This window comes from Pelophylax lessonae (assembly GCF_965119305.1).
Source record: "Pelophylax lessonae genome assembly, chromosome: 1".
In the NCBI taxonomy this organism is placed as follows: Eukaryota; Metazoa; Chordata; class Amphibia; order Anura; family Ranidae; genus Pelophylax; species Pelophylax lessonae.
Genome location: NC_138768.1, coordinates 599239907 through 599311995, shown reverse-complemented (window position 1 = coordinate 599311995; position 72089 = coordinate 599239907).

Below are 72089 nucleotides of genomic sequence, written 5' to 3'. Positions count from 1 at the left end.
TGGTTTTGCTGACAGTTGCACCCGGCCCTTCTTCTGGTTTGCTTGGATACCGGTTTGGTCTCGGGCCTGGCCCGGGAAGGTGTCTGCGGACTGCTGGAGGGTGCCACCTTGCTTTATGACACTGACAGTATGGCTGGAATCCCGTTGATCTCCTGGAATGTCCAGGGGTTGAGTTGCCCACTGAAAAGATCTATGGTGGCTGCCCAGCTAAGGAAATATTTGCCGGCTATTGTTGGCTTACAAGAAACTCATTTTGTGCAGGACTCGGTAAAGTGCCTGGGATATTCGTGGGTGGGCTGGGGGTACCATTCCACTCACTCATCCTATTCTAGGGGGGTGAGTGTTCTGGTGCACAAGTCCCTTGCCTTCCGGGAATTACAGTGAAGGTCGATTTGTGTTCTTATTTTGCACTTTGTTTCAGGTTACTTGTGTACTGGCAGTGGTGTATATTTCCCCCCCCCCCCCCGTTCTCTGCCACTGTGCTTCGGGAGCTTCTCCAGTTTACCCTAGATAAAGGTGGAGCCCCCATTTTTGTTATTGGGGATTTTAACGGAGTCCTGGATCCCGCCAGGGATAGACACCCCCCTGCCTTGTCCCTGGCCTCTGCCGGGGAACTGCTCTCTCCCGTTTCTTGGAGGAGCTGGCATGGACGGACGTCTGGCGTTTGAAACACCCTGGCGCGATCCAATTCTCTTGTTTCTCAAAGTCTCACTCTACCCTCTCCCGAATAGATATGTGTGTGGGATCCGGTGCTTCCCTCCCTCTTGTGGAGCGGGCGGAATATGCTCTCCGGGGCATTTCGGACCACTCCCCATTAGTGGTATGGCTGGCTGTCAAGCCCCAGGGTGCTCTCCGTAGGGCTCCTTGGAGATTTAATGCCTTTTGGTTGAAACTATTCCCCTCAGATAATAATATCCAGTCATCCATTTTGTCGTACTTTAGGGAGCATGCTCCCTACGGGGACATGCTACTAAGGTGGGAAGCCTTTAAGTGTTTTTTGAGGGGGGTCCTCATACACAACATCCGGGGGGTGCAGAATAACTCTAAACGCTATGAGGAACAGTTGGGTCTGTGGGCCCGAGAGTTGGAGGAGGAGTATATTGCTAATCCCACTGATGCTACCAGGGATCACTGGTTGTCTGCACAGGCGCTTTGGGTTGGGGAACTTAACTCCAAGGCTGATAAGAAACGATTTTTTAACAAGACTATGTTCTATGAGGAGGGGGAGCGGACGGGTCGGTTGCTCTCACGCATTGTGGGGGTCCGGCCCTCGGCCCCTCCCATAGGTGCACTTAAACTCCCGGCTGGCCGCCTGATTAACACCCCGGAAGCCATATTGACTGAACTAGCACGATTCTATTCCGACCTGTACTCCTCCCGGGTGGACTACACTCCTGACGACTTACAGCTTTACCTTGACTCTGTTTCCCTCCCCTCCCTGACAGACGAGCAGAAGATGGCATTGGAGGCTCCTCTCATGGAGGATGAGTTGCGTGAGGCTATTGCCCAGTTCCCAGGCTCCAAGGCTCCTGGGGATGATGGGCTCCCCATGGAGCTTTACCATACATATTCTGACTTATTAGTGCCTAAACTATTGGAAGTTTTCAACGCTGCCAGAACGGGGGGGCTCTGCCAGAGTCTATGTCCAGGGCCTGCATCGTTCTCCTGCTCTAACCTGGGAAGTCTGAGACGGACCCGGGTTCATACCGGCCTATCTTATTGCTGCAGGCGGATGTGAAGATCCTGGCAAAGGTGCTGGCGAGAAGGCTAAAAAATTGCATCTCCCATATCATCCACGAGGACCAGGCGGGCTTTTATGCCCAATCGGTCCACTGCCCTCAACCTCCGCCGCCTTTTTGTTGCTATGCAGACTCCACCAGATAATGGGGGGGGGGGTCGGGCCTTGTTGTCGCTAGATGCCAACAAGGCTTTTGAAGTGTGGAATGGACCTATTTGTGGGCAGTTATGGCCAAATTTGGGTTCGGCCCCATTTTTACGTCATGGGTTCAGTTGCTTTATCACCAGCCACGGGCCTCTATCCGGGAGGGGGGTAGGATCTCCCAGACCTTTGACTTGGGCAGGGGTACGCAACAAGGGTGCCCGCTGTCACCGCTTTTATTTGCTTTAGCCATAGAGCCTTTGGCGGCCAGGATTAGGTTACACGACTCCATAACTGGATTTAAGTTTGGGGACCTTCAGGAGAAACTCTTGCTGTACGCGGATGACATGTTGCTGCTTTTGGGGGACACGGGAGACTCCTTGCGTGCAGTTATGGATACCATCACTGACTTTGGACGTTCCTCGGGTCTCACTATTAACTGGTTCAAATCGGCCCTCCTTCCGCTGGAAGGAAGTGCTGACCCTTCCCTGGGATTGTTTTGTCCGGTGCCGGTTGTGGCCTCGTTTAAATATTTAGGGGTGGTGGTTTCAGTGAACCTTTTGGAATACTGTCACCTTAATATAGCCCCTTTATTGATACGGTTCAGAGACAGGATTAAAATCTGGAACAAACTGTGGCTCTCGTGGCGGGCAGGGTTAATCTTATCAAGATGATCCTCATGCCACAACTTTTGTACTTTCTCCATAATGCACCCGTAGTTGTCACTTTGAAAATATTTAGTGTGGTAAACACTCTGTTCAGATCTCTCGTTCGGAGGGGTCGGGCGGCTAGGATTAGGCTGGAACAGCTACAGAAATCTAGGGAGGAGGGTTTGGAGGCGCAACTCTTCTGCAAGTAGAACAAATTATACCCCTACCTATAGGCTTATGCAAAAGGTATGGGACAAAGCAAAACAGCTGCAGCAGGTTTCTGGATACACGACACATAGCCCACTTTGGCATAAATGTACATACCCCGAATTATACAAGCTGGACCAGGCGAACAGGTGGTGTGCCTGTGGAGTGACCCACCTTAAGCATGTACTTGATGATGGTGCGCTAGTGCCATTCTCCCATTTACAATCCAGATTCTCTATCCCCGGGTCTATGAGGTTCTATTATTACCAACTGCGGCACGCTGTGCAGGCCCAAGCCTCCTTACAACATTCTCAGCTGTCCCCCACCCCTGTCTTCTATCTCATGCGTACTTTTGAATCTACTAAGGGCTTCATCTCCAGCTGTTATGCTTCGTTGTTGAGTGCTCATTTGGAGATGCATCCCAGTAGGGCGTGTGAAAACTGGTGCTCTGACGTAGGTGACATCCCGGCTGAGCAGTGGGAGGATGCACTGGAATCAGTCCGATTATGCTCCCTTAATGTGTCCCACCAGGTATCTCAATTGTACATTCTCCTCAGGGTACATCACACCCCGTTAAAACTTCACTCCATGGGGGTCCGGCCTGATGACTTATGCAGCAGGTGTGAGGTGGAGGTGGGTGACTTGGTACATCTCATGTGGAGATGTCAGAAACTGCACCGGTATTGGTCGGGGGTACTGTCCGCCATTAACAGAGTACTTGGGTTGGCGATTCCTCAGGACCCCAGACAGTGCCTTTTGGGTATTCTAGAACATGTGGTGGAGGATAGGTATTTGCGTGAAGCGGCTGGCAGAGCTTTATTTCAGGCTCGCCTGCTCATTCTCCGACACTGGGTGGCCAGGGACCCCCCAAAATATAAGATGTGGCTGGAGCAGTTGGGTCTCACTCTCCGCATGGAGAAATCCATTTACCAGCACAGGGGGTCTGCCGCCAAGTTTTTCAAGGTGTGGGGGATGTGGTTGATCTCTCCTGGTATGGCTCCCATGGCGCTGGTACTGGACCGACTTCCGCTCTAAGCTGTGGGTCCTGCCTGCGGTGTTGGGTCGCCTGCCCAGTGGGACTGGCTCTGTGCTTTTTCTTCTTTTTTTGTTTATCTGCACTGTTTTCTTGGATTACCTGTGCTGTTTTCTGACCTGATGATGTTATTGTCTGTACTCCATATTTGCTGGTGTGCTGTATTTCGGTATATACTGAGTATTGCCCTGTGTGTATGCGATTTTTATACTTTGTATCATTGTGCGTTTTTCCCAATAAACCTTTCTTTTGATTCAAAAATTCAAAAAGAAGATGATATGGCACCCTTAAAGGAGTTGTAAAAGCAGAAGCTTTTGTATCCTAATGCATTCTATGCATTAGGATAAAAAAGCTTCTGTGTGTAGCAGCCACCCCAGGACCCCTAATACTTACCTGAGCCCCCTCTCCATCCAACGATGTCCACGGGTCCCTCGGCCATCCAGTACTCTCCCTCCTGAATGGCTGAGAAAAAGCAGTTGCATCATTGGCTCCCGCTGCTGTCAAAGTCAGTAAGCCAGTCAGGAGAGAGGGGGCGGGGCCGAATGGCAGCTCTGTGTCTAAATGGACACACGGAGCTACAGCTCGGCTCGGGTGCCCCCATAGCAAGCTGCTAGGAGGGAGGGGCCAGGATCAGCAAAGAGGGACCCGAGAAGAGGAGGATCCGGGCTGCCCTGTGCAAATCCAACTGCACAGAGGAGGTAAGTATAACATGTTTGTTATTAAAAAAAAAAACACAAGCCTTTACAATCACATTAATAGGAAATGTTTAAAATCATGGACTCCTTACTACCCAGCATGCTGCACATCTAGATGATTTGGAAAATAGAATGAGGCGCAACAATATCAGAGCCATTGGCATTCCTAAAGGGGCTGAGGGAAAGAACCCTGTCACCTTTATTGAAAACTGGGTGCTGACTGTATTTTGTAAAGACTCTTTTACCCCCATGTTTTCTGTGGAACAGGCACACAGAGTTCCAACGTGCCCCCTGCCTGCTGGTTACCCACCTCGCACCTTTCTGTTTAAAATTTTGAATTACAAGGACAGAAATGCAATTCTTGCTAAAGCTAGAAGAATGGGTGGAGCTCTGGCTATTGATAATGCTAAAGTATCCCTGTTGCCAAATTACTGAAGTGCAGAAGCAACGGGCCAAATACACAGATGTTAAGAGGTGCCTCCGGAAGCCTAATCTGCAATATGCCATGCTCTATCCTGGACAACGGGGAAGTACACTTTTTTTTAAAAGACCTACTGCTGCTTCCCAATGGTTGGACAAAGAGGAAAGATCCTTACATTCTATCATGTCTTCACAATCAGCCGCGACCTGATGATCTATGTATGCCCTCTGCTACCGGCTGAGCTGCTGTAACCTATCGCATATTTGTGTATAGGGAAAACAAAGATGACAAGCTGTTTGAGTTGTTCTTGCTACAAGATTCCAGCTGTTGTGAAGTTAGTTGTTACACTTTTGAGCTTCCACTGTTCCTCCCATGGAAGTCCTATGTGGACAGTTTGATGTGAGGTCTATAAGGTCATAGATCATGTTGATCCTGTATTTGTTTGTGTTTTTTTTCTCCTTTATTTTCCTATTAATTTTTGGGATTTTTCTTTTTCTAGATGCCTAATGGGACTGAGCTCCTCTATCACATTACACTTGGCCATGCCCCCTCTCTTGGAAATGTATTCTTTGTCCAAAACCCCGGTAGGGAGGAATAAGCGAAACATGTAGCACTTCAAATAGCGGAGAATAAACCTTTTTTTCTGCAATAGAAACACTTTGAGGAAGGAGAATTAGCAATGTTGGTACGTACTCAACAGGCCTCATCCTATATTTATACTATACAGGATTCCCAGGGTTCACTTCGGTGTTCCACTCATGACATTCTTCATATGTTATGTACCCTTTATATTGATCTCTATTCGGCTAAAGTACATCCTACTAAGGCAAAAATTGTTGCTTTTTTGAATGGTTGTTGTTCTCTACCTTGCCTATGACCCTCGGATGTTCAGATGCTTAATGCCCCATTGACAGAGAAGGAACAGGATATACAGAACAATTGGTACCTGTCCTATCGAAAGTATATAATGCTGCACTTCTGTCACGAATTTTAAAAAGGGAACCTCTGGTGGCAAGTATTCATGCTTCACCTGATGTTGTGTGGTTTCTGAGGGATGCTAGAATTAATGTTATCTCATTGTATGTTGATGATACTTTATTATATCTGGGAGATACCCAGGAGACTATGCAAGCGGTGATGGCCCATATTGACAATTTTGGAGCCTTGTCTGTTTTTTTTATAAACTGGAACAAGTCTGTTCTTATGCCCCCAGACCCTTTGCTATCTCCCTTACCTGAAAGTGCTAGGTCTGTGCAGATATTTTCCTCCTTTTGATTCTTAGGTATCCAGGTCATGCCTGATCCTAACCAATATATAAAGTTGAACTTGCTTCCGATGTTGCGTACATTTTGGGAGAAATGTGCATCATGGTGTAAACTTCCTCTATCGGTGGTTGGGCGCATCAACCCAATTAAAATGGTGATTATACATATTTAAAAACTCTCCAATTTGGATACCCCGTAAGTGGTTTATACACATAGACTGCCAATTCCGATACTTAATTTGGGGTAGGAAATTGGCCTGCATTAGTTTGTCTGCCCTGCAACTGGGAAAGGAACAGAGGGGTTTGGCTGTCTCATATTCCAAGGCCTATTATATTTCTTCCCAAATACAACAACTGGGGGGATGGGGACACATAGACCCTTTGGACTCTATCATGGCCCTACTTATACCCTAGGATTCTTCCTGCTCCGCTCTTACACATTTGGAGGTGGGATTGGCCCATACTGTATTACTATAAATGTCCCAACCATTACTCTATTAAAAACTTTGTTGACATACGTTAAACCAACCCTGGGCATCCAAGGATTCCTCTCCTGTACTCCTATCTGGCATAATTCATATAAGGAGTTACTTAAGTTTGATGGATTCAGGACATAGTAGAGGTTAGGTGTCAGATCTATCTCTCAGTTGCATACAGGTAATGTACTTAAATCCTTAATGGACTTACAAGGGGAATTTGCTCTTCCTTTGAGCCAGTTTTATAGATACTTGCAGCTAACACATGTTCTCAACTCGCAATCTCGCCTATCTAGGTTCGATTTGTCAGATCATCTGATCATGAGAGAAGCACTACTGGTAACAGATAAGTAACATGATTTTGGGGGTCTACTCCATCCTGCTCAATGTCTTAAAGAATGCTTCCGCATTGCCATGTAGAAAAGGGATGGGGACACATAAACCCTTTGGACTCTATCAGGGCCCTACTTATACCCTAGGATTCTTCCTGCTCTGCTTTTACACATTTGGAGGCGGGATGTGCCCATACTGTATGACTATAAATGTACCAACCATTACTCTAATAAAAACTTTGTGGACATAAGTTAAATCAACCCAGGGCATCCAAGGATTCCTCTCCTGTACTTCTGCCTGGAATAATTTGTATTATAAGGAGTTACTTAAGTTGCATGGATTTGGGGCATGGGAGAGATTAAGTGTCGGATTTATGTCTCAGTTGTATACAGATAATGTACTTAAATCCTTAATTGACTTACGAGGAGAATTTGCTCTTCCTAGGAGCCAATTTTATAGATACTTGCAGCTAATACATGCTCTCAACTGTCAATCTTGCCTATCTAGGTTTGATTTGTCAGATCATCTGATCGTGAGAGAAGCACTACTGGTAACAGATAAGCAAGGTATGATTTTGAGGGTCTACTCCATCCTGCTCAACGTCTTACAGAATGTTTCCACATTGCCATGTAGGAAAGAATGGGAGAGGGATGTGGGTGATATTGATGGAGACATCTGGGAACTTTGCCTCTCCTCCGCCCTTCTAGTTTCAGTTTCTGCTTCACATAAGCTCTCACATCTTTTTTTGCTTCACAGGGCATATAGAACAACAGTTCAATTACATAGGTGGGGAAGTAGAGACACTCCTTTATGCCCGAAATGGGAACGAGATCATGGGGACTTCCTCCACGTGATTTGGCGATGCCCCAAGCTCTTATTTTTTTTTTTTTTTTTTGGGAAGAGGTTACAAATACCATTTCACAAGTATATGATTTTCAGCTTACTAGCAATCCTATTGTTTGTCTCTTGGGAGCCTTAAAAAATAAATATGCTAACTCCAAATGCCCACGTGGCGGTATTGCGTTTACTATATGTTGCTCGTAAAATAATTGCCCGTTTTTGGATTTCCCCTTACGTTCCAACTAGAAGGCAGAGGGTGCCTTTTTTTGGGGGGAAAAACGAACGTACCGACATAGAAACGTACCCTAAAAATTGTATTCTTTGTGACAACCCTGGTTGGATGTTCCAGGTCTTGCACCACATCAGTTGGTATTAAATACTGTAGATTATTAGAGGGTTGAACATAGCAGGGAAATTTACACTTTGTAAAAGCTTTTTCCTATGAGGACATCCATTTTCTTTATCTTTTTTTTTTTGATCTGTTTGTTCTTCCACATTGTAACGTTGATGTAACACAAAAAATATTTTAATATTGCTTACTTTTATATACATTATTTAAGGTTTGCATACACTGTACATCCTAGGTGATCTGTTGCTGTTCTGCATGTAAGATACCAACTGTATTAACCACTTGCCGACCGCCCGTCGCAGTTTTACTGCAGCAGGCTGGCTTGGCTGCGTGATCTGACGTAGTACTATGCGGTCGCACACGTGGTGCTGGGGGGCAAGCACAACCCCACTAGGCAGCGGGGATGCCGATGCATGGGGCTGGCGGCACCGATTGCTACCGGGCACCCACAATTGTTCCCAACTGAGAGAGAAGACCGTTCTTCTAAGCCGACTGTTCTTCTCTCTGAAATGATCAGAGCGCCTGTGATCCTTCTATATAGGATCACAGGTCTCTATGGTCATTTTACAAGCCCCTCCCCCCCACAGTTAGTAAACACTCCCCCAGGCTTACATTTACCCTTTGATCACCCACTAGTTTAACCCCTTCCAGGCCAGTGTCATTATTACAGTAACAGTGCATATTTAGCCCTGATTACTGTAGTAATGTCATTGGTCCCCCCAAAAGTGTCAAAAAGGTCAGTTGGGGTCCGATCTGTCCGTTGGAATGTTGCAGTCCTGCTAAAAATCGCAGATCACCGCCATTGCTAGTAAAAAAAATAAAATAAAATAAAAATGACATAAATCTTTCCCCTAGTTTGTAGACACGATAACTTTTGCACAAACCAATCAAAATACGCTTATTGCAATTTTTTTTACCAAAAATATGTAGCAGAATACAAATTGGCCTAAAAACATTTGATTTTAAATTTTTTTTTTTTGGGGAATGCTCTATAGCAGAAAGTGAAAAATATTGGTTTTTTTTTTTTTTTTTCAGAATTGTCGCTCTTTTTCTGTTTATAGCGCAAAAAATAAAAATCGCACAGGCGATCAAATACCACCAGAAGATAGCTCTATTTGTGGGGAAAAAGGACTTAAATTTTATTTTGGTACAGTGATGTACGACCGCTCAATTTTTCCTTTAAAGTAACGCAGTGCAGAATCACAAAAAATGGCCTGGTTATTAAGGTGGCTGGCAAATCCTTCTGGTCCAGAACTGGTTAATATCGATTGTTGTTTTATTGATGATTATGATGTACATGCTGGAACTTTTTTCTTTTATTGTCTTACAATAAAACATATTTTTCTGATTTAAAAAAAAAAAAAACTACTATGTTATACCCACCTGCTCGGATGCGAACAAATGGGCTTCCCGTTTTGGGTTGCTTGTGTGAGAAATTGTGTGAGAAATGAAAGTACAATGAGATAATTCACATCTAGTAGGGCAGCCAGGGACCATAGACTGTAAATATTGTATGCAATCTTAGGGATTTGCATGTGGAGAATATATCTGTATACAGATATTCTAAGACTACAAACTCCTCAAACCCTAACCTTTCCAGAGTCTATAGCAACTTTGCATTAAATAAAAAAAATAATACTAGACTTTGATGGACAGTTTCCATATAATACTATAATGTTAATGTTAGTATCAGTTATAGAACAAACTAAATTTCAATAGCCATGACCCAGCTTAAGACCATTTATTTTAACAAAGTATGAAAAACCTTGGTATGTCAAGCCCCATTGAACTCCCACCTACTGTATCCCCCAATATAAGGAGAGCTCTCCTGTGTGCAATTTTGAGAATTTGTAATGTCAGTTCCAAGACAGTGAATTAATTCTTCTGTCCAAATAAAGGGAGCATGTGCACAATGTGTGCCCTACCAATGAGTCAACATCATGAAAGTAAACATGCATCAAGATGCCATGAAAAAAGAACAAGATTGCATTACAGGATTTAAATAACACCTACAACAAGATTTAATTAAATGCATAACCTCCTGACTACATGTAAATAAATAAAATATACAGTGGGTACGGAAAGTATTCAGACCCCCTTAAATTTTTCACTCTTTGTTATATTGCAGCCATTTGCTAAAATCATTTAAGTTCATTCTTCTTCCTCATGAATGTACACATAGCTCCCCATATTGACGGAAAAACACAGGATTGTTGACATTGTTGCAGATTTATTAAAAAAGAAAAACTGAAATATCACATGGTCCTAAGTATTCAGACCCTTTGCTGTGACACTCATATATTTAACTCAGGTGCTTTCCATTTCTTCTGATCATCCTTGAGATGGTTCTACACCTTCATTTGAGTCCAGCTGTGTTTGATTATACTGATTGGACTTGATTAGGAAAGCCACACACCTGTCTATATAAGACCTTCCAGATCACAATGCATGTCAGAGCAAATGAGAATCATGAGGTCAAAGGAACTGCCTGAAGAGCTCAGAGACAGAATTGTGGCAAGGCACAGATCTGGCCAAGGTTACAAAAAGATTTCTGCTGCACGTAAGGTTCCTAAGAGCACAGTGGCCTCCATAATCCTCAAATGGAAGACGTTTGGGACGACCAGAACCCTTCCTAGAGCTGGCCGTCCGGCCAAACTGAGCTATCGGGGGAGAAGAGCCTTGGTGAGAGAGGTAAAGAAGAACCCAAAGATCACTGTGGCTGAGCTCCAGAGATGCAGTCAGGAGATGGGAGAAAGTTGTAGAAAGTCAACCATCACTGCAGCCCTCCACCAGTCGGGGCTTTATGGCAGAGTGGCCCGACGGAAGCCTCTCCTCAGTGTAAGACACATGAAAGCCCGCATGGAGTTTGCTAAAAAACACCTGAAGGACTCCAAGATGGTGAGAAATAAGATTCTCTGGTCTGATGAGACCAAAAAGAACTTTTTGGCCTTAATTCTAAGCGGTATGTGTGGAGAAAACCAGGCACTGCTCATCACCTGTCCAATACAGTCCCAACAGTGAAGCATGGTGGTGGCAGCATCATGCTGTGGGGGTGTTTTTCAGCTGCAGGGACAGGACGACTGGTTGCAATCGAGGGAAAGATGAATGCGGCCAAGTACAGGGATATCCTGGACAAAAACCTTCTCCAGAGTGCTCTGGACCTCAGACTGGACCGAAGGTTTACCTTCCAACAAGACAATGACCCTAAGCACACAGCTAAAATAACGAAGGAGTGGCTTCACAACAACTCCGTGACTGTTCTTGAATGGCCCAGCCAGAGCCCTGACTTAAACCCAATTGAGCATCTCTGGAGAGACCTAAAAATGGCTGTCCGCCAACGTTTACCATCCAACCTGACAGAACTGGAGAGGATCTGCAAGGAGGAATGGCAGAGGATCCCCAAATCCAGGTGTGAAAGACTTGTTGCATCTTTCCCAAAAAGACTCCTGGCTGTATTACATCAAAAGGGGGCTTCTACTAAATACTGAGCAAAGGGTCTGAATACTTAGGACCATGTGATATTTCAGTTTTTCTTTTTTAATAAATCTGCAACAATGTCAACAATTCTGTGTTTTTCTGTCAGTATGGGGTGCTATGTGTACATTCATGAGGAAGAAGAATGAACTTAAAAGATTTTAGCAAATGGCTGCAATATAACAAAGAGTGAAAAATTTAAGGGGGTCTGAATACTTTCCGTACCCACTGTATATCAAATCAATAAAACAATACATGAAAAGAAAAAAACATATAATAATTCAGTGGCCATTAAAACAAATAGCGCAAAATCATATGTGTATAACCTCTTACAATGACACAATGATATAAATTGCTGGTGCTTAACATTCAAAATAATAAAAATGTCTAAAATAATATCATTGTCCATTTGAAGCAGAAATGTGCAAAAAAAAACCACACAATCTTATAAAGTGCCGATGCTTCACACTTTTATTGTATTCCCAATAACTCAGAATCACTCACCAGATTTGTTTGACCTCCCATTACAATATGGTCAAACAGGGCTGTGTAATGATGTTAGATAAGCAGGGAGATGAATGCCTTTCTGGTTCCTATATTTTTCCCTCAAGAATCCATTAAATAAAGCACAGAGAAAAAAAGACTATAGGGCAACAATGTAGCTTTATTAAAACAGTAAGTTAAAAACAAATCATACTCACACACTAAATGCTTAACCCAGCATTTAGGATGAACAGCAAATGTCTCCCAAGTGCTACACCACTGAAAAATACCAGATTTACAATTCCAGTGTATGCAGACCCCTTCGGTGTATGTATCAGTGCTACAGTGCCTAGTCGCAGATAAGTTTTGCAAATGAAATGCATTGGGCGGGTCTAGATACTGTAATGTTGAAACATACTGTATGTGGAAGGGGTCTGCATAAGCCAAATTTGTGAAATTTGACTTTTTGCAGTGGTGTAGCAGGGATTGTAGATCATAAACTTTGGAGTGTGATTGCATTACATGATTTATCAGTCTGGAAAAAAAAACCTTTCAAACCAGCACTTAAGACACTCTTGTCCAACAATACAGCTCAAAAACATAGGTATCGGAAGGTGTGCAGCAACAAAAATAAACAATGTGTTAGCTCCGCAGCTAGAGTTGATTTTATTTCTTTGCATGTCCCAAAAGTCTCCAGGGTTTACATTTTCAACAATGGAGGAATATTAATAATAATAATATTATTATTATTATACAGGATTTATATAGCGCCAACAGTTTGGGCAGCGCTTAATAAAATGAAGGCAGACATTACAAGTACCATACAATTTGGAACAAGAGGAATCAGAGGGCCCTGCTCATTAGAGCTAAAAATCTATACACCGCAAATGCCCTTCAAATGATACTCCTTATTGGCAGTTATGAAAAGTATCAGCACTTATTAAACAAAGGAGCACAAGGGAAAAATATTTCTAGATATTTCCAGGCAGTAAATATCACAGGAGGCTTAGGTTGGGTTCACACTATTGTGATGTTAAACATTGCATGTGATTTGCACCACACTGCTGGGCAGATCACATGCCATGTCTGTGCGATGCAAATTCAGCCATACAGAATATTTGGCTGAATTCACATCGCATTCACACCAAAATGGTGCAGGACCCTTTTTTTGGTCTGCACTGGAATCGGATTGCATGGGTTCTGCACCATTTGGCAGTTTGCACTGCTATCTGCAAACCGACCTGGGGGTGTCATTAACTTTGTATTGACACCCACAACGGTTCACATAGGGCAGTGTGAACTGCCTGCAAGAGACATGCAATGCTATACCCCTGAATAGAATCGAGCTGATTCCCATATCGCAATAGCGTGAACCCAGTCTTAATACTAAAGCAAAAGAATCCCCAGGTCCTACCTATCCACTGTATCTTCTATATGAACAGGCAGTTGTTAAGACAAAGCTGAACAATCACAGGGAATGTTCAATGCATCCACATTCCTAGATGCAGCTATTTAGACAAGTGTCCGCATCCATTGTGCATAAAACCCTAAAGAAATAGTAATGGCTTGTGGCGGCCAAGTGTTCATAGCAACGTCGCTTTTTAATCCTTCGATGTCGGCTCTTCCTATCATTATGAAGCAGAATTCACCAAGCATTGGATTGTTCACCCACTAATAGGGAACGTGAGCTGGGTTTAGACCGTCGTGAGACAGGTTAATTTTACCCTACTGATGATGTGTTGTCGCAATAGTAATCCTGCTCAGTGTGAGAGGAACCGCAGATTCAGACATTTGGTGTATGTGCTTGGCTGAGGAGCCAATGGGGCGAAGCTACCATCTGTGGGATTATGACTGAATGCCTCTAAGTCAGAATCCCCCTAAAGGTGACGATACCACAGTGCCACGGAGCCCAGGTTGGCATGGAATAGCCGGCCCCCCACCCCTTCATGGGGTGGGGGCCGCCAATCACCTAGGGACCGGAGAGCGGACAGAGACGGGCTGCCTCTTTCCCAGAGCGCACAGCATGTTCGTTGGGAACCCGGTGCTAAATCATTCGTAGGCTACCTGATTCTGGGTCAAAGTTTTGTGCGTAGCAGAGCAGCTACCTCATTGCGAACTATTGAAAGTCATGCCTTGAGCCAAGCTTGAAAAAAATAAAAGTAGAAACATAAAAATCAAAAAAAAAAAGAAATAGTAAAGGTTAATCATTATTCTTAAAATGCTGCCCCCACATATCCTGCACAGCCTGTATACAAATTATCAGTATAAAAAATAATTAAAAAGGAAAACATGATCAGTATAAATACCTTTTTTAAATCTGTCCAGTCCAGTCGATTTACCCAGCGGCTCCGGCTCCCCTGTGTACAGAAGCATTTGACAACGGCTGTGAATTCCCAGAACTGTGATGTCACCCACCACCTCCAAATGCCTTTCTGTTGTGGGCACTCCCTCCTCTTCTCTGCAGCAGCTGCTCCTTGACACAGGGAAGCAGGAGCTGCTGAATCCTGTAATTAGACCAGACTGGATTAAAAACAGTTATTTACACTGATTTTTTTATTTTTTTTATACATGCTATGCATAACAGGTAGGAAAAGGGGGAGGGAGCATTTTTAAGAATAATTATTATTAGCCTTATCTTCCTCTTTAAGTGAGTTTATTTGGGACTGTCAACAATCTATTCCTTTTTACATAAGCAATATAGAAAGTATCCACATAGTTCCTTATGTCACCCATGCTGCTATGATCAATATGTCATATTGAATCAATATTTCTATTGGATCTTTATCTTAAAACTCTGTACCCAGATGAATGAAAAGAACCATAAAATCAGTTGACTGATGTGTACGTGACTGTGACAGGAAGTCAGGTAAATCTGTGGATGTAGTCACAGACAGGAGATACATTTCCACCTGGTTTAGAAAATTCACCAATTACTATAGGGTGTCGGCTGAAAAGGTAGCCAGGACAGCTTAAGGAAGTTGAAAGGCCTTCAGCTGTTCGGAATGAGGAAGTTAAGGCCTCTATAATTTGTCCAAAGGAAGTCTATTGATTGCTGCCTCCTGACGCTGTGTGAGCTGGGGAGAGGAGGACAGTCAGATGTGTGCCTCCCGACGCTGTGTGAGCATGGGAGAAGACCTCCTGGAGCGATGTGCGCTGAGGAGGGTAAAAAGTGTGAAGACTACTCAAGGTGAGGTCTTGGACTATTTCTATGTGGAAAGAAATAAATGCACTGTTTGCTATGTGAAGAGACAAGCAAAGGAATGGTTGCTATGTGATGAGACAAACAAAGGAATGTGTTCTATGTGAAGAGAAAAGCAAAGGGACATGTTCAATGTGAAGAGGAAAAGGGACATGTTCAATGTGAAGAGGAAAAGGGACATGTTCAATGGACATTTGTTGTATGAAGAAAAAACATGGACTATTGAGTGTCTGCTGTAGGATCAGCAAAGTTTGCCCAACAGTAGGTTGGAGACAGACTCCGTAGGTAGGTTCCTGTATGTGAGAAGGTAGCCGCCCACAGTGGCAAGGATTTATTTTGTGTTTTATTTTGATGTTTTTGAGGCTTGCACTTGTGTGAAGTAAATTGCAAGAATAAACCAAACTGTTGTTTGCAACCACTTCTCGGCTATCTCCCTGTGTAAACGCACCCCCCCAAGGGGTCATCCATACCCGCCACCGAGCTAATCTCCCACAGTGACGTTCTGGGGTTCTCACATCTTTCTATTCTTCATTATGCACTTTATCATGCAGAATTAGTTATTGATCACTAATTCTCTTTTTTAGATTCATGCATTTTATTCACATGAGTCCAAGATACAATAACATACCGTTGTACCATTACATGTTTTTTATATTTATTTTTATTATAATACAGTATTTTCTACAATGTTGTTTTATAATTTACTTTTTTATACCATATTGGAAACTCTGAGATTATCTTGTGTTTTATATATACTCCATAATTCCAATGCCTCTGATAACAATTCTAAGCTTTTAGGCCCCTCCTAAGATCCTAATTCCCCATGAACCTCTTTGTTTGCTGATTTTTTTAATTCTCCCTATTTTTTCCTCATTCCAAATTACCCACTATCATTCCTCTATGTCTAATACATTTCTATTCAAGTTCCTTTTAACTACCCCTGTTGCTGCTCTGTGTCAGTGAGTGCTGCAAGTCTACATGGTACTTTGCAGTGGCGGCTGGTGCTCCATGGGCTGGGGGGGGGGGGCGACAGACCGACCGCACCATACCCCCCCCCACCACAACACCAGGCCGCACACCGTACCCCCCCCCCCGACCACAGGGAGACAGGACTGACAGAGAGACAGACAGACAGGACCCTCACTCACCCTGCCTGGATGCATGGATGCAGCAGCAGGCGGCAGGGGCAGCTTTGGCTTCTTCCCCGTCTTCTGCGTCTCCTCCCTCCTCCTCCATGCCAAATGGCATGGCTTCTCCTTTCAGCCAATCGGGAAACGGGTCTCAAAACCTGCTTCCTGATTGGCCAGGAGGAGGATCCGTGTGACAATTTTCATTCGCTATTGTCACACAACTGGGTGGGCTCACGGCGCACTGCTCTGTACCCCGAGCCCACCCTTTTTTTTTAGCCTGTGAGAGCCTCTGGCCCTAATCACATGGCTAGCTAAAAAAAAAAAAAGTCCATTCATCTCCATGCGTCCAGCGCCCCACATGTAGATTAGGGGGCCGGACGCATGGATGGGGGGGGGGGCGCCCCTCATGACCAGCCGCCACTGGTACTCTGTATAAACCAAGAAGTGCCCCCCAGAGTTGGAAAGCACGCCAAGAAAGAATAGGCACACCCGAGATCACTCCAGCTGGCTCCCACACTATTCACATGCTTGTTACTGCCGCTGAGCACTCTGCACTTCAAATCTAACCGTAAATAATCTTGTCTTCTGTCATCTTACTATCTGTGCTCAGCCTGACTCACACCTTGCAGAAAACTTTAATTTTCTGCACATTGTTTAAACATTTCTTGTATAGTAACATGCTAGTAGCTTTTCAGTGTTTGTTACCTACTACAGATAGTTCTTTTTTCAGTTTATTTTAAAATTGTTAATCCTTTGACAACAGAATACTTCACTGAATTGAATATTAACCTCACAAAAATAAATGTAAAAGTGACAATCTCATATGAACCACACCCATTTTAATCTGCATTTTGAGCATGTTATAAATCTTTACAGTATTACTTAGATACCGTTTGTTCTGTTTTTTTTTTTTCTATTTTTTTTATTTTTCCTCTTTACTGCAGATTATGTGTGAGAACACATGTCTAAAGAAGTGGCAGTTGGCCACGAAACATGTTATATGGTGTTTGATAACATTTACCTTTTAATTAAGTTAATGACTTCCTGAGATTTTTCTCTCTAATCTGGACAACTCTGCATCTTGAAGGGTTTTTTCGGTATTTCATTACATGTACTATAGTTTCTGTTTACATGTACATTATAGGTTCTAGATTACAGGTAATAATAATCTTTATTTATTTAGATTGTAAGCTCTAATGAGCAGGGCCCTCTGATTCCTCCTGTATTGAATTGTATTGTAACTGTACTGTCTGCCTTCATGTTGTAAAGCTCTGTGCAAACTGTTGGTGCTATATATATCCTGTATAATGATAATAATAATAATATAATTATGGTCAAGACAAAAAAACATTATAATTAAAAATGTTTCTCTTCATTTTTAGATAAATATAAAATATTCAATATTAGTATTATGTGTTCTTTTTTCCAGCCAGTAGTTTACTCCTTTTCATGTATTTCAGTTACTCCTTAAAGTGATTGTAAAGTCTCATTTTTTTTTCCGAATAAAATAACAAACATATTATACCTACCTCCTCTGTGTGCGGTGGTTTTGCACAGGGCAGCCTGGATCCTCCTCTTCTCGGGTCCCTGGATGGAGCTCCTGGCCTCTCCCTCCTGTTGAGTGCCCCACAGCAAGCAGCTTGCTATAGGGGCACCCGAGTCTAGCTGCAGCTTCGTGTGCCCATTCAGACACGGAGCTGCCATTCGACCCCGCCCTATCTCTCTCCTGATTGGTTGAGTTTTATTGACAGCAGTGGGAGCCAATGGCACCGCTGCTGTATCTCAGAAAATCAGGAGAGAGTCCCAGACGACTGAGGCACTCGTGGACATCGCTGGATAGAGAGGGGGATCAGGTAAGTATTAGGGGGCTGTGGGGGCTGCTGCACACAGAGGGCTTTTTATCTCAATGCATAGAATGCATTAAGATAAAAAACCGTCTGACTTTACAACCACTTTAATTCCTAATAAAAGCCTGTTATTCACAGCATTGGAAAGCTCAAGCTGACATGTATAAAACACAAGAAAATAATTGAAAGCACAAACTTTTCTATCTATCTCCTCCTCCCTTCATAAAAATCTATCTGGAGTTTCAATAAGGTGCAGAGTGTCTGAAAGAAGATAACTACTGCTGCACTTTCTCTCCTTTAGCCGGTCATAGATGGATCAAAATTCAGTCAGTTCAGCAGAGACCAGCTGAATTTCGATCCATTTAGGGACAGGCTGGTTGTACAGAAGTCAATCTCTCAACTGAATTCTGTACAACCAGCCTGTTTGAAAAAGTTCACTTGATCAGTGCCGCCGGCTATAGCTGCCAATGCTATTGAGTGTACTCTAATGATGGGGAACTCTCCCCTCTGTTAGAAAACAATAGCTCTGTGAGAGGGAAACCCCCATCCACATTCAGTGTGTGGATGGGGGAATCAATTCATTTTTTTTTCATTCAGCCCGCTGGTTAAACGAAAAAAAAAATAATCATGTATTTGCCTGCCTTAGATGACCCTTTTTTGGGAATAGTTTTTCATGTTTAAAACATGTAATTGTAGAACAAAGGTATATGGTATAAAATAGATTCATAACATTTAAAAACTATAAACGTAAAAAATAAATACAATTAAAATATCATGTTATTCCAGCCAAAGCTTTGTTTTTTTGTTTTGGATATACTCTTGATTTCAGTGCTGTGCTCACTGGTGAGATTTTCACTTGCATCCTGTTCACTGAGTAATACGGGGAAAACTCATATTAGACGGCTGTCACTGGGACAGGTGCATTCATTAAAGATTTCCTCTCTAGGGGTCCTTTCACACGGCCGCTCCGTGTGTCCGCAAATCATCCAATCCGTTTGCGGATGATTTGCGGACATAATGTAAGTGAATGGCACTGCGGGTGTCAGCGGAATACCACCCGCTGACACCCGATTTTCCTCCATTCAGTTCTGTTCCGTTTTTACAAATGGAACAGAACCCATTTTTTCTTCCGTGTAAAACACGGAAAGGAAGGAAAATCGGATGTCAGCGGTGTTATCCGCTGACATCCGCAGTGCCATAGACATACATTATGTCCGCATATCATCCGCAAACGGACGGGATGATATGCGGGCACACGGAGCGGATGACAGAAATGTCATCCGCTCCGTGGAAGAAAAAAAAAAAAAGTCCCGCAGCGGACCTTTCACACGGAGCGGCCGTGTGAAAGGAGCCTAGTTCTTTTCCAGTGACAATTGCAAAACTTTGGTTTTCCCTTCAGTGGCCAGAACCGAAAATGAGAGTGATTCTTCCCAGTGGGAACACAATATAGTGATACAGCAATATAAACTTGACATACATTATACCTTCTAACTCTTGTCCATGAGATTTGGTTGATGTTGAAGACCAGGCCTAGAGACCCTAGGGAATAAAACAGCGATCATTGCAGTATTTTACGTGACACAGTATTTGTGCAGCGGTCTTTTAAACGCAATTATTTTAAAAAAAATACACTTTAATGAGTTTTAACCACTTTACCACCGGAGGATTTTGCTGTCTTACGTCTGGGCCACTTTTTGCGATTCGGCACTGTGCAAATTTAACTGACAATTGCGCGGTCGTGCGACGCCGTACCCAAACGAAATTTACGTCCTTTTTTTCCCACAAACAGAGATTTCTTTTGGTGGTATTTGATCACCTGTGCGATTTTTACTTTTTGCGCTATAAACAAAAAAAGAGCGTAAATTTTGAAAAAAATAACAATATTTTTCAAATTTTTTTATATGAAATTCCCCCCCAAAAAAATGTAAAAATCAAAAATTTTTTAAATTTTTGGCCAATTTGTTTTCTGCTACCTATGTTTGGTAAAAAAAATCGCAATAAGCGTATTTTGATTGGTTTGCGCAAAAGTTATTGCGTTTACTAACTAAGGGAAAGATTTCTGTCATTTTTGGTGTTTTTTTTTTAACGAGTAATGGCGGCGATCTGCGATTTTTTTTTTTGCGGGACTGCGACATTGCGGCGGACAGATCGGACCCTTGACTGACATTTTTGACACTTTTGGGGGTACCAGTGACATTACTACAGTAATCAGTGCTATAAATATGCACTGTTACTGTAAAAATGACACTGGCAGGGAAGGTGTTAATTTTTATTGGTGATCAAGGGGTTAATGTATGCCTGGTGCTTACTGACGTGTGTGGGGGGAGGGGACTATGTGACACAAGGACAGATCGCAGGTTCAGCTATGCTGAACCCTGCAATCTGACCCTGCCTGTCACTTAGGAGATCCGCCCGCTTGTGTTTACACAAGCAGGCGGATCTCCACACTCGATCCCCGACGATCGGGGAAGATCAGCGGCGATCGCCGCCGCTCCTCCCCTGGCCCGACTGAACACAGCACGTGCCGCCGAGAGAGGGGAATGTCTGGTGGCGTAGGTCTACATCGCCAGACGTTATCGAGCCACTTTGCCGCAGTAGAGCTTTAGTGAGCAGCGGCAAAGTGGATAAAAAAAAAAACACAATAGTTGCCTCAATTTTTTGTATAATGTGAAAGATGATGTTATGCCAAATAAATAAATACTTAGCACGCTTCAAAATTGCGCTTGTGCAATGGCAACAAACTCTGGTACTTAAAAATCTCAATGGGCGACATTTTATAATTCTTTACAGGTTACCTGTTCAGAGCTACAGAGGAGGTCTTGCACTAGAATTATTGTTCTTGCTCTAACAATTGCGGCGATGCCTCACATGTGTGCTTTGAACACCGTTTACATATGTGGGTGCGACTTAAGTATGTGTTCGCTTCTGCATTGAGCATGGAGAGATGGGCCATTTTAAAAAAAAAAAATTCTTCTTTTTTTTACTTTCTATTTTTACACTGTCCTTTTATTTTTATTTTTTTAATCACTTTTATTTGCTATTACAAGAAATAAGGATGACAGGTCCTCTTTATTGAGAGGTCTGGGGTCAAAAAGACCCCGATCTCTCATTTACCTTTAAGCAAAAGGAAAAAAAACATTTTTTGCATTTCACTTTTTAAAAAATTATTTGTTTTGGCCCGAGAACCAGAAGTGACGCCAGATGTCGCTCCGATCCTCCAAGGGCATAGAGATGAATGCCGGGTCTCCTGGTCTCACTCAACTTCCTGCTCAGCAAACGGCCGCATCAGATCGCTCCCAGGCTTTATCAATGGGTCCAGTAAGCCTGGGAATGACTGGGAAGCAGTGGGAGGAGGGACACCCCTCCCACCACTTCTAAAGGTGATCCGGTGACTAAATCCCCCCGCTGGACCACTTTTATCAGATAAAGAACCGGCCATAGTAAAATGATACTGGGGTAACCCCAGTATTAAACGCCAAAGTACGTATTTTTATTATGGGCCTGTTGGCAAGTGGTTAAAAATGTATCTCACACCATGTGGTAGATTTAGTTTCAAAATGTTAGATTAACATGTAATCCACCACAGAGTGTAAAATGATGCCTTCAAAGCATCAGGATAATCCTGTCAGTGCATACCATCTCAGTGGGCCTTCAGGGTACCTGTCACTAAGCAAACTGACCTGAATAAAAGATACCAATGTACTCTTAGTAGGAGGACTTTTGCTGCATATTGTCCTAGGAAGAAACATTGTATTCTTTGCCTGGTATCTCTGTTTACAATTCCTGTTTTAGCCTGTTTGTTCTGTCACTGCTCTCAACATGTTGCCCCTTTCCTTTTAACTGCTTCAGTATATCACATTCAAATAAGCGATATGCTACCACAATCAGAAACTCAGTGACGTTCTGTAGCTGGGCACACTTCTTCTTAAATGCTGGCTCTCCAGACTTCAAATATTGGATCATGTCCAGAGTAAAATGGGTGAACCTTCACCCTTACTTTGGCTGTTATTAAGACATGCATCACATTAAACATTTCAATCAGCAAAGCATGTCACATACAGCTGCAAGAAAAAGTATGTGAACCCTTTGGAATGATATGGATTTATGCACAAATTGGTCATAGATGATGATCAGATCACATTTTAAGTCACAACTATAGACAATAACAGTCTGCTTAAACTAATAACACACAAAGAATAAAATGTTGCCATGTTTTTATTGAACACACCATGTAAACATTCAGAGTGCAGGTGGAAAAAGTATGTGAACCCCTAGACTAATGACTTCTCCAAGAGCTAATTGGAGTGAGATGTCAGCCAACTGGAGTTGAATCAATGAAATGAGATTGGAGGTGTTGGTTACAGCTGCCTTGCCCTATAAAAAACACACACTAGTTCTGGGTTTGCTTTTCACAAGAAGCATTGCCTGATGTGAATGATGCCTTGCACAAAAGAGCTCTCAGAAGACCTATGATTAAGAATTGTTGACTTGCATAAAGCTGGAAAGGATTATAAAAGTATCTCCAAAAGCCTTGCTGGTCATCTGTCCATGGTAAGACAAATTGTCTATAAATGGAGAAAGTTCAACACTGCTGCTACTCTCCCTAGGAGTGGCTGTCCTGTAAAGATGACTGCAAGAGCACAGCGCAGACTGCTCAATGAGGCGAAGAAGAATCCTAGAGTGTCAGCTAAAGACTTACAAAAGTCACTGGCAAATGCTAACATCCCTGTTAGCGAATCTACAATACGTAAAACACTAAACAAGAATGAATTTCATGGGAGGATACCACAGAGGAAGCCACTGCTGTCCAAACAAAACATTGCTGCATGTTTACAGTTTGCACAAGAGCACCTGGATGTTCCACAGCAGTACTGGCAAAATATTCTGTGGACAGATGAAACCAAATTTGAGTTGTTTGGAAGAAACCCACAACACTATGTGTGGCGAAAGAGAGGCACAGCGCACCAACATCAAAACCTCATCCCAACTGTGAAGTATGGTGGTGGGGGCATCATGGTTTGGGGCTGCTTTGCTGCATCAGGGCCTAGACGGATTGCTATCATCGAAGGAAAAATGAATTCCCAAGTTTATGAAGACATTTTGCAGGAGAACTTAAGGCCATCTGTCTACCAGCTGAATCTCAACGGAAGATGGGTGTTGCAACAGGACAATGACCCAAAGCATAGATGTAAATCAACAACAGAATGGCTTAAACAGAAGAAAATACGCCTTCTGAAGTGGCCCAGTCAGAGTCCTGACCTCAACCCGATTGAGATGCTGTAGCATGACCTCAAGAAAGCGATTCACACCAGACATCCCAAGAATATTGCTGAACTGAAACAGTTCTGTAAAGAGGAATGGACAAGAATTACTCCTGACCATTGTGCACGTCTGATCTGCAACTACAGGAAACCTTTGGTTGAAGTTATTGCTGCCAAAGGAGGTTCAACCAGTTATTAAATCCAAGGGTTCACATACTTTTTCCACCTGCACTGTGAATGTTTACATGGTGTGTTCAATAAAAACATGGCAACATTTCATTCTTTGTGTGTTATTAGTTTAAGCAGACTGTGATTGTCTATTATCACATTTTATGACCAATATGTGCAGAAATCCATATCATTCCAAAGGGTTCACATACTTTTTCTTGCAGCTGTAGAATGTTGTGGAACTGGAACTAAAATAATAATTTAAATGGAGGACATTCAGTCAAATGTAAATATTAAATGAATTGACTTTATTTACCCTTCAGAAGTGGTGATAAAGGTGTTATATGATCATCTTATATAAATACATCTACAGTATATACAGTAGTACATTTGGAAAGTTGTTCCCTACAACTTCACACTGAAGCGAATTGGATACGGGTTTCTCCGCATCCAATTCAAATGACATGAGAGTGTGATCGGCTCACTATAGAGCTGGTTCAAACGGGACGGCCGTTGGTCCGAATTGCAAAAGGTTCCTATGTGTCTTCTGGTCCGTTTCAGGTGATTCTCACCTGAAACGGTAAACAGGGACGCACCGGACCCCCTGCTATGCCCTGCGGCCGCAGTAAGTGTGAACCTAGCCTTGAGGTCACCACAAAATAGACAGCAATATGTGAGATTGGTGGGAAGGAGCTTTAACCTCCATCTATGAAAATTATTACCGTATTTATTTTTGTAATAAACTGTACAGCTCTGAAACTGTTGACTAGTCTTGCACAAAAATATAAGCTGCTATTAATATTTATAAGAAATAACACTGTAGAATGTTGCTTCAGGAAGTTATGCTATTACCTTAAGGCACAGGTGTCAAACACAAGGCCCGCGGGCCGAATCCGGCCCTCCAAGCCATTTCATGTGGCCCTTGCACCTCTCCTGCAGCTGCTGCATCTCCCTCATCTCTGCCCCCACCTTGTCTCAGCAGACGGCAGCAACTCCTCTGCCAGATCCTGTGCTTCCCCCTGCAGCTGCAAAGAGGACCACCACACCCCCCCCCCCCCCCCAACTCAGCAGTTGGCAACAGAGAGGAGGACCCAACTCTTTCTACAGATCCTGCACCTATCTGTGCAGCCGGAGCACCCCCTTCTCTCCGCCTCCACTGGTCTCAGCATTTAGCAGACTCCGGCAGCTGACTCTAGCCCTCCTCCAGACCTTGAAGTTGCTTCTTCCCAGCTCTGCCTCCAGCTTCTTCCCAAGAGCAGCACATGGTAAAGGGGATGCACTGTGATGTAAGGGAGGGTGGGGGCTCTTGACTTCTGATAGTGGTGGGCTGCAGATAGAACTGGCCCTCTGAGGGCGACCATAACGGTGATGCGGCCCGCAATTGAGTTGAGTTTGACACCCCTGCCTTAAGGGATCAGGAAGGAATTTTACCCTGTGTTGGAAGATAACATACTTTGCTTTATAAAGGATTTTAAGGGTGACAGTCAGTGATGGCGAACCTTGGCACCCCAGATGTTTTGGAACTACATTTCCCATGATGCTCTACTACACTTCAGAGTGCATGGGCATCATGGGAAATGTAGTTCCAAAACATCTGGGGTGCCAAGGTTCGCCATCACTAGTGCAGGCTTTTCGTTTGAGTTTGTCTTTCGTTGTCGTAATGGACATTTGTTTTTTAACCCAAATATAAAATTATGTAACCAATGTCAAATTCGAAATTATTGTTACCTACGTTTATTTGTGAGGATACACTTATCAGTACAGGGTTCTCCTATGACAAGTTTGACATGTAAATGCTTTTGAGAGACAGCTCCATTTTGTACTTACTAAAGTATTATTTTCCACCTATTCCTGTTATGGTGACAAGTCAAACTTTTCGATTTTCTCTCCCAGTGATGATGGTCACCAAAGAGGGGGGGGATCTCCCAAACGGACACACACACAGCAATGAAAAAAAAACGGTTTGGGTTTTTAGGTATATTTTAATGTCAATTAGAAGCATAAGCTGTAGAAAATAATTAAGGTGAACTGGGGTAAGTAGAAATATGATCACAAAGTAATAGTGAAGATTTTATGAAAAATTTGATACTGTAATTATATGAACAGATCTAAAGTTAAAACACTATCTGGTCATGTAGCAAATTTACCATCCTGTGGATATTTGGCAATACTCCACAGAACTTGGGAAAAATAAAATGAACATGTTGAACTGTATACTGATGCCTTAGGAGGTAAGAAAATGAAATTCAATTAAGCTCTACATATTTCCTGCTATGAGGAAAAACCTTTGATATTTGCAGTAGAATGAGAAAACAGAACTGTTGTTTCTACTAGAAAGAAAGAAAATATCTGTGTAAAACTTTTAAAGTAATATATATACTGTATTTTGTATCTATAACAACACTGGATGCCAGGATTGTGGATGGTGTGTACAAGTCACCTAGGAACATATGATGAGGTGATGAAGGATACAAAATGAAATAATAATATGAATGAAACAAACGTATTGTTCTTTCAGAATCTTAATAAGTCTTGTCTGCGTCCTGGAGCCTGGAAACTCTGTAAAGCTTTGGGCCTCCATTCCTAAATCCACATCTTATTTGCTAGTCTGATTTTGTTTTTGGTCTCAACTGTGCACAGGCCTTTATATATATATATATATATATATACAGTATATTTGTGCTGACTGATGCTCAAGACTCTCTCTCTCTTTCTGCTGTGAGGGTGTCAGGAAAGGGTTCACCTGGTGGTGGCACTGTGGCTCCCAGATCTATAGGCTGCAGTTCCAGTGTCTACCAGTGGGTGTCCCTCAGCAGCCAGAAGCTGACATCATCTCATGCAATAGGTCATCACCTGATGCTGGTTGCAGGAAGTGTGTTTAAACCCTGTTCTACCTCACTGCCTTGGTGTTGTCTCCATGTGCCTCTGACCTGCGGTTCTGTGTTCCTGGCAAATTGTGGGTGTGGCCAATTGCTTAGCAGTGGGAGGGGCTTAAGGGATAGGGTAAACAAAACCCAGACTTCCTAGTACTCATAAAATATGCTTTGATTGCTCAGCCTACCTTAAAGAAGAACTTCATTAAAATAGTCAGAGACTGCATAGCAACCAGCAACTGTTGAGACAATGAAGACTTTGGTGAGAAGTATATAATGTACAGTATTGTGTATATAGTACAGGAGAGTGTAATGTACAAAATGCAGGAGACAGGAGTATGTAATGTACAGAATGCAGGAGACAGGAGTATGTAATGTACAAAATGCAGGAAACAGGAGTATGTAATGTACAGAATGCAGGGGACAGGAGTATGTAATGTACAGAATGCAGGGGACAGGAGTATGTAATGTACAAAATGCAGGAAACAGGAGTATGTAATGTACAGAATGCAGGGGACAGGAGTATGTAATGTACAGAATGCAGGGGAGAGGAGTATGTAATGTACAGAATGCAGGAGACAGGAGTGTGTAATGTACAGAATGCAGGAGACAGGAGTATGTAATGTACAGAATGCAGGGGACAGGAGTATGTAATGTACAGAATGCAGGGGTCGGACTCTGCACCATCCACCCCCCAGCTCTATCCACCCCAAATGCCCATCCCAGCTCCATCCACCCCCCCCCCGCTCTATACACCCCAAAATGCCCACCCCAGCTCCATCCACCCCCCCAGCTCTATACACCCCAAATGCCCACCCCAGCTCCATCCACCCCCCCAGCTCTATAAACCCCAAATGCCCATCCCAGCTCCATCCACCCCTCCAGCTCTATACGCCCCAAATGCCCACCCCAGCTCCATCTACCCCCTCACCGGCTCTATACACCCCAAATGCCCACCCCAGCTCCATAACCCCCCCCCCAAGCTCCATACACCCTAAATGCCCACCCTAGCTCCATACACCCCCCTAGCTCCATCCCTTCCCCAGCTACACTCCCCCCCCCTCCCCCTCAGCTTAAAAATTTTAATTTTTATTATTCGCACTTTATTAATCAAGCATTGGGATCATATATTTATTTAATATCTATCATATATTATATATTTTCATATTGTTTGCACAATAATTTAGCATGCGCTGTAGATAGCCCAAATAGGTCTATTTCTTTCATACAACTTTTTTACTACTGCTGCTGCTGTTATTATTATTTTTAATATTTTTATCATTATTCACCTTTTATTATTATCTATTTAATTTAAACGCCAGGCGCGGGGAGTACACTTCTTTTAAGTGTTACTTTACATCCAGATAGAATAACAACCTCCATTATTTTTTGTCTTGCCTCCACTGTCCTGTTACAACAAGTGTACAAATATGACTGGACATCCCAATAGGCATCAGCATTAGACTGTGCTCAGTAACCAGCACTCAGTAATAGACCCACCTCCTCTGACACATGCAATGGGGGTGTTACAGTGGTCAGAAGCCTGCAGTGCACCCCTCTCTTCTCTTTTCACCACAGCAGTGTGAATCTCTTCTTCTCCCTATTCACTGACCAGGAGCACAGCTGTATCCCCTCACTTCTCTATTCATTGATTGCCGGTCTGATTCTCCTCTCCTTCTCTATATACAATATCCTGAAGCCAGGCTGTATCCCCTCTCACTGATCATCAGTGAACATAGAAGAGAGGAGATACAGCCTGGCTTCAGGATATTGTATATAGAGAAGGAGAGGAGAATCAGACTGGCGATCAGTGAATAGAGAAGTGACAGTGCAGTGCCACTCAACTCTGACTGTCAGGGCTGTAGCAGGGAGCCGAGGAGGAGTTTAACAGCACTTCACTCGGCTCCCTGCTACAGCCCTGACAGGCAGGGAGAGAAGCCTATGGAACGAAAAAAAAAAAAAACAATGCGGGCAGTTGTGGTGCCAGGACCAAGGGCACCCACCAGCAAACGTGGGGCAAATCATGCCCTGGGTGCCCGGCGCTCCCTTTTACACAGACAGAAGCTACAGGGACAGGGACTTCTTACCAGAGGCAGTGCTGCGGAGTGCGGACCAGGGAGTTGATAGGCACAAAGCGGGAGCCGAGCGGAAGAGGAAGGCGGGGGGCGGAGCTTGGACGCCCTGAACATTGTGTCATCAGTTGCCAGGACGCCGGCAGTCCTAGCAACTAATGTCTGCACTGAGGAGGGGGGCAGGGGGGACAAAGAGAAAGCTTTGCATGTAGTAATCATTGCTTGGTGCTGTGTGTGAGAGCACACACAACCACTGAGTATACTACTACTGAGTGGAACCCAGTGTTGGAACTTGTTCCAGCACTGGGTTCCGGGACTTCTGCCCAGCTCTGCGGGACCCCGGGACTTACTTAAAATTGCGGGACAGTCCCGCGGAATCCGGGACTGTTGGGAGGTATGTAATCCTGGACCCTGATCCTGACCCTGCAGCCTGATCCCTTCCTACCTGCTTACTCTGTCTCCTGTTACCGTCTCCGTGCTCTGTCTTGTTCCCAGCTCCCTCTGCTTGATTTCCCATGTATGAACCAGGCTCTGTTACGATTACAATCCTGTTTTCTGTATATACTTGGTTTGGGCACAAGTCTACATGTGTTTCGTTCAAGGGTGCTCAACGTGTGGCCCCCAGATCCCTCTGCTGTGGCCCTTAACCTCAAACCAGGGAAGGTGAATGCCCAGGGTCGGCAATCCATTGATCGCGATATGGGCTTGCCGACCTGCCAATCTGAGAGCATCAGAATGCATTGAGCTGAAGGAGGAAGCAGGCGGCCGGGGAAGGAGCAGGAGCCGCATAAGCAGGTGCTTCCTCTGTAGCACCGGCTTCTGTCCAAGGCGGAATAATATGAAATGCACTTCGCCTGGGACCTTTGTAGCAGCCTGAAGAGCAATGCCAGGAAAAGCTGGATTAGGAAAACAAGGTCATGATATTAGACAACACCTACACTGTGCTTTTGCAATGGGCATATTAGCACCTATAACAACTATTAGGCTGCTTTCACACTGATTTGTGGGTACAGCGCAGTGCACCTGCAACTTTCCTTTGGGTTAGCTGCACTGAGCTGTAGACTTCTATTATATTCTGTGGGTTTGGTGCGCTTCCTGAAAGCTCACCAAACTCCTGAATGCAGGAGTTTTGGTGAGCTTTCAGAAAGTGTACCACACCTGCAAGATATAATAGAAGTCTATGGCAAAGCACAGCTAACCCACAGGAAAGTCGCAGGTGCACTGCGCTGCATCCGTGGTGCAAGCAATCCGCAACGCATCAGTGTGAAAGCGGTATTATAGGGAGATCAGGCCAATAAGGGCTTGTTTACATTTGCCCTTTTGGGGAATCGATAAAACCTCCTAGTTGAGATGTGTTTTTACCACACACTACCCCAACCACTGGTGTAGCGTCAGGGGTTGCTGTGGGGACCCCGCCCCATGCTCCAGGGGGCACATGCAGCTTCCCTGTTAAATTCTGTGTTATACTTGGAAAGGAGGAGCAGCGGGAGACAGCATATACTGGAACCAATCCTCTCCATTTTCCTCGTGCAACCACTGAAAGCTGGCTTCTTCTCCTCTCCCTCCCACTGGTATTCAGCGGCTGCAGAAATAAAATGTTGGTTTAGTGGTGAATTGGCGCAAGAAGAGGTCTCAATAAAGTCTGGTCCTGGGGACCCGGGGGAGGGGGGAAGGGGGAAAGGAAACACCAGGGATAGGGGGACCCCCAAAAAGTTCAGGGGGTAGCTGTCCACTGTAGCGGCTGCCGGCGGAAGAGATAGAAGAAATCTCTGGGGGGAGACAAGAGGGAAGACAGCGCAGCGCCTTCTAAGTGCAGCAAGACATTTTGCAGTATGTGCAGGAGTAATACACTCACATTTAGTCGGTGAATAAGATGCAGTAAGTCAAGTAATTTAGATCATCAGGGGCATCACTGGAGTGGGTCCTGGTGGTGGAGGCAGTGGATCACGGTGAGAGCGGCAGGGGGGGGGGTTCCTCCGTGTGCGCAGGGATGGCCTAGGTGGTGTCCGCGGGCTCCCCGTCAGCTGGTGGAACGCTGGCACTCGTGGGTCCTGGGATCCTGACGTCACTCCTGGCGGTGATGCGGGACGCTACGGCGACGCGTTATCGGCCTGAAGAAGGAGTGCATGCTCCAATAACGTGGCCCAGTTGCGTCCCGCATCACCGCCTGGAGTGACGTCAGGATCCCAAGACCTACGAGTGCCAGCGTTCCACCAGCTGATGGGGAGCCCGCGGACACCACCGAGGCCGTCCCTGCACACAAGGAGGAACCCCCCCTGCCCCTCTCACCGGGATCCACTGCCTCCACCACCAGGACCCGCTCCAGTGATGCCCCTGATGATCTACATTACTTGACTTACTGCATCTTATTCACCGACTAAATGTGAGTGTATTACTGCTGCACATACTGCAATAAATGTCTTGCTGCACTTAGAAGGAGCTGCGCTGTCTTCCCTCTAGAATTAAAATGTTCAATATGCCATTCGTGGCAGAAGTTTTGTTTGTTTTATGATATGGACATGCTGAATAAAAGTGCAGCACAAACCTACTTGTACTGTTCCTGTGTGTTCCTATCTGATGCATGATTTACCATTGCCAATACCTATTGAGCCTGTCTACTTTACTACATGGTGCTCAAATGTGAGCAGCACCCTAGAGGAACAAGCACCTCTGTTGAATAAAATGGAGAGGTTTCTAAAGCATATTTTGATGAAAGCACTAACCAAGAGCAGACTAGTAAGCAATTGCAAGAAGTGAACCACTTTACCACATAACAGGTGACTGAAGCATATCAAGCCTCCTTAAATGAACAACATCAGGACCGACATCTACATCTCGACAGCTGGTGCAAAATGCTTTACAGAAATTGTCAATGGAGGATGATGTTAAAATCTACCTTGGCATCTTTGACAGAATTGTGGAACATGAGAAGCTACCCAAGGAACAATGAGCTGAGGTGCTGAAGAAACAACATACTTCAATACAACAAACTGCAGTGTTTAGAAAATAAAATAAAATTCAAGTGCTCAAACAAAATTATTTATTATTTTGTTGGTGTATTGTATATCTATATCTATTGCATACAGCTTTGGTTTATATCTATATTGATAGCGCTGACCTCTTTTTACACTGTGTTTTATCAGCCTCAGGTAAGACTGTTCCTTTTTTTTAAGGGGCAAACAGACTCCTAGGAAGGAGGGTGAGACACCCATGGGTGTCAGATTTGAACGTCCTCTGTCCCAAACAGGGCCAGATTAACATAGGGGCTATTGGAGCTGCAGCTCCAGGCCCCTACCTTAATATAGGCCCCGGGTTGGCCATATTCACTGTTACCGCTCTTCTGTCACTTGTAAACACAGAAGTCTGGCTTCTATGCTCGCTTCTCCAGGCAGCTCCCTCAGAACCTCCCCACACAGCACGAAGGCCGGACAAGGAGGGACAGTTGCCGATGCATGGATGTGTTTATGGGCTTCAGAGACAGCATCCCATGTTGAATTCGGCATGCATGGCTGCACCCTTCCTCCTCTGGGTGGATGCCAAGCCACGGCCCTTAAGGCCCTTCAAAATCCTCAGCACCAAGCCCATGATGCTCTTAATCCGGCCCTGGTCCCAAAGGAGTCTCTTTCTTAAGAGAGGCAAGGCATATTATGTGCTGGTGGTGCCAAGGACTGGGGCATGTGGCTGCCATTTTCTCTAAATGGTCCAAAAGAAAATGAGATGAAGTTTCCCATTATGATAGATAATATGTGGCTTCAAGGGAAGGGATTCCAATGCACAGTAGAATTCCTATCTCTGGCTTAGGGAAACTTTGTATTAGGCTGGCCATACACTATACAATTTTCTTGTTCAATTTTCCTTTAGATTTACCAAAACCATGTAATATAGGGTCAAACCTAAACACTTTCAATTTGTTTGCAATCAGGCAGGCCCTTGCACTACATAGTTAAAGGTAAATCTAAAGGAAATTGAATAAGAAAATTGTATAGTGTATGGCCAGCCTTAGATGTGATTTATAGCTTACTTAAAGAGCAACTCCACTTTTGTTGAGAGAAAGAACAATCTCCTCTGGTCCATTAATGTACATTTCATATTTTTTCACTTTTGTAAACATTCCTAACTTTAGTTGCTGTGAAGAAATAGCTGTTTGTTTCACCAGATTGATTGCATACTGATTTTAAAAGGTAGTGACTTGTTCATTATAATCAGTTGGTGTACTTTCTGTGTTCTAATGAGGAAAGCTGAAGTGTCTGCATCCCTTTGGAGATATTTAACCTTTGGGGAGTAGCTCCCCAAAACTGATTTTTTTTTTAAATTAGACTTGTATGTTAATGACTTGTACCTTTATTGGAAATTACATTTCTGTGGGTGTTCTGTACAAAAACAATGTATAGAACGCCTCTAGGTTGCCATATTGCACTGAATTTTACAGAAAATTGCAGTGCTGCAGCTTGAATAGGAAAGGTAATGATTAATAGCATTAACCCCTCCTGCCAAAGAACACATATATCTCCCCAAATATATCCCAAGTGCTGGCTAATATGGCAACGAAATTTTATGTGTGGGTGTCTTTACCCCTTAACCTCATTGGTTGTATAAATATAGTAAAAATTATTTTTCTCCCTGAGTTAATTTATCTTCTGCGAGTCGCCCCAATTTTTCTCCCAAAGCGATTATTTCAACATATAGATTCTCTTATGTCTTCATTTATTTGGAACAAATCACAACCAAGGATTTCTAGGGTCTCCCCCTTCAAGCACCTACTTTGCAAGGCGGCTTAGCTTGCCCCAATTATCATATTTATTTTCTAGCCTCCCAGTTGAATTATGTGTATAACTGGTTTCACTCAGATGCTCCTGACCCCTGCACCACTCTAATGTTAGCTCTTCAAGGTACCCCAAGGGGGCTTAAAGATGAGATCCACTGTCGGGTACTATTGTTGTGTGTGAAATTTTCCCCCATGAATGTCTGTTTTTCAACATGGTCCACACCAGGAAAGCTGTTTTCTGGGGGTAAAGATCTCCTTTATCGGAGGCACCATCGTGGCGCAACTCTAACTTCAAGGAACTTTACAACCACCCAGATACATCTTGGTGGATAGCTAAAGGGATTATTTACTTATCTCAGGTGTATGTGGAGGAAACCTTTATCTTCTTTGATGTTCTAAAAGAGCGGGCTGATGTGTCTAATAAATTCTTTTTTAAGTACCTCTTACTACACCATGCTGTGCAAGCACAATTTGGATTGCTGGGAGTGGACTTGACCACATCTCCTTTGGAACATCTTATGGCAGACCCATATATTGATAAATTGGTAACTACATTTTATAATGCCTTTCAATCTGCAGGTCCAAACCCCTTTGCTTCCTCTTGTGGGAAATGACAGGCATAACTTCCCGATCTTGCAGATGAAGATTGGGAGGAGGCCACGGAAACCCACCTGCAATATAGTATCAGCATGGCTGATAAACGTATACATTTTAAATGTATTCACCAATTGCATTACACTCCTGCTAAACTGAATAGTTTGGGTTTGATGGACCAAGCCTGCTGCCCTAGGTATAGGGAAGTCTCAGCTAGAGAGAGTTCAGAGAAGAGCTACTAAACTAGTACATGGATTGCAGGAAAAAACTTACCAGGAAAGGATAAAGGACCTTAACATGTATAGCTTGGAAGAAAGAAGAGACAGAGGGGATATGATAGAAACTTTTAAATACATAAAGGGAATCAACTCTGTAAAGGAGGAGAGCATATTTAAAAGAAGAAAAACTACCACAAGAGGACACAGTTTTAAATTAGAGGGGCAAAGGTTTAAAAGTAATATGAGGAAGTATTACTTTACTGAGAGAGTAGTGGATGCATGGAATAACCTTCCTGCAGAAGTGGTAGCTGCAAATACAGTGAAGGAGTTTAAGCATGCATGGGATAGGCATAAGGCTATCCTTCATATAAGATAGGGCCAGGGACTATTCATAGGATTCAGATATATTGGGCAGACTAGATGGGCCAAATGGTTCTTATCTGCCGACACATTCTATGTTTCTATGTTTCTAACACTTTGCACATGTTTTGGTCCTCTCCAAACCTGTCCCCTTTTTGGGCTGAATTGTTTGACATGCTAACAACCCATTTTGGCCTACTGGCTCCCAAAACTCCAGAAGTTTGTCTACTTGGTGTTATAGATAATTATGTTCCACTTACCTGTAAGGGCTCTTTCACACGGGCGTTCCGTATGTCCGTTTTTCATCCCATCCGTTTGCGGATGAAAAACGGACATAATGTATCTCTATGTAAATACGAATGTCATCGGATGTAATATGTTTCATCTGATATTTTTCTATGCAAAAAAGGCTATCCTGCTGCATTGGAGGGATCCAGCTCCACCTATCCTGCCATATGTCTGCTGTCTGCCGTCTGATAAACAAGGTACTGCCTTTGTACAAACTTATTTCAAAGGGGCAAGCCTGCTCTAAAAAAATCCCTAAAGTTTGGCAATAATGGTTTCTCAGGCGGTGGATATGGTCTCCTCTCAATTGTCTCTTTAACCACTTAAGGACCGGAAGGTTTTACTCCCTTAATGACCAGGCCATTTTTTGTGATTCGGTACTGCGTTATTTTAACTGACAATTGCGCGGTCCTGCAACGCTGTATCCAAATAAAGTTAATGTCCTTTTTTTCCCACAAATAGAGCTTTCTTTTGGTGGTATTTTATCACCTCTGCGAATTTTTTTTTTTTTTTTTGCGCTATTAATAAAATAAGAGCGATAATTCTGAAAAAAAAAACAATATTTTTTACTGTTCCTAAAAAAAAAATTTAAATCAAAATTTTTCATCATTTTAGACCAAAATGTATTCTGCTATATATTTTTGGTAAAAAAAATCACAATAAGTGTATATTGATTGGTTTGTACAAAAGTTATCGCGTCTACAAACTAGGGGAAAGATTTGTGTCATTTTTTTTTTATTAGTAATTGCGGCGGCGACATTGGGGCAGACAGATAGGATACTTAACTGACACTTTTGGGGGGACCAGTGACATTAATACAGTAATCAGTGCTAAAAATATGCACTGTTATTGTACTAATGACACTGGCAGGGAAGGGGTTAACACCAGGGGCGATCAAAGGGTTAAGTGTGTCCCTAGGGCAGTGATGGCAAACCTTGGCACCCCAGATGTTTTGGAACTACATTTCCCATGATGCTCATCCACACTGCAGAGTGCATGAACATCATGGGAAATGTAGTTCCAAAACATCTGGGGTGCCAAGCTTTGCCATCACTGTCCTAGGGGATGCTTTCTAACTGTGTGGAGGATTGATTTGCTTGATGAACAGAGACCTGTGTTCCTAAATAGGATGAACATAGGCAGACCGCTGTTCTGTCTCCACGGGGAGCGGTTGTGGGTGCCCGACAGACATCGTGTCCACCGGACCCGCTGATTGGCTCCTCCTGTGGCCAATCGGCGCGTGCGCGCCCCCACTAGCTGTCTCACAAAGTGGCGCACAGGTATACAGGTATGATGTTTCGCGAGACAGAACCAACCTGCAGCAGTAAAAGTATGGCGGTTGGTCAGCAAGTTTAAACCTTTTATTTGAATTTGGAGAGAGCACTGTATGTATGTAAGTGTGTGTATGGTGTGATTGTATGTGTAGATTTTCCGTTACCTTGTTTATTTTCCCGGTTGCTATGGCTGGCCCAGGTTTATTGTACAAATAACTCAGACAATTTTTTATCAATGGAATTGCTATTGCATAAACGGTCTAGTATGTATTATCCTGCATTGTACTTTTGATGGGCTCTGCGTAGCTAACACTACTGCCATCGCCATGTTCAGATGGCATTTGTTTATTTGTTTATTAAGTTTTATAAATAAAAACTATAAATAAATGTAATGGATCAACTTGCACCCCGACTGGGTACCTCCATTGATGGATGCTCCTAGTGCTTCCCGAGGGCTCCAAGCACTCCACCAGACACCATAACCACCTCAGACCCCAGAATCCACCGCAGCTTGGTTGGGGTCTCGCCGTCTCCTACCCAACCTGGACCTACGACAAGGCTCCAGGTTCCAGTGGGTGAACCTCTCTTTCCCTAGAGAGTGAAGCAGGAACAAGATTAGGGATTATTCAAGGGAGTATGAAGAGCATAGCAATCCCATGTAGCAGATTCCCCCAATAAGAGACAGGACTCTAGATTGAGGGTGAAGTAGAACTCTAGGTTTATTGGTACAGCTGCTCTTTTATACAGTTTTCCCCCACACGGTTACCACCCAGGTGGACCTTGTGGGGAACAGGACATGAAATTCACAATCAAATCAGTCCAATTCAGTCACTCCCATACAGTGTACACAATCCCTCCCTTCTGCCTGATTACATTATCATATGCAGATGAAATTGTATACAGAAACAGAATTAACCTGAACTAATTATCTAGCCATCTGGACAGAACAATGTGAGGTCATTAAAATTTAACAATTTTACACATTACACATCCCACCACAATAGATAGACAATAGGACAAGACTACCAATGACAGTCTGTCCGTCTCCTTCATTGAAGTACATGGAATACACTTCTAGGTGTCACAGACTTCATGGCAACAGGCTATAGGCCTTACAGTGTAAAGTGGGATTAATCTTCATAGTTATTGCTAGATATTGTTGATCTATATTACTCTCCCATTTGAAGTTATCCAAACCATATTCTCTGTGTTCTTTAACCACTGCAGCCCCGAAAGGTTTTACCCCCTTAATAACTAGGTCATTTTTTGCAATTCAGCACTGTGTTACTTTAATGTAAAATTGCGCGTTCGTGCGATGCTGTACCCAAATACAATTTGTTAAGGAACAGGGCACTCCTGAGCAGGTACCTCCGTTGACAGATGCTCCTAGTGCTTCCCGAGGGCTCCAAGCACTCCACCAGGCACCGTAAGCACTTCAGACTCCACGAACCGCCGCAGCTTGGTTAGGGTCTTGGCATCTCCTACCCACCCTGGACCAACGACAAGGCTCCAGGTTCCTGTGGGTGAACCTCTCTTTCCCCAGAGAGTGCAGCAGAACAAGCTCTTACACAAGCTCTTACAAGAGCTTAGTGATTCTCTAAGGGAGTATGGAAGACCATAGCAATCCCTGCAGCAGATTCCCCCAATAACGAGACAAAGCTCCGAGTTGAGGGTAAAACAGGAACAACATTTATTGAAAGAACACAGCACACTTTTATACAGAAATTGGAACATCCTTCCCCCAACAACCGCTTTCCCATTGGTCAATTGTAAAGTACTTGCAGTTCCCAATAAGGTCCTCTCCAGCCCATGCAAATGAGGGCTTGAAAATGAGTCAATAGTGATTGGTCAGATAGCTTTGACCAATGCAAGGAGACAGAAGCCCCAGGGGGCAATCAATGTAAACTATAGTCAGACACAGAACAATGGTTCCCTAACGAGCCCTCAATACACATTACTCTGAGTGTCAATACCTCCCTTAGCAGACAACAGGTCAGGTCATTAGCACACCTGACAAAAGGTGAATGGGGAGCCACCTTAGACAGTCTGTCTCCTCAGAACTTCCTGGGATGACCATATTAGGAGTGGACTTCCTGTGCCTTACAGTTTACAGGAATAAGGTTTAGCTTCCAAGATAGAGGCAAGACTCCATTATCCACATGGGGACCCAAATACAGTATTATGCTTTAAAATATATAAAGTTACTTTTTATACATTAAACATAGACATGTTACATATCCCCAGATAGCTCAGGTTGGAGTGCACATTATTAGGTGAATAGCACTCAGACCCCACGAATACAGTTTAATCGCCATGGAGCCAAAGTCTTTTAAAGCCTGGTCCATAGTCCAAAGGCAGCAGGCGGGCAACCAGGCTCCTCCAATGCAATGGGGCGAGATTGGTCTCGTCACACAATTGATGTCCTTTTTTTTTTAGATTTTTAGATTTTGTGCTATAAACAAAAAAAGAGCGACAATTTTGAAAAAAAGCCATATTTTTTACTTTCTGCTATAAAACATTCCCAATAAATTTTTTTTTTAAAAATTACATTTTTTTTTATCAGTTTAGGCCAATTTGTATTCTGCTACATATTTTTGTTTAAAAAAATCCCAAAAAGCCTATTTTAATTGGTTTGCGCAAAAGTTATAGCGTTTACAAACCACGGATAGATTTTTGGACTTTTTATTTAATTTTTTTATTAGTAATGGCGGCGATCTGCGATTTTTAGTGGGACTGCGACATTGCAGCAGACAGATCGGACCCCTAACTGACATTTTTGACACTTTATGGGGACCAGTGACACTAATACAGTAATCAGTGCTAAATAATATGCACTGTTACTGTATAAATTACACTGACAGGGAAGGGGATAATACTGGGGGTGATCAAAGGGGTTAAATGTATGCCTAAAATGCTTACTGACTGTGTGTGTGGGGGGGGTGTGGGGGGGGGGTTCTGTGACAGGCACAGACAGATCGCAGTTTCAGCTTAGCTGAAACTGCTGATCTGTTCCTGCCTGTCTGAGAGAAGATCTGCCTGCTTTGTTTACATAAGCAGGCAGGTCTTCTCTCGGTTCTTCCGACGATGGTGGGAGGGCAGCGGCAATTGCCGCGGCCCTCTGTGTCGAAATGCACTCCAGTCACGTAGTACTACAATGTACAGTAGTGAGTGTAAAGCTTGTATAACAGTGTAAATTTGCTCTTACCTCAAAATAACTCAAAACAGCCAATAATGACTTCGGTGAGTAAAATAAGTATTTGATCCCCAAGCCATACATGACTTAGTACTTGGGGAAGAAATCCTTGTTGGAAAGTATAAAGGTAAGACGTTTCTTGTACAGTAGTTGGCTACCAGGTTTGCACAAAGGGATTTTGGACCACTATTCTATACAGATCTTCTCTAAAGCCAAGGTTTCTTGGCTGTCGCATGGCAACTCAAAGGTTCAGCTCTCTCCATAAATTTTCTGTAGGATTAAGGTCTGGCTAGGCCACTCCATGACACTAATGTGCCACTAATGTGCTTCTTCTTGAGCAACTCCTTTGTTGCCTTTGCAGTGTTTTGGGTCATTGTCATGCTGGAAGACCCACCCACGACCCATCTTCAGTGTTCTGGCTGAGTGAAGAAGGTTCTCATGCAAGATTTTTACAATACATGGCCCCGTCCATTGGCCCCTCAATGTGGCAAAGTCGCCTGTACCTTTATCAGAGACACAGCCCCAAAGCATAATCTTTCCACCTCTGTGCTTGACTGTAGGGATGGTGTTCTTAGGGTCATAGTCAGCATTTTTCTTCCTCCAAACACGATGAGTCGAGTTAATGCCAAAGAGCTCAATTTGGGTCTTACCTGACCACAGAACTTTCACTCAATCCTTCTCTGAATCAATTAGATGTTCGTTGGCTAACTTCAGACAGCCTGTACATGTGTCTTCTTGAGAATTGGGACCTTGCGGGCGCTGCAGAATTTCAATCCATGGCGGCATATTGTATTACCAATGCTTTGCTTGGTGACTGTGGTCCCAACTGCCTTCAGATCATTTACAAGCTCCTCCCATGTAGTTATGGACTGATCCCTTACTTTTCTCATGATCATCCTTACCCCATGAGGCCAAATCTTGCATGGAGCTCCAGACCGAGGGTGAATGATGGTTATTTTGTATTTCTTCCATTTGCTAATAATCGCTCCAACAGTTGTCTCCTTCTTACCAAACTTCTTGCTGATGGTCTTGTAACCCATTCCAGCCTTCTGCAGGTCTACAATCTTGTCCCTGACATCCTTTTACAGCTCTTTGTTCTTGCCCATGATGGTAAGGTTTAAATGAAAGAAAGAGATTCTGTGGACAGGTATCTTTTAGACACATAATGAGTTGTCGTTGGGAACACCTTTTTAAATTGACAGGACTATTCTGTGTACCACATGAGCACATACTGTAGCCAGTCTGTGGGAGCCAGAATTATTGTTGGTTGGTAGTGGATAAAATACTTATTTTACTCACTGAACTGCAACTCAATTTATAACATTTGCATCATGTGTTTTTCTCTGGATTTTTGGTTGATATTCTGTCTCTATCATTTAAAATGCACCTACGATAAAAATTATAGACCCTTCCTTTCATTGTAAGTGGGCAAACGTACAGAATCTGCAGGGGATCAAAAAATTATCTTCATCACTGCATGTGGTAGTGCTGCGATCATGAGGAGCAGAAACATTTATATTGGGTTGTTCTTTGGTGGTAGGTTATGGTAGTAACACAAAATATACAGCTAAATTATTATTATTATTTTTTTTTTACTATTTTGGGCTAATTTTCCTTTGGTAATATAAAAAAAAAATCAGGGGATATCCATAACAATTTACTATCATTTGTTAGATATTTCTTGTTTAGATTTAAATGTGTTAAATTTTTTTTTTTCTAGTTTTTTTTCTACATTTAAGATTTGAAGTTTCTGTGCGAGCATTTAGCACTACATTGGTGGAATGATGGCACTTTCTGTTCAGTTAGGGCTCATGCACACTGAACATTTCTCTATCTCTCCTAGACATCTTTCCTCATGGCAGTGGCATTTTAGCAGAAGAGAACGCTTAACATTTGTAAACACATTTAATGCATTTAGACACATTTATAAATGTCAGAAGTTTAGGCTTTAATCCATTTAAATGGCCAAAATAATAATTTATTCTGGGCACTAAAATCAATTAACGCTCACGCGCTAAACGCACCTAGCATCAATTCATGTTTAGATGCATTTAGGTGCATTTAAGCCCGTCAAGCGTTTTTTCTGCCAAAACGCCACTGCTCCTGAATACATGGGCAGTGGGTGGTCTCTAAACTCCTCTAAAAGCCTATGTGTGCTTGGACACATAGGCCAACATGCAGGGCTGTTTAGAGGCAGGAACATATATGCCATCCCTAGGTGTAGCTGAAAAAAACGTTCAGTGTGCATAAGGTCTTAGCATATGGAAGAAGGACTTTAAGTGCACTAAAGCCTGGGGTCACACTGTGTGTGGAGCAGCTCAAAGCAGGGATCCAGTCCGTCCCTGTTCTCTGTTGCAGGGATAATTAAGGCCCACATTTTTGCCTGAATTTGGACCTTAAAATGGAGCCAAAGACACACAGGCCCCTTGTGCAATTCACTCTACGTCCAGCCCAGGGGTATATGAAGCCTCCAGTCATGTGTATTGGATGGAAAGCCGCATCCAATTTGCATCAGTGTTAACCTAGCCTAAATGTTTTGGAAACAGTCTGCAACATTCTACATACTGTAGTAATGTAGAGTTGTGTATCACTGTATTTAAGCATACTGTAATAAATGCCTAACTTACCGCTTACACATTTTTTTTTTTTTTTTTTTACATTCGTTTCGATAACTGGGGAATGCTGTCTCTGAATTTCAAATGGGATCTTCTGAAACACTATGGTTAAGCGCATTGTTGTCTTTGCAATGCATAGCGTTGCTTAGCTGTTAGTCCTTAAATCGAGTTCAATGCTGATCTCAAACTTGATAGTGAATACTTGAACTAATCTCAAATACAAACAGATTTTTTTTTTTTGTATTTCACATGCTTCTAAACCTGTGTCTGAAGTCTGTGCAGAGAAAACCTTCAGCTGTCATTTGTCAAGTACAAAAGTGCCAAGAAATGTTATGAGAGTGCCATTGCACAATTATTGTGCTAAGCAATTGGCAGGGCTCTTATTTGTTGGATTAGCATGCTTATCATTTTTAGGGATGGTGTACTGGAGTTTGACACTTGAGCAGAGCACTCTGTTGACCTGTAAAACTTTGCCTGAAAGCTGTAAATTTGTGATCAAACTCTGTGTTACAGTCATTATTGTTCCTGTTCTATGGAGACACAACATGGAGCAGTAAAGGCCTAGTCCGCTGCATTCAAGGAAATGTGGCGCAACACAGGGCAGGCCAATAGCAGCCTCAGAACAGTCATGCCTACTGCTCAAATAAGTTCAATGTGATTTTGCTGACCTGTATCCTTTCCAAATGCAGGAATACAAGTTCTTATTTCGATTCTGTAAAATCACTGCCTATTAAACCAGCAATTACGTTTACAGTTATCAAGCTACTTCCTTGACCACATTCAGACAACCCCTGACATTCCCATCCCATCACTTATCATGACTAGTTTAATTCCTTGAATTGCTTGGGTGAATTTTGCTTTCAAAAACAAATCTATTTTTTTGGAGACTTTGGGCCTGATTCATAGTACGGCGAATTGGCGTTTCGGCGTGATTTTGCGAAGCGGCGATTATTTAAGTCTGAAATTGGCATTCAAAGAACGGCGGGCGGAAAATAGCGCCTAGTGTGAGATTCATTAAGATGCAATATGGTCAGAGCGCGACTTAAAACCACGCCAGCTAAAAGCTCGACTAAAGTTTAGCCAAATTTTCCCCTGTACCCCCAAAAATCCCAAATCACTGTGGAAGGTGTGGAAGTCAATTTGGAGATGACTTGCGTTTAAAAAATCTCAAAAACTGACTTAGAAAGAGAGATATCTGCGAAAGTGTGGAAAGGTTAAACAGCTCCTCCAGCCGCGAGCTGCGAACTCGCGAATGTGCGCATGCGCAACGTCAAATTGGCTCAAAAAATTTCGCCAGCGCGATTTTGGGTCAATTTTTTTTTGAATACCGCTTGCAAATCCGCTGTCTCGCCCATAGAAAATGGCAAAAACCGGCGGAATTGGAAAAACATGCACACTTCCAACAAGGGATCCTTTAGTAAACACCATCACATTCCATACACCTTTCCTGCTAACTCCGAAATCATAGCAGTCAAATCTACAGTGTTTATATAGAACCTCCACATTCTCTGAAAAAACCCACAAAATATTACATTGGGGAATTGGTCGTCAGATAGAAAAAAAATAGATGTAAAACATATTTCAAAGAAAGATTATTAGCATTTCACACATATCAAGGAAATGTCACAATTTTGACAATATTTTATGTGTTTCCAAAGAATGTTTTTAGAAATATATTGCAAATACTACCTTTTCTTCCATATGGGTATGGCCAAGTGTTACCATTTTACTACACATTTAACTGAAGGTATATATATATATATCCCTTATACTTGGCTAATTAGCAAAGTATGCCCAACAAACAAATAGAGCTTTAGCTCACAATATTGCTACATATTGACTTTATGGGGCATCTTTTGTATTTTGTTCATGTCTTTGGATTAAAAGTTTGCTGATACACATGCCTTTTTCAAACATGAACAAAATTAATGATGTCAACATTTGGAGGATTGGAGATATCCAAGTGTTGCCCATACAGAGGGCACCTTCCGGATTCGAACTTACAAACCTACAGCAGGAAGGCAGACTCCCTAATCATTGTGCTATTTCTCAGTGAGCGTTGGGTGTTTTCCTCATGCCGTCAAAATGCTCACATGGGAACAGGGGCCATTGAACTGAATAGGATTGGATTTTTTGCCTGTTTTGGGAGCTGATCCTTGAGCTGGACAAATCCCCCTCAAACGCCCCCAAACGGGCTACGTTCACATGTACGTGTTTGTGGTCTGTTTTTGGGGCTTTTGTAGGTGATTTCATATAACAATGCCTGCCCAAAAAATGCATGTCAAAACGCCTGGGAAAACGCCAGCCAAAATGCACATAAGAACGCCTGATATAATTGCCACGCCAAATTTAGGGATGTTCATGAGTGATGAGTCAGATTGTTGGCTTACATATCTGGTCAATCGTCACAATCTCACTTCTCAAATCCCAAAAGGTGTGTTTCAATTGTTTCCCTAAATATATATTTCTCTCTCTCTCACGTAATTGTATATATATGTATGTATTCCTGTATCTAAACATTCTAAATAATGACTAGCAAACTTCAAGAGAGAATTTTTTCAATTCACATATACTATACACACCTACATACATTTCTATTCCTCATTTCTATTTCCCTTGTTTTGGCAACTGAGCATGCTCCAAAACACACAGGATACACACAGTTAATTTTTGGACTGGGCGTTACCATTCTGGGTGTGTTTGCTTGGATTATATATAGCTCACTCAGACATCAGGAAAGATTTGACCTACGAAGAGGTCCAATATATTTGTGTGTCACATGTTTTATGGGTAACATTTTTGGCCCTTTGTTATTTATGGAGGTGAGATTTGGCTGTGTTGTGTGTTGACTCTCTGTAAGTATTTATTGCTGTTAACATAATTCTGTCAATCTGCACATGCATCTGTTGATTATGGGCTCTTTGTCGATGTATATGGTCTAAATGTTGTACAAAGGTTGTTTTGGTTTGAAAAATACAAATGTAATAAACAGCATGTTTCCAATTTTTTTTTTAAAATGTCTTCATGTGTCTAAATAAAGTTTTCTGGTGTCCACAAATGTATGTATTTGTATTTCTTTTTCTAAGTTAAATCTGCTTAATGGTTGTGTATGTTCACTATTCGCGAATTCGCGAATATACAAAACCGCGTTCTCACATTTATACATGAAACCGGAAACGAAACTTTTGCTGCGTGCACACGTTTCCGGAAATTGTCCAGGCCCTGTCGTAAGTGTGCATCATGGCTCCTGCACTGTTTACAGACGAAATCGTGGCATTTGTGTGTAAGGTAAGGAGGGGGTGTGAGTGTGCAGGGTGCGGGATGGGGGATGGGGGATGGTGGCAGGGTGGGTCGCTTATCTAGCGGGTGTGCAAGAAACTTTTGGTCTGCTGATCTGCGCATGCACTTTCTGCCTATTAGACGTGATCTAGAAGCTTCCTGTTATAGAAACTTCCTAGATGTGAACCTGTTCCCTATATATATATATATATATATATATGTATGTGTGTATATATATATATGTGTATATATATATATATATATATATATATATGTGTATATATATATATATATATATATATATATATATATTATATGTATATATATATATGTATATATATATATATATATATATATATTATATGTATATATATATATATATATATATATATATATTATATGTATATATATATATATATATATATATATATATATATATTATATGTATATATATATATATATATATATATATATATATATTATATGTATATATATATATATATATATTATATGTATATATATATATATATATTATATGTATATATATATATATATATATATTATATGTATATATATATATATATATTATATGTATATATATATATATATATATATTATATGTATATATATATATATATATTATATGTATATATATATATATTATATGTATATATATATATATATTATATGTATATATATATATATTATATATGTATATATATATATATATATTATATGTATATATATATATATATTATATGTATATATATGTATATATATATATATTATATGTATATATATGTATATATATTATATGTATATATATATATATGTATATATATTATATGTATATATATTATATGTATATATAATATATGTATATATATTATATGTATATATAATATATGTATATATATTATATGTATATATATATTATATGTATATATATTATATGTATATATATATATTATGTGTATATATATATAGATGTATGTATGTGTATCTAAAAAATATATATATTAGACAATATATATACTATGTATATATTATATACAATATATATACATTAGATACATTATAGAATATGTTATATACCATATATTAGTGTATATAATAGGGAACAGGTTCACATCTCTGAACTTTCTATATAGATATAGATAGGCATACCCTGCTTTAAGTACACTCACTTTATATACAATCGTGAGTAAGGACACAGCTTGTTCAGCTTGCCATGACACTGCTCACAAACCATAAGTGACAGGGATAACAAACTTAGGGAGCAACGACAGGGTACCCAGGTACCCAGGACTACACCATATCCATTTTGTGGCTGGCCAGCTTGCCTAGGTAATCTATCATGTCATAGTCCTGGATCCCCTTAACATGCTCCCACATGGTTTGGGAGTAAGGCTATGTCAATGTGGCCAAAATTTACAATGGAGCTGGTGTATTTTCATGCATCGAGAAAAGAAAAAAGGGATTGCTTCACTTTAAGTACATTTTCAGTTTCCATACATGCCCTGGTCCCATTGTGTACTTAAAGTGGGCTATGCCTGTATATAGATAGATTTGATTCGTTTCAACTTTTACACAAAATGAAACCCAATTATCTGTGACAGATTGCTCTGACGCTTTGGAATCTATCTAGATAAAGACAAATGTATTGACCCTTTTCATATATGCAAGATTAGAAACATTATATTCCCTAAATGCATAATGCAAAAAATTATTGCCTTACATACATCCATACACACTGCAAGCTCGGCCCCGTTTGTCTTGTCTGACACTCTTACCATCATAAGCTGGATCTGCACACAGCAGCTAATTGGTTCACCTGAGATGGAATCAGTGATCACAAAAATCTGGAATGGTCATGTCTTCAAAGGATTGCCTTGAACAAATCACCTCTAAAAGAAACACATGAGTGTATAATCACTTGTCTCAATGGATCACATTCCCAACAGACCCATCTCACACTGCCATATGATAATGAATGGGGGTGTCCATTGCAAGTTAAATACACCCCCAGATCCCATTGCTTTGTTAATTGACAGATCTAACTGGAATATGATGGCACTGCTGTGAACCACTATGCCATCAAATTCTGCTGGTGACCTTTAAAAAGGATTATGTGTGATTGTGTGGATAATTATGCCACCTTAAATTTGCATCTCCCACATACCATGTGCAACTCTTGCAGGAATTGTGAATCAAGGATAATTCAGCACAGCTTAATGAACAGACACATTGAGGAGTGTAGGAACACACCGTCAGATTACCCGATCACACTATGGGGTTTTAACTCCTCCATAATTTTGCCACTTTGGAAACCAAGTGCTTACTTTATGTATACTTTTTAGACGGAACTACAATTTCTAGTAGGGTGATATCATTGCATGAGATTTTCCCTCACTTCCTGTCTTAGTGTCACCAAGACAGGAAGTGAGGGGAATATCACTGTGGGGAAATAGCTTGCAATTGTTGCCTTATAATGTCCATAGTATATATAAAAGGAAAGAATTGCTGGCTGTATCCCCACGGGAGATTCCCTCACTTCCTGTCCTGGTGACACCAAGACAGGAAGTGAAGGGAAATCTCCTGCAATGATATAACACTGTTACATGTTCTAGTTATGTAGCAAACTTAAGAATATACAAAGCAAACATCTTTTTTTTTCCATTTTGGCAAAATCATGGATTCATTAAAAAAATATCTTTGTTTGTCCCGTGGCTTGCAGGAAAAACATTTTGCCTTGATTCCACCATCAACACAGACAGGGGAAACCCTCCTGCGGAGCCATTGTGTTCTCCTGGTGCTGCCCCTGCCAGGAAAACACAGTGATTATTGCTAGTGGCTACAAGAGATGCTAGCGATAAGTGTGTGTAAAATCTGACAGACTGGTTGTACGTTGTCCTCCAGGTGATCGACCAATCAACTTGGGTACCTTCAGCCTGGCCATACACAGTTTAAATCTGCATCTCAAATGAAGCAATCCCATTTACATATAACACTCCATAAAGGAGAATTGAGGGGCTTATCAGGTCTGCGTCAAAAATTAACAGCCACACCCAATCAGACAGCTCGTGTTAAAAGGGACCTGAAAAGCAATCTGCATGGCTTGCTTTTCCAAGCATTGGCTAGTTTAGTGAGCCTGGACTAATAACAGTCACTGTAATGCTACCCATACTGCTGTCCTTTTAACATGGTGACAAAAGTTGATACCTATGCTACATGTGTGTAAAGTTACTTGCACCCTGCTAAATGGACAGCAATAAGGTTGTAAATACAGTGACTGCCTGTCCCCCCTGATGGCGGCCCTGGGTGTGTCATGAAAGGCCAATTGAGAAAATGGCTATATCATGTAGAGGAAATCACCAGTGTGGGGCAACCTATGTCATGGAGGTAGATTTGGACATCGATGTATATGTATCACCAGAAATGGAATTCTTTGTTCTACAATATCTCAAAGACGACCTAGCATGTTATTTGAAGACTGTACTATTTTGGACATACTTGGACTCAAACATACACTGCTCTTTCCACAGCTCCTCCTCCTCTGGGGGTATGATAAAGTTTATACGCATCTTCACCAAAAGCACAAGATGATGTGTCGTCTCCGGATGAGGCTGCAGCGGAGATTTCAGTTTCTGCCTGAGATAGTGGATCTGCAGCGGGCCTGGAGTGATGCCAAAAGGCGCTCACCCAGGCTCCTGCTAAAGGCTGTGGAGCAAATCTCCGGTAAGTAAAAATATACATTACATGTGACCAGATAGGTTACAATTTTTTGGGTAGGTGGACATGTGTTTAGCTATGCAACAACACTAATACCAACACCCCCCCCCCCCCTCCCTCTCGCTCCTACCTTTCCTACCTCCATCAAGTGTCTCTTCACAACCTTTAATACTACTATGTACATTCGTATTTTTTATGTTTTTTTTTTTCTTCTGCTTCTAGCCAAAGCGGACGGACGGCACCCTCTTGTGCTTTTGGTGAAGAAGGGGAGGAGGAGGACGGCCACACTCCAATATGCAGTCAGAGGCAGCGAGCCATTTGAGCAGCTGAAAATTGTGGATCGTAAGTAGAAAATAAAAATGTTAGAAATTTCTAATCTCTAATCACATTTTACAGAGCCCCCTTTACATCGGAGTCTCCAGACTTACTACACTGTAAGAGGGAAGTGTGAAGACTCTGATATAAGGAGAGTTTGGGAACCATTATTTGAGGGGGGAAGCTGGGGACTCTGGTGTAAAAGGGAACTCTGTGTTCCCCAAAGCTCCCCCATACATCTGAGCTTACAGAGACCCTCTTACACTTCCCTTCCTCAGTCCACCACAGTCAAGGGCACAACAAGTCCCACTGCAGAAGGCTACCTGCTTGGACTTGTAATCCTCTCTGTAGGGGAATGAGGAAATACTGCCTGCTATGCTAAGACTTGTAGTGCCCTCTGTTAGGGACTAAGGATTCCTCAGTCCTCAACATTCTAGGGCACTATAAGTCTCAGCATAGTGGGCTGTCATACCTCAGTCCCTCACAGCTCGGGTCAAAAACAACACAGTTAAACATCTAAAGGACAACTCCAAACAAAACTACCAATAATGGACAGAGTCCATATGCTCTATAATGTCAAAGACCCGCTACCACTCACCTTCCACCTCTGGTGCTGTCATTGTGTAGGGCAAAGGGCTCCATCTACACCATGTTTGGCTTTCATGTCAGATAGGCAGGACTTGCTCAGCTCCACTCTCTTCCTTGGCAATTGACTCTGGCGTCATTGTGGATCTTTCCTCCTCTAGAAAACCCCCAGGGGCCCTCTCCTTGTCCCCCAGCCACCCAGGGCCTTCTTCTCCTCCTCCTCCACCAACCATTTTCAGACTCTTCCAACTTCCCTGGGGCTACTCAACCACTTTGCATAGTGGACACAACAAATCTATGACCAGCCTGCAAAATATCAAGTCTGGGCCTGGTTACCTGTATGTTCCGGGTCCAGGGCGGAGCTCTCCTCCCAGAGCAACAACTGATGATAGCAGAGTGAGTTGACCGGCCAGTCACTTCCTACTGGTGCAGGTACACACCTACCGATTCCTCCACATCTTAGGATAACATGATCAGACGGCCAATCCCCAGGCAGAGAAGGAGGAGTAAGTGTCAGCGGACAACAGACACCTGGCAGACGCAGTGAAGGGACTGCAGCACACTGCTGCAACTTTTTGATCCGAGGATTGAAAGCAATCTTTTACTTGGGAGATTTCCCTGACTGCGCCCTTCGAAATGTTGGTGCTCCGCCACTGGCCGCAAGGCCCCTGTAGGTGCGAGGCCTTAGGCGCCCGCTTAATTTGCATGGTGCCCTCCTGTTTTAAAACATGGTCAATGCATCTCATTGGTGTAAGTGCACTTCTATGTTCTGAATTGTAGGGGCATTGAGTATGGTGCTAGCATGATGAGAGGTTACTGCCTATTTGTGTCCATAAATAATATATAATGTTTTTCTTTTATTTTAGAAACCAGTGATCAGGATGTTGCGGCTCAGCCTTCTCAGGCCCCCTGTAAGTAATGTGGATGTGCTGGTGTGTTGTGTATTAGGTCGAACTTGGAGGAATGATTGTTTGTTTTGTTTTCTTTTGTGGTTGATGTAACTTCAGCAAGAGAGGAGCCTCAGGCAGGGCCGAGTCGCCTGGATCCGGGCCAGGAACAAACTGTTGGCCAAGAAGAGGCCAATTGGTCCGACTCGGATGAGGACCTGGGCTCTCCTCAAAGGGGAAGTAAGTATTCTACATGTGTTTGTGTGTTCAATGTGTCCTGGTAAATATAAGGGCTGTAATATATATATTTTGACATTGGGGTTTTGTAGCAGCTGACATTGAGGATGTTTGTTGTGGAGGACTGGGGAAGAGGGGCCACTGCTTACCCAGTCCACTGTAACTACTACCTTCAATGTTTCCAGACTACTTTCTGTGTGCCTTTATCAAATAGCTTTTGTTCAAGGATTGTATTTGTGTCTTTGTGTTTCTAGGAGATACAACGCCATCCCCCCATGAAGGGACACCATCCCCCCATGTAGGGTCTCCCCCATCCTCCCCCACTCCAGGCTCCCCTGAACTAGTCTGTAAGTACCTAAAATTAGATTCTCACATGAATTGTGTGTGCTAGGATGATGTGTATCTAGGATAATCTAAGTTGGAGTCAAAGCAAGTGTAGTTTTGCTATATGTGACAGGAAGGTTGGTCATGAAACACTCTTGCTTAACCTTCATGTTTGAAAGGTGGTTTTGGGGAGCTTTACAGGACATGTTATCTTTTGTAAGTTATCTCAAGCCACCCTATTCTAAATTGGTGTTAGTTTCTCTACATTGGAAATGGTGTGCTTTGTACTTGTAAATTTTTAGGGGACATTGTAATTTAATCATGTCCTGATTTAGTCAACACTGAAAATGTGTGTTTGTCAATCTTTCATAAATACTCTTCCTCGGTAATGTACCACATTCCAGTTCACAATTTGTGTTCTTTTTGTGCAGTTTCTCCAGAGCCAGCCACGCCATCCACTTCAGGGGCCCCAAAAAAACCTGATGATGGTAAGTTGTGTGCTTTTCCAGTAATGTGTCTACTTAGTAAGTGGAGAAATGCTAACTGTGTATGTCCCCGCTCAGGCTTCAAGTTGTTCTAAAGGCAGCGGGTTCTTTATGTGAATGCATTCTATGCATTAGTATTCCAAGTGATAGGTGTGCATATTCCCCCTAAGACTTACTGGGACCATTTTTTACGGTCCAAATTTTTGCACTAATACTTGTCTGGAACAGACTCCCCCTCCTCCTTAACTGAGGTGACAGCATGCCAATATTGCCTCCTGATGCTGTCACTCCTAATCATTGAGACCATTGGAAGGGAGGGGGGCAAGGCTGGCTCACAGCCTAGTGCCTGAACAGGCACAGGGTGCTTGGCTTCATCTCATGTGCCTCCATAGCAAGCTGCCTGCTGTGGGGTCAAACAACAGGAGGGAGGTGCCTAGAGGTGTGTACAGGGGCCATGTAAAAAGGAGGATTGTTATTTCTCTTGTCCCCAAAAACCTAGAGAGTGTAAGTCTAACCTGATTAGTTTTCCGCAGCCCTCCCAAAATGATATGTTTCCAACACTTAGAACAGGCAGGGCTGAGGCACCAAAAACATCAGAAAAACACAATCAGCACAAAAGCAGGGAGTACGTATCCTTAACGCTACAAGCTTCACCCAGAAGAATGACGCTTGCACTGTACAAATCTGCATCACCACCATATCAATGTCTAAATAAAACTTTCAGGGAAATGTGGAGGGGTAATGAGTGGGTGTTAGAGCGTTTTCATGACTGCGTAACCTACAGTTAGCGTGAGTCCATTTGTTGATAAACTTTTTCTTCTCTCTTAACACAGCTGGGATGGCGGAAAGGAGATCAGGGGAGCAGACACATCTGCTCCGTCCAGAACTGGCCCTCAAAATTCCTAAGGGTGAGTCTCTACTATGTGTCAGGTTCAATCTATAGACAGTAAGAGTGAGAGAGAACGCTCCACAGATTCCAATGGTGATAGAGATAAATGTGTGCACATGTATCGTGTTGACCAATTGAACCCAAAACACCTTACATTCTTCAAAATGATTGCTTGTGTTTACATGCAGAAAAGCATTTTACTTAGCTTTGGTGGAACTGCTACTAACATTCCAAGCCATCTTATGTAACCTTTTGAACAATTTGCTGTGAAAGTTTGAGTTTAAGGTTTACAACAGCAATTTAGCATATTTGCTTCAGAGTGTTGATAAAAGCCAACCAATAGACTCCTAAGCATATTTGTTGAGGCACATTAATTACAATCCTTGTTTGGATCATTTTGCCTAAAACTAATTGTCATGTTTTTTTCTACCCAGGGCACACCCACCTCACCTACGAGGTCCTCCTGGATTATATGAGGTGGTGCGGAGACCGAATTCTATATTTGGAACACCTTTGTGGCGTGGATCCAGACCCTAAGGAGCCATTCGTTAGGAATGTCACACCTTTAAAAAGATCCTAGTATTTTTTTTTTGTGGTTTGTTTACTTATGTTGCACGTTGCAACACAAAGAAATGTCACATTTGTAATTGTTGCCCATTATAAACAAAAATCTAACAAAAAAATCAAAAACAGTTTAAAAAAAAACCCTTTTTTTGGGACCCAAAAAAAAAAAAAAACAAAAAAAGCCTTGTTTTTGGCAACCAAAAAAAATATAAAAATTTATAAAAAACCCTTTTTTTGGGGACCCAAAAAAAAAAAAAAAACAAAAAAAGCCTTGTTTTTGGCAACCAAAAAAAATATAAAAATTTATAAAAAACCCTTTTTTTGGGGACCCAAAAAAAAAAAAAGCCTTGTTTTTGGCAACCAAAAAAAATATAAAAATTTATAAAAAACCCTTTTTTTGGGGACCCAAAAAAAAAAAAAAACAAAAAAAGCCTTGTTTTTGGCAACCAAAAAAAATATAAAAATTTATAAAAAACCCTTTTTTTGGGGACCCAAAAAAAAAAAAAAAACAAAAAAAGCCTTGTTTTTGGCAACCAAAAAAAATATAAAAATTTATAAAAAACCCTTTTTTTGGGGACCCAAAAAAAAAAAAAAAACAAAAAAAGCCTTGTTTTTGGCAACCAAAAAAAATATAAAAATTTATAAAAAACCCTTTTTTTGGGGACCCAAAAAAAAAAAAAAACAAAAAAAGCCTTGTTTTTGGCAACCAAAAAAAATATAAAAATTTATAAAAAACCCTTTTTTTGGGGACCCAAAAAAAAAAAAAAACAAAAAAAGCCTTGTTTTTGGCAACCAAAAAAAATATAAAAATTTATAAAAAACCCTTTTTTTGGGAACCAAAAAAACCAAAAAAAAAAAAAAAAAGCCTTGTTTTTGGCAACCAAAAAAAAAATGTTTACAAAAAAGCCTTGTTGTTTTTATGGCAACGGACAAAACCAAAAATGTTTACAAAAAAGCCTTGTTGTTTTTGGTAACAAACTAAACCAAAAATGTTTACAAATAAGCCTTGTTGTTTTTATGGCAACCGACAAAACCAAAAATGTTTACAAATAAGCCTTGTTGTTTTTATGGCAACGGAAAAAACCACAAATGTTTACAAAAAAGAATTGTTTTTGTGAAAACCTTCCAAAAAATGATGTCAAAACATAAAAAATGTTTAAAATGTTTATCTAAATTAAATTTAAGTATGTTGCTCTTTGCAACACAAATGTTACATTGGCAATTTAGTTCATTCTATTATATATTGTAATATATTTTTTGTACGCTACAGTTGGTAGACACCCACATGTGTTATTAAAACATTTATTTTATTACCCAAGTTTTCTTTTTGGTGTACACATCGAATGTCTTTTGTGTTGTATTTGTTTACTTGAGTGGTGTGGTCTGTAATTGTTAGTATGTTGGCTTTGGTTTATGTTAGCCTTGAGACTTGTTTTGAAGCTACATTTGAAGGGAGACCTTTTCTTGGGTCGTTATGTGAACATTGAGTTATCTAAATTTACATGAAATCATATGTTTGGAGATCGAGAAGCACGTGTGTATAAATGCCTACATTAACCAGGGCCATTACTTGGCCACCAACACTCCTAAAAAACCAAAGAGCAAACACAAACTAATCATTTTGCATAAAATTTTATTTCATCCCCAAAAAAAGCACTATAAGAAATCATATTGTGCCACCCTCAAATTTAAAAAAAAAATGGCCCCACAAATTGGCCAATGTAACAATCATTAACAAAACCAAAAAAAAAAAAAAAAAAAAATTAAGTTGGTGGTGGTGGTGGTGACTGAAGCAGTGTGGTGAGCAATGGAAAGGTTCCTGCCATCAAATGGTGGGCCAATAGTCCCATCTGCTCTGGGGTTAGCCTTAGAGTTCTGGTAAAGTGGCCCATTAGAATCAGATCTTGTGTCTGAGGCTGCTGCTGATGCAGGGTGTTGAACCCTGGAAATGTCCCAGACTGAAGATCTTGTGCCAATAGTCCCATCTGCTCTGTGCTCAGCCTAAGAATTTGGGTAACGTGTGCCATTACCATGAGATGGGATCGTTGCTGCTCCAAGGCTATTTGATGCTGCTGGTGGTGCAAGGGTTGTGAAGATGTGTGGGGAGTGGTGGTTGATTGGTTGTTGTGGTCCACGGTGCGGGGGCAAACGACATGTCGCATTGGTGACAAAAAAGAAGAACGGCCTGGGGAGGAGTGAAGTGATAAAGGTGTGGAGGGAATGTAGTCAGGTGGAAGGGGTACTGTGGAACCAGTGCGCATTGAGGTTGTGCAGGAGGATTGCTCATTGAGGGGTGTGGGAGTCCGAACGGAGTGTGAAGTGCTAGGAGTGGCTACAGGAGGAATTGTCCCATCCCCAGCTGCCTGACAAGTGGCCAACACTGGCATTACCCTCCCACTACCACAACCTGCAGTGGCAGGTGAGTGAGATGTTTGGGAGGGCTCTGCCAATGGGGCATCTTCAGATCCAAACAGGCATTGGCGTGTGGCCAGCACCTGAGTGTCAACACTTTGCCGATCCCGTTGATGCTGGTCTGCTAAACTTACCAAGCTGTTACGCATATCCTGTTGAACCTGTAACATATCCTGGTGAACCTGTACCATTGTTGCTACAGATTCCTGTATGAGCCCGAGCAGACGTACTGCCTCAGTAGATTGCTGAGTACGCCTCCTTAACTCATTTTGGACCTGATACTCATCAAGCAGCCTCTCGGCTACATCCAGCATAGATGGACGAAGTTGGGTAGGTGACAATCCCTCTGCATCTAAGGCTACCTGAAAGCAGAAGAAATAGACCAAATCATTATCAAACATCATGACTAAATATTTCAGATTAGTTTGACAACTTAACACCCCAAGCAGAACGTTGAAAAGTTTGATGTGCTTCTAATGAGTACTTGTTCATTGTAAGATTATCCAAGCTAGCAACACTTCTGATAATGGGTACATATTATATTGGTAGGACTAATATGACAAAGGCAAAAAAGATTCAACATGAAGGTGTTCCCAATTAACCCTGGTGTGGTAGGTTGTTTATGCTTTTGGTAAATCTGTTACTACACCAATGACTTTATACATCTACGTATGTTGTCTAAAATCTTGCCATCAATCGGCTAGAGGACAACCCAACCAAACGATACCCATGAATTTGGACCTGGAAAATCAAAGACGGGCCGGACTTTAAAGATCCTGGATGTTTTTGGAACATTAGTGGCACACCAAATTATAACATAATTCCCTGATGTTCAAGATAGAACTCTTGTTGTGCTGGTGCATCGTCAGAATGTCATAGCACTAATTTAACACACACAATGTAAGCCACATCTAGTCCAAAATCAATGCTACCATTGAAATGTTACATGTGCACCTTGTTCCCTTATATCACATACCACAGCACTGGATGCAGAATCGTCGCCAGCTCCTGATCCAACTCCAGCTGCAACGTCAAGAGGGGCCTGATGTTCTTTTAAAAAAAAAAAAAAAAAACATGTTTAGTACATAACCTTAGTCAGTAATGATTATGGCCAGATTGCCCTCCTAGCTTCATGAATGAAGCATTGAGGCCAAACATTCAAAAGTGCTTTCCTGGGCTCATAGGACACTTGCTAAACCCTCCCAAAGGTTAAGAAGGCTTGGTCTGCCTACTAATGACGGCACCCATTAATGCTGTCAACTGTGTTTTGCAGGGTAAACATCTAAAAGGCAACACTCTTTCCTAAGAAAAAACATGTGTGTTAATGGGGTTAATAAGATTCAAAAAAACATTATTTGACTAGACATACCAACACCTTCCTCCAGGCCTAGCTGCACTGGGTGTGTTCCCTGCTGCGGATCTTCTGTAAAGGACATAGCAATATGAGCTATCTTGGCCAAAAAAAAACATCTACATTGTTTGGCACAGTATGATATTGGACCTACCAGGAGGAGGGTCAGCACTGATGTCAACACCTGTGAGTCCGTCTGGTTCGCCAAGCTGCATGGGCTGTGGAGGGGCTGAGATCCGTGCTACAGATGAACAAATTGCAGGTTGGGGAAAACAAAAAAAGGACAATTGGAAGGGCAAGTATCACATTCTCTTAATGTCACACATAGGATAGTAGTTAATCTTTTCCAAACAACTCACACAATTGACATCCAAGATAATATCCTACCTCGGTGCAAAGCATCCGAATCTAAGTCCTCTCTGGGAAAGATGGTATCGGGTCCTATGATGTTCAAGAAAGGTAATTGATAATCCCAGAGAGAACTTCGTGCACGTTCATCCAGCCGACCTTGACGGTCATAAAGACCCTCCGCAGCCCATGCAATTAGCTTCTTCCGAACGGACCCACAGATGTCGTTGACCTTCTTCCGCACACTGTCACGGTGGCGAGGTGCTTCACCCAGTGCATTTACAGCATCCCGGATTTCATCCCACAATCTGTTCTTCTCTGTTACTGAGTAAGACGCGGCCCTGGTCCCATGTATCGCCTGATATCTGGCCATATAGGCGTGGACCAGGGCACAGCACTGATTGTGGGTGAAACGGGGAAGCCGGGTTAATGTGGACAAGCTGACTCTGGTGGACGGACCCGCTCCAGGACTACTGTCAGAAGAGCCAGCTTGTCCACTTGGTGTGTTAACACCTCCCCCGGCTTCCTCCTCCGGGATGGGGATGGTGGACTCCCTCATGGATACAGCTGGAGCCTCCCTCACACCAGAGCCAGACGATCTGCCCACCCTGCCCCCCCTGCCCCCCCTGGCCCCCCTGGCCCCCCTGGCCCCCCTGGCCCTTCTCATCCTTCCAGTGGGTGGGGCCATGGGAGCACGAGGTGGGCAGAGAATCTGGCTGTCCAGCAGCAGCAAAGAGCCCCAAACTCCTAAATCTGAAATGACAAAAGAGAAAACAGAAAAAACAGGATTTGCAGATTGCTCTTCATATACAGTATAATTAGTGAACAGTTACAGAACACACTTACCTAATGGCACAAACAGACTTGGTCGTGGTGGTGGTGGTAGTAGTGGGCAAAGAGCAGAAGAGGCTGCAAAGAAAAGGAAAAAAAAAAAACACATAAGAAAACGCATATGGGTACAAATCACACGAGGCCCTCCAAACACTTACCTAATGGCACAAACACGGTGGTGGTGGTGGTGGTGGCAAAAAAAGCAGAAGAGGTTGCAAAGAAATGTACAAAAAAAACACATAAGAAAACGCATAGGGGTACAAATCACACGAGGCCCTCCAAACACTTACCTAATGGCACAAACACAGTGGTGGTGGTGGTGGTGGTGGTGGCAAAGAGCAGAAGAGGCTGCAAAGAAATGTAAAAAAAAAACACATAAGAAAACGCATAGGGGTACAAATCACACGAGGCCCTCCAAACACTTACCTAATGGCACAAACACAGTGGTGGTGGTGGTGGTGGTGGTGGCAAAGAGCAGAAGAGGCTGCAAAGAAATGTAAAAAAAAAACACATAAGAAAACTCATAGGGGTACAAATCACACGAGGCCCTCCAAACACTTACCTAATGGCACAAACACAGTGGTGGTGGTGGTGGTGGTGGTGGCAAAGAGCAGAAGAGGCTGCAAAGAAATGTAAAAAAAAAACACATAAGAAAACGCATAGGGGTACAAATCACACGAGGCCCTCCAAACACTTACCTAATGGCACAAACACAGTGGTGGTGGTGGTGGTGGTGGTGGTGGTGGTGGTGGTGGCAAAGAGCAGAAGAGGCTGCAAAGAAATGTAAAAAAAAAACACATAAGAAAACTCATAGGGGTACAAATCACACGAGGCCCTCCAAACACTTACCTAATGGCACAAACACAGTGGTGGTGGTGGTGGTGGTGGTGGTGGTGGTGGTGGTGGTGGTGGCAAAGAGCAGAAGAGGCTGCAAAGAAATGTAAAAAAAAAACACATAAGAAAACTCATAGGGGTACAAATCACACGAGGCCCTCCAAACACTTACCTAATGGCACAAACACAGTGGTGGTGGTGGTGGTGGTGGTGGCAAAGAGCAGAAGAGGCTGCAAAGAAATGTAAAAAAAAAACACATAAGAAAACGCATAGGGGTACAAATCACACGAGGCCCTCCAAACACTTACCTAATGGCACAAACACAGTGGTGGTGGTGGTGGTGGTGGTGGCAAAGAGCAGAAGAGGCTGCAAAGAAATGTAAAAAAAAAACACATAAGAAAACTCATAGGGGTACAAATCACACGAGGCCCTCCAAACACTTACCTAATGGCACAAACACAGTGGTGGTGGTGGTGGTGGTGGTGGCAAAGAGCAGAAGAGGCTGCAAAGAAATGTAAAAAAAAAACACATAAGAAAACGCATAGGGGTACAAATCACACGAGGCCCTCCAAACACTTACCTAATGGCACAAACACAGTGGTGGTGGTGGTGGTGGTGGTGGCAAAGAGCAGAAGAGGCTGCAAAGAAATGTAAAAAAAAAACACATAAGAAAACGCATAGGGGTACAAATCACACGAGGCCCTCCAAACACTTACCTAATGTCACAAACACAGTGGTGGTGGTGGTGGTGGTGGTGTAATCCTTTATAGGCAAAAGGAGGCTGCAAACATTAAACATACATGAGAAATCGCATGACCTACATACGTGCACATAATAAATTACAGTTATCAGGAAAGCAAAAATGGTGTCTTTGGAAGCTGGGAAGGTAAGGGGGCAGGTTTAGATGCCAAATCTAGACTGCACACCTTTAACAAACATGAGAAAACACATGTCCAAACCACATGCACATGGGGCCAACTGCCAATGATTAAAAGACACTTGAGGGGTTCCCAAGCTATTGTGGGTTGGAGGGGATTCACCATAGACAACTTAAGCACACCCAAGATAAGTACAAATTGTCTCCTTCCTTTTTTTTGGGAGAGAGAGATACAATTGTCTTACCTCCAGATAATGTAGGTTGTGGGTCACAGGGTCTTGCTAGCACATAAGAAACATCGATCTATAACATCCAGCAGCCATATTGGCCATGTGCTCCTTTTATAGCTGGCTCACAGGTGTGATAATTAGCGGCCGTTTCTATATATATCTGCGCATTCGCGAATTTGCGCGTTCAAAATGGAGGACGATATCCCAGACGCATTAGATGGTGCAATGCTGGCATTTATTGGTGCCTTGTTTGAGGAGGCCCTGGCACAGGAGGCAGCAGAAGGTGGGGAAGCTGCAGCAGCAGCAGCAGCAGCACCTTCAGCAGCAGCACCTCCAGTCCGTGTGCCCTTACCTCGCCAGCCACGCATTTTTGCTCCAAGGATCTATTTGGACAAGCTGCGGGATTCTGATGTCAGGAGGAAGTTCCGGCTCGAGCGAGGAACTATTCTACACCTCTACCAGCTCATAGCAGAGAAAATTGACCCGGACACACAGCGCGGCCATGCGGTGCCCGGCATGGCCAGATTGCTGGCCACTTTGTATATTTTAGGGCGTGGCAGCTTCCAAGCCACTTCGGGAAGTATCATGGGCATTAGCCAGCCCACAGTTTCAAGGGTGTTCATGTTGGTCATTAATGCCATAGTGGATATAGTGCCCAATTTTATCCACTGGCCACAGAATGAAAATGAGTGGAATGAAGTCAAGTTGGGTTTCTACCGGCGGGCACACATGCCGCAAATCCTAGGGGCAATCGATGGCACCCACATAGCCATTAGGCCCCCAAGGAGCCACGAAAGTGAATACCGGAACCGCAAGCAGTACCACTCTGTGAACGTCCAATTAGTGTGTGACGCCAAACAGCGCATCATGAGTGTCAACACTGGTCACCCAGGGTCGTGCCATGATTCCAGTATGTTAAGAACAAGTACTCTGTACGAGGTGTTTGAAAGTGGACAAATGCCCGAAGGGTGGCTTATTGGTAAAGTATTTTGTCTTAACAACATAAACTGTAAGATTACATAGACATAGGAATAAGCTACATCGGTGTACACCCTGATTTAAGCAAAGCCTACCTAAAATGGATGTGTTATTAGTTGTCAGGCTGTTCACACACAACCAGATCAGCAGCTTAGCAGCTCACAAAAGAAAGATTTGCAAAGTTGTCTTTGAGTCCAATGAAGGTGGTTAACCAATGTGTAAATGGTGTCCTCTAGCCACCCAAAGAAAACCTACAAATGATTCCAATGGTATTGCCATATCCCCAAAGTACTTTGCATAACCACTTAAGCCCCGGAAGATTTTACCCCCTTCCTGACCAGGGGGTATTTTGCGATTCGGCACTGCGTGACTTTAACGGACAATTGCGCGGTCGTGCGACGCTGTACCTAAACGAATTTGGCGTCCTTTTTTTCCCACAAACAGAGCTTTCTTTTGGCGGTATTTGATCACCTGTGCGATTTTTTGATCACGCGCTATAAACAAAAAAAGAGCGTAAATTTTGCAAAAATAGCAATATTTTTCCCTTTTTTTTATATGAAATTCCCCCAAAAATAAATGTAAAAATCAAAAATTTTTAATATTTTCGGCCAATTTGTTTTATGCTACCTATGTTTGGTAAAAAAAATCGCAAAAAGCGTATTTTGATTGGTTTGCGCAAAAGTTATTGCGTTTACTAACAAAGGGAAAGATTTTTGTCATTTTTGTTGTTTTTTTTTTTAACGCGTAATGGCGGCGATCTGCGATTTTTTTTGCGGTACTGCGACAATGCGGCGGACAGATCGGACCCTTGACTGACATTTTTGACACTTTTGGGGTTACCAGTGACATTTCTACAGTAATCAGTGCTATATATATGCACTGTTACTGTAAAAATACACTGGTAGTGAAGGGGTTAACTTTATTTGAGAGGGAGGGGCTGTGTGTGTCCCTAGGGGCGTGCTTCTAACTGTGATTGGCTGGGGCTTCAACTGTATGCAGAGTGATCAATGGATCTACATAGTAGATCCATGTGATCATCTCTCATACAGAGAGGAGAATGACAGGCAGCTTGTTTATACAAGCTGCCTGACTTTCTCCCTCTCCCCCGCCGATCGCAGAGTGGCCGGCGGCGATCGGGTCCGCCGGTCACACGCGCGGGGGGGTCCGTGACCACGCGGGAGCGGGAGCGCGCCTCCGGCGGCGCGCGCTCGCTCCCTAAACCCTCACAGGCGAGCGACGTAGACCTACGTCACTTTGCCTGTGAGGGGCTGACCGCCCACGTAGATAGTCGTGCGGCGGTCGGCAAGTGGTTAAGTGAGTCAATATTGGTTTCCTCACTCTAGTTGCAGATATATTCCAGAAGTAAGACCTAGGCTAATGTAATAGGAACAGAATAGGGGCCAAGTTGTAACTTGCAAGAGAAACCCACCACTTTGTGTGTCCTTTTTCCCATTTGTATTAGTGATTTAGGCAGTTAGACAGAGTTGAGATGTTTCATATGATTTTTTGCAAACAGACGAGCAGGTTGTTTAGTAAAATGCCTAATTGTCTCCCATTTTGAGGAGTCATCTAAAGTCACATGATATGAATAACTAATGTATATTTTTCTTATTTTTCAGGGGATGCTGGTTACCCGCAGCTGACGTGGCTGATGGCTCCAATCAGGTACCCCCAGGGCCCAGCAGAGAGGAATTACAACAGGGCCTTGCGGAGAAGCCGGAGTATCATTGAGTTGACCATAGGTCTTCTCAAGTCCCGGTTTCTCTGCTTGGCCCGGCCTGGGGGTGAACTCCTGTACTCTCCTACAAAGGCTTCCAAGATCATCCTGGCGTGCTGCGTGTTGCACAACATGTGCGTTGCCCGGGATGATTCTTGGGAGCTGACGGAGGAGAGGGAGCCAGAGGTCCGTCAGCCGGCGGCCCCCAGGCGGCGGAGCACCGCTGCCGGTATGGCCACCCGGAATACCCTGGTTGCTAGCCACTTTACATGTAAGTACTGTAACCGGTCAAGATAGGGCATGTGTATTAATTAGCTAGTTAGCAGAGGTGCCACTCACAGGGAGACAGAGGGTGATTATCATCTGCCAATGACACTTGCCATTGTAGATAAAGTGTAGTCAACATTGGTAAAATTGTGTTACTTGAGCAAAAACATGCACCTCTAACCATAAACATGTTGGTATTGTGAATAGTGTAAAGGGCTGAGAAGAGCTGGCAGGTGTTTATTTGTGTCTATGCCACCTGTGTAGTTATTGATAACATGAACGGCTGCTTGGTATCTTATGGTGTTGTAATTTTCCAGAACATCAACATCTTGGAATCATGGCACGTACCATGGGAAGCCTGTGGTGATGGGCTGTCTGGCGTCACAGGTGTGTATTCAAATGTTTACATTAATGATTTCTGGTTTGTGTAAGTTGGCATAAAATGTGTTATTTCACTCGTGATGTCGAAATTAAATGAAGTTCAGAATGAAGCAAACAGGCATTAAGATGTGATTTTCATAATGAAATGTCTTATCCTTTGTTTTATTTTTCCAGGAGTGGTACTGCTTGCGGGTGTAGGTGGTAGAAACCCACCTTGATGGACTCCACTCATTTTCTTTTGTGGTCAGTGGATATTTGGTAAGGCACATGGCCAATGACCAACATGAACACCCTGGAACTTCGAAAGTGGCTTGGAAGCTGCCCAGCAACCTTGCCATGCCTGTCCCCTATGAGCTGGTAGAGGTGCAGAATGGATTCTGAACTCTGCCGGAAGTTGTGGAAGACATCAGAATCCCGTAGCCATGGAGCAAAGATCGTGGTCTGGCGCTGTAAAGGCACACGGACTGGAGAGTGACAATATTCTTTTGCTGCATCCCTCCTTCTGCTGTCATTCTCAAATAAATAAATACATTAGAATTGAACATGTGTTTTTTTGTTTTGTGTGGGTGCCTACAGACAAAAGGGCCATCCACACTGTAAGATTTAGAGAAGACTTTATCCTTCCGATTGACATTTTCTATGTAGTGCAAGGGCCTGCCTGATTGCATCCAAATTGAAAGTGTTGAGGTTTGAGCTTCTATTATATGGTTTGGTTAAGTCTACAGGAAAAAGTCTAGACAAATTGTTAGTGTATGGCCCATTAAGCTGCCAAGGCCGGAGTTTTGCACTTTGCATGCTGCTTGTACTGGTGATGTGAGGGGTTGTAATGTAGAGTAGGGATGTGACAGTGTTGTGTTGAGGTGTGAGGCAAATGTAGTGTTGGACTATGAGGGCCTGTGTTGTTGAAATATGGAGAGAGTCCAATATCAGACACCTATGTTTATTGGTCAAGAAATTGTAAGAACCATGGTAAATATGTAAAGAATTGCATCTCGATAAAACTAGGACCACACTCATAAAATCAAAATTGTGTTGTTTCCATTGATGTGCTTGAAATTTGGGTAGGACACCCCCCTCCCCCCCCAAATTCAAGATAGTTTAAAAAAACTGTTTAAAAAAATGAGAGTGAAAAGAGATCCCAAGTGTAGTGATGTGATTTGAACCCATGACGTTGTGAACTGCAGTGAAGTTGCAAAGCACTTAGCTATTGTGCAGAATAAAGCTGTATGGTGGAAAAAATGGAGTGTGTTAAGGCTAAAAAGCACATATAGCTAAAGAACTAAACATTGTATGGAATGTGGGAAGAAGACCATGGTAAAATTGTGAGGTTTCATCTTGCCCTGAAGTAGGGTAGGGGTTTGGTCACTTGCCTTTGGTACTTTCCTTCATAAGATCGATTCGACACACAGACAAGATCAAAAAAACACTTAAAATGGTGTAAGCTTGCAAGCGCTTCTGAGTGTAACATTATTTAGCAATATATATGATGTAATCCGTTCCATTTTAGCAATATAAACAAAAAAAGAAAATAAAAAAAGTAGGTGGAGATGGTAAGCCTCGAACCTACAGCAGAGGGAGATGAATTACAGACATGTGATGTGTGCACTAATCCACTAGCCCACATCGCTATGTGAAACTGCTATAAGCAGGAAGACATAAGTTTGCGAATTGGCGAAGCCGCGATCGTAAGTGAATCCCGCTGACGGCGGAATTCATTATTGCTGTTTTACTCGCCAATTCGCCGCAGCGCCAGTTAATTGATTTGAACGCGGCGAAACTGAAACACGTCATAGATGTTTGAAGCTGCAGTTTCTTTAAATCCGGCCCCCCGTTTTTTATGTTTTTAGGTAGCTTAGCTTATGTCATTTAGCATTCTTTGTAGTTTTGCTTTATTTTTCCTTTTTATGTGTTTTTGATCATTATTTTTTTGCTGGCCCTTGTCTATTTTACTTGTTTTAAGCTTTTTTTTATTATATCTGTGATACAAATGTAAAATAATGAGGCTAATGAGGGTCCAATACAGTTCAAAGGAGCTTATCTAGCCCTCAGAAGCCATTTAAAGCCCATAGCACCCTAAACAATTATTTAGGGAAATAGAAACAACTCAATCTCACCCTTCCACGATCATGACTTATTTTGCCTAAAAAAATTATTAGAATTAACATACTGTTTTAGTCTCTCCATCAATTTCCCCACATTTCAAATTGTGTTTTTGTCTTTTAGTTTCCTTCTCCAAAATGATCAATTCTCCTTACCCCTTTTCATTCACAACCTGAAATCCTATCTCTTGTACACTTCCAGAGCAAAAAAACATTTAATGCCAACTATCACCTAAAATCATGTTTTGTGAACAACAGGTTTTGTAAAAATATGTTTTTTGGAAACTCTCCACTACGGGCCAGTTCACACCATGTAAAAGCCGTCCGGATGCATTTCAGATGCTTTTATGCATGAACGTTTTTGACGTGTTTTTGAGAGACGTGTTTGCATTCCAATGTGTTCCAGTGCATTTGTGATGTGTTTTTGATGCAGTCCAGTGCTTTTTTCCCCCCTCTTTTATCCTTAACCTTAAATAAGGACATGTGCATTCCAGTGCTTTTTTGGTGCGTTTAGGTGCATCTAGTGCATTCCAGTGCATTTTGATGCATTTTACAGCGTTCCAGTACAGTCCAGTGCAGGAAAAATGCAGCATGTTCTACTTTTTTCTCTGGAACTGGAACGCACTGGAACTGCAAGTACTAAGTGTGAACTTTGCTTCTGCATTCCATACGTCACTTCCGGTGCTCTACCCCCGAAGAAGCCAAGTGAGCGATCGTGGCGTAAGGCATAGGGCAGAGCACCGGAAGTGACGTATGTAAGCAAATCCCGCAGCTGATTGTATACAGCTAAACGGCTAAGAAACTTCAGTTTTTATGTGAGTTGTTTACTTTATTTAATAAATCTATGAGTTTGGAAATACTACATTATATGGGTCCATTATTTTGCGATTCGAGGGAGTACCGGAGGGCATTCATCCCGATCCTGATAAGCCGAGGCAGACCACCATTCCCCTTTTTTTAGCACCATCACAGTATTCATTTACTATTTATTGATTTTATTTATACATTATTATTACAATTCACTTATTTATTAAGATACAATAGATTTTTCCCTGAAGCGCGGTACCTCCCCCCATTCCTTACAAATTACAATATTTTAGCAGTCGAGAACTTCTGCACATTAGGGATTCCCTTTATTGACACTTTATGCAAGTCTTTACATGCATTGATTTTAGGCTTAAAATTGTAAGCAAACATTTCTTGATGTGGATGAAGAAGAGATTACCCTGAGAAGTTAAAATTACAGATACATTATTTTGTGTTCCTTGGTATGTTTGGTTTGTTTAGTTTCTAGGGGTCTTAAATGTCTAAGATAAAATGGTAGGTCTAGATTTTCCATCGTTCCTCGACTCCAGGTATTCAGAAAAGCAAGCCTAACCGAGTTTTATTTCTGGCAAAGTGTAATAAAAGTCAGCATTTAGATGACCTTGGAGCCTTTTATCAGGTTGGGACTAGCACCATTAGGTCTAGTGACTCTTTTCATGACTGTGCGGTTAAAGGTGCTTCTGCCAGGGAAGACTAGTTAGTAGAGTCTAAAGAATTATATTCCACTCACATCATACAGTTGAGACTCGCCATGAATTGTGGTTATTGCTAACCATGAGGCTGTTTGAAAGATTAGTTTTTCAGGGTTTCAAAGAGAGTTGCTACGGTATTTATGTATTCCTATGCAAGAAAATACATTCTGGGGATACTCCTGTGTCCCCAGGTCTGCTACAAACACAAAGCAGCATGCATCACTGAAATGTAACTACCTTAAGTGTCATTTATAACAGGTTTTATTAGCTACACGTAGTAACATCCAGATCTCTTTGGACCAATTTTTTGGCATGGGAAAAATTTGTATGGAAGGGGAAGTGGGGGCCTGTTTAAACAGAAATTATATTGGCACCTTCCCCCATGTATAATATCGAAACAATAATAGGGCACAGATTAACCAGAGGAGTCGGTCAAGCTATGTCCTAGAAAGAGGGGGGGGGTTTAAATGTGCCTCTACAAATCATCAGATATGCATATGTTTATAGGAGTAGTCAACAACACACATATATTAAAAAAATATATATATCTTTATTTAAACATGTAATAAAAACATTAAGTACGTAATTTGAGCATATGTAAGTTCAACACGTCAATGTCTTATACACAATTTACAAATCTATAAGGATATTGCTGGAGCTACGCGTTTCGCATTATGCGCTTCTTCAGGGTCCAGCAAAAAAGGTGTATTTAGACAGAATCAATCTTAGAAATCTAGAAATACATAAGATACTTATTAGGTGTATAAATACAACCGAATAAATAAAACATTTTTATTACCAACTCATTATATGTAGGCTTTATTTTACATTGCTATTTCTATTCATACATAAAAACAAGACCATTCTGTTATATAAACATAAATATTTCTACCTATTGTCCCTATAAGAGGAACCAAAAGTGTGTTTAAATCGTAGACATGTTTCATATAAATTATACATGATAAATTATTTTATTTCCTATATATATCATTTGGAGAAGTTAGAAAACAACTCAATAGACTTCCAGGAGAAAGATAGTGCATCAAAAATCAAGAGAAAAAAAAGTCTTCTGAAAAGGGAAGGAATAGGGAAAAAGAAGGGGGGGGAAGGGGAAAGCAAGGAGTAGAAAAGATATGGGAAGTAATGTAAGATGTGAATTACCAAATGACCCAAAGGGGGGGCAAAGAGAGGGTAGACTGGTACCCCGGAATTAAATCAAAACCGGGGGATAGTCCATCCCTATACAAGGTTTGGGCAGGATATCACAGGATGACAAAGTGGGGATCCACATCAAGAAAAGCAGAGGAATAAAGATATATTTAAAATTTGCTAGTAAACTATTCTTACCCAGATTTGGGGATCAAAGATAGACAGCGTCAATCGTACTTATCTTGGTTTAAAAACAATTTTTGTAGAAGAGAGGCCATTGGGTCCTTAAGGTTAGTAAGGAAGGAAAGAAAAAAAAAAAAAAAAAAGGAGTATTTGTGTGAATCCTCAATTTACATATAAATATAGCCCGTACAGGTGTGATGACAGATTCATATGTGAAGGGGGCACTTACCAAAAGTTGTTGTTGAGAATTAATACTTCTCGTGATAGAAGAGACAAAAGCCGTGCATGAAGTGTGACTTTAGTGAGTAAAATGCTGGTTATAATGAAAATTTCCCAGTCAATTGTCTACACAGATAGTGAGTAAGTGTACATATAGGTTATCCTGTTGGGAATCAAGAAAAGATAAAGTGCCGAGGGTATGTGGACTAGATAAGATGAAATCACCGAACAACGATGGACATATGGCTCTCATTTAGGATCTGAAAAATATATATATTCAAAAAAGGAACCATAAGTATTCAATTGTTCTCAAAGGTCAAATAAATAAGCTGAATGAAAAGGGTGTATAGAATATTGCTTACCAGCCATTAAGATCAAAGTGTCAAGGTAGCAGTCGTCTGGGAATAGATCTGCCATTATGAGCTCCATAAAGTTTGTGCTATTTATACCTACCTGATGTGGGTCTGTACCTCCCTTACCTTTGAGTCTCCCGCCCCCCACATCCGCCCGCCAACGGCGTCCACGTGTGGACGCCGCGGGAGGATGTTTCCGCATAACCGGAAGTGAGCGTCACTTCCGGTCCCGAAACCGGAAGTGACGATCCGTCGCCGAATGAATGCGCAACTCGTAATGCTAAAGCTAATGCCGAAATGTATGCATAAAAAGAATGCACCAGAACAGCACAGCAGAACAAACGATGGAATATACAAAGGAAAATCTTGAAGTAGTTACTCAATCACATTACTATCCAGACTTTGAAATCCAACTATCTATATGTAAGAGCAATAATCTTTACAAGTGCAGACAATAAAACCTTTAATTACTAATATAAAGGACACCGATTGAGTTTTACAATGGTGTAAGAAAAAAAAAAAAAAAAAAAAAAGAGAAAAAGAAAGGGTATATAGTATTATAGCAGGTATATAGCTATCATGCGACAAATGGTATGCAGAACAATGGGTCATGTGATATCCAGATCTACAGAACATTTAAAAGAGGGGGAGGGGGATAGGAAAAAAAAAAAAAAAAAAAAAACAATTTTTTTAAAAACGAGCCTTGTATTGGATATTCAAAGGGGCATTAATCTCCTAGAAAGGGAGTATAACTCAGATGTTCATTAAGACCTGGGAGGGTACATGCATTTAGAGAGAAAATCCAGCGTGCCTCTTTTTGTAAAATTAAATTATCAAAGGGTCCCCCTCTAGGTCCCGGATGAATCCTTTCTAAGGCAAAAAATTTGAATTTTGGACATTTATATCTGTGTGTTTGGGCTATATGTCTGGCTATCGGACTTTCCAAATCACCGCCGCGTGTGTACGATACATGGTCCCTAATCCTCTCCCAGAAGTGTCGTTTTGTCTTGCCCACGTAAAAAGCGGGACATTCGCACTTCCAAAGATAAACAATACCTATGGTTTGGCATGTTACAAAATGTTTCAAAATAAATGGGCGACCATTTGGTAGGGTTTGTTGAGCTTTACTAGCAATGAACCTACAATAGTCACATAAGCCACAGGGAAAAGTTCCCTGGGGTAATTTGATACAAGGATCTGTCCTTTTGTCTCTCCGGTAGTGACTGGCTGTTACCATATCTCGAATGGATCTATTTCTCCTAAAGATCATATTGGGCTTCACATCCACAAATTTGCTAAGGACTTTGTCCTCTGCCAACAGATGCCAATGTTTGGCTATGATGTCTTTTAATTGTTTAGACTGTGCACAGAATCTCGTAATCATTTTTGTTGTATTTGGGGAGTTTTGAGGTTCCCCTTGAAAGAGGAGGAGATCTCTTGGGCTATCTTTTGCTTTTTTATATGCTTTTTTAGTGCATTTCCTACTGTAGCCCCTTTGTAAGAATCTATCTTGTAATTGTAAGGCTTCTTTCTCGAATTCATTATCTTCAGAGCAGTTCCTACGAATCCTGTAGTATTGTCCTATTGGTATTCCTTGAATCACATGTTTGGGGTGACTGCTATTGGCGTGTAAAAGTGCATTTGTCGCAGTAGGTTTCCTGTAAAGTGTGGTTGCTAGTGTATTATCCCTGTTTCTGTAAATTTCAAGATCCAAGAATGAAATCCTGGATTTATCATAAACGTAAGTGAAATGTAAATTGAAATCATTCACATTTATGACTTCTATAAATTTTTTTAGGATATCAAGAGGACCCGACCATAGGACGAAAATGTCGTCGATATATCTTTTCCAAATCTCTATATGTGCTAAATAGACTGACATGGATTCCTGGGCAAAGAGCCAGCGTTCCCACCCCCCCAGGTACAGGTTGGCGTAGGATGGGGCACACTTGGTCCCCATCGCTACTCCCTGTACCTGGAGGTAGTGGGAACCATCAAAAACGAACACATTATGTGTTAAGATGAAAAATAACAGGTCCAAGACAAACTTATTTAATCTCCTATGGTCGAGTCCTCTCTCATCCAAGAATGATTCTACAACTTCCACACCTCGAGTGTGTGGGATATTTGAATATAATGACTCAACGTCAATTGATACCAGATATATATCGTCCTCAATCTGTACGCCTTCAATTGTTAGTAACATATGCATAGTATCCTTCAAATATGAAGGTAAAGACTCCACATGTGGACGCAAATATGCATCCACATATGAACTCGCATTCTGTGTGAGACTGTTGATGCCTGATACTATGGGGCGGCCTGGGGGGTTGGTATGATTTTTATGCATTTTTGGGAGTGCATAAAACGTGGGTGTTGTGGGTTCTTTAATTATCAAAAATTCCATAAGATCTTTAGTTATAATTCCCCATTGATGATATTGATTCAAAAGTTTCAGAAATTCTCTTTGGTTTTTTAATAGCTGTAAACTGCTTACTCTTGAGTACCAGGCTCTATTTTCGAGGATGTTATTGCACATATCTGTGTATTGTGTTTGGTTTAGAATAACCACGTTTCCGCCTTTGTCTGCGGCCTTAATTATAATGTCTCCACGTTGTTGTAGATCTCGTAGAGCCTGGTATTCAATTTCAGACAGATTGCTCGGGTTCTTCCGTATTTTCATTTGTTTAATATCTCTTGTTACCATATGGATGAAGAGATCTACTTTGGGATTGGTTTGGGTGGGAAAACGTTTAGACTTTTTTTTGAAAGTTTGCAATGGTTGTGATGTGGTTTTGACCGAGGTCGAGGGTGGGTCGGGTCCGGTGGAAATGGGGCCCGACTCGTCCTCAAGTTCGGTTCGGATTAGGGACCATGTATCGTACACACGCGGCGGTGATTTGGAAAGTCCGATAGCCAGACATATAGCCCAAACACACAGATATAAATGTCCAAAATTCAAATTTTTTGCCTTAGAAAGGATTCATCCGGGACCTAGAGGGGGACCCTTTGATAATTTAATTTTACAAAAAGAGGCACGCTGGATTTTCTCTCTAAATGCATGTACCCTCCCAGGTCTTAATGAACA